Source organism: Tamandua tetradactyla, chromosome 3, assembly GCF_023851605.1.
Source record: "Tamandua tetradactyla isolate mTamTet1 chromosome 3, mTamTet1.pri, whole genome shotgun sequence".
Classification (NCBI taxonomy): Eukaryota; Metazoa; Chordata; class Mammalia; order Pilosa; family Myrmecophagidae; genus Tamandua; species Tamandua tetradactyla.
Genome location: NC_135329.1, coordinates 171,768,356 through 171,833,697, shown reverse-complemented (window position 1 = coordinate 171,833,697; position 65,342 = coordinate 171,768,356). Strand labels below are relative to the sequence as shown.

At 36.3% G+C, this 65,342-nt stretch overlaps 1 protein-coding gene and 1 long non-coding RNA gene across 6 annotated transcripts; one reads left to right on the top strand and one right to left on the bottom strand.

Moving 5' to 3' along the window:
• Window positions 1-20,435: 20,435 nt before the first annotated feature.
• Window positions 20,436-55,888, bottom strand: MOB4 (MOB family member 4, phocein). Of its 4 annotated transcripts, none has more exons than XM_077154576.1 (10): window positions 55,760-55,888; window positions 50,956-51,018; window positions 40,743-40,843; window positions 37,453-37,495; window positions 37,015-37,101; window positions 31,406-31,485; window positions 29,719-29,830; window positions 29,453-29,602; window positions 27,101-27,125; window positions 20,436-22,248 (listed from the first exon to the last, which is right to left on the bottom strand). In XM_077154576.1, exons 1-8 carry the CDS (start codon window positions 55,817-55,819, stop codon window positions 29,471-29,473), a joined length of 678 nt encoding a protein of 225 aa, XP_077010691.1. In that variant the 5' UTR covers window positions 55,820-55,888; the 3' UTR covers window positions 20,436-22,248; window positions 27,101-27,125; window positions 29,453-29,470. The 4 variants fall into 4 exon arrangements, with proteins under 4 accessions (XP_077010691.1, XP_077010690.1, XP_077010692.1 ...); XM_077154575.1 differs by lacking the exon at window positions 20,436-22,248 and adding an exon at window positions 22,292-26,086; XM_077154577.1 differs by lacking the exons at window positions 20,436-22,248; window positions 27,101-27,125 and adding an exon at window positions 27,587-27,733.
• Window positions 55,889-55,977: 89 nt separating this feature from the next.
• LOC143677926 (uncharacterized) lies at window positions 55,978-64,350 on the top strand. Of its 2 annotated transcripts, none has more exons than XR_013172977.1 (4): window positions 55,978-56,891; window positions 59,813-59,929; window positions 62,099-62,188; window positions 63,921-64,350. It is a non-coding gene; the product is annotated as an uncharacterized LOC143677926 (long non-coding RNA). The 2 variants fall into 2 exon arrangements; XR_013172978.1 differs by lacking the exon at window positions 55,978-56,891 and adding an exon at window positions 59,595-59,653.
• Window positions 64,351-65,342: the final 992 nt, after the last annotated feature.

Sequence of the window (65,342 nt, the reverse complement as noted above, 5' to 3'; positions counted from 1 at the left end):
ACCAAGATTGAGGGCTCAACCTATTGAATTGGTTGTCTGCAATGTTTGCAAGAATATCAGGAATTCCCCAGATGGTGAAGTTTAATATAGCCTCCTTTCTCGCCATCTTCCAAGGGGACTTTTCAGTCCCACTGATTTCTTTTTGACCAAAAGGGGAAGAGGAAAATGAGACAAAATAAAGTGTCAATGGCTGAGAGATTTCAGAGTTGAGAGGTTATCCTGGAGGTTATTCTTACACATCATATAGATATCACCCTTTTAGTTAAGGTATATTGGAGAGGCTGGAGGGAAGTGCCTGAAAATGTAGAGCTATGTTCCAGTAGCCATGTTTCTTGAAGATGATTGTCTAATGATGTAACTTTTGCAATGTGACTGTGATTGTGAAAATCTTGTGTCTGATTCTCCTTTTATCTACCTTATTGACAGATGAGTAAAACATATGGAATAAAAATAAATAATACGGGGAACAAATGTTAAAATAAACTTAGTAGATTGAAATGCTAGTGATCAATGAAAGGGAGTGGTAAGGGGTATGGTATGTATGAAATTTTTTCTGTTGTCTTTTTATTTTTTTCTGAATTGATGCAAATGTTCTAAGAAATTATCATGATGATGAATATGCAACTATGTGATGATATTGTGAATTACAGATTATTTATGTAGAATGGAATGATCATGTTAAGAATGTTTGTGTTTGTTGTTATATTTTTTAAAAATTAAAAAATTAATTTAAAAAGTATTTGGTATGATGTGGGGTGGAATCTGGTGTCAACAAAGATCTTTAAATTGTCTCCTTTAAAGGGGATGGAAAGCTCAGCTCAGAGGATCTCAGACTATATAAAGCAGTAGACAGCCACAAGGACCTGCGATTAGGAGGTACAGATGAGTCCTTATCAGTAGACATCAGGAGTCACAGGCAGGGGAAGAGAGTGACAATAGGGAACTCACAAGGATAAAAAATTCTTGTCCTATAGGTGGAGAGAACATTTGTATCCAGATAATTCTCTTCCTATCTGCAGCCCTACATCTGGCCTCCCTTTTATCATCACCACTGAGTTTCTAGGCCACCCATCTTGACCTTTTTTTTGTGTTCCAATCTGATTACGAGTAACTACTTTTATTTTGAGTTAGTATATAATGAGCTCTCAGGTACTGGCAAGCCCTTTGTCATGGTCAGCTTCATGTGTCAACTTGGCCAAGAGGTGGTAACTGTTTGTCTGATTGGGCAAGTGCAGGCCTGTCTATTGCAATGAGGACATTTTATAGAATTAGATCATGATCACGTCAGCTGCATCCACAGCTGATTCCATTTGTAATCAGCCAAGGGGAGTGTCTTCTGCAATGAGTGATGCTCAAGCTAATCACTGGAAGCCTTTTAAGGAAGATTCAGAAGAGACAGGCTCTTCCTGTTTCAGCTGGTGAGCCTCTCCTGTGGAGTTCATCCAGACCCTCCATCAGAATCATTGGCTTCACAGCCTGCCCTGCGGATTTTGGACTCTGCATTCCCACGGTCACGTGAGACACTTTTATAAATTTTATATTTGCCAGTGTTCCCTGTTGATTCTGTTTCTCTAGAGAACCCTAACTAATACACCCTTGAATCTTTACTTGCAAATCAGTGGCATCTGAGGAATGGCAGAGGAAATAGCACTTAGGATTTGGAACACCTTAACAGCCAAAGAGGACACTTGAGAAGACCCTCTTTCTGGATCTAGACATACACTTCACAGACTGTGCCCTCTTCAAATGCCTTATTATCCCACTAAATATGAGCTTTCCACCAAGTATTGATGGGTTCTTTCCACAGAGAATTCTCTATATCTGGTGCTGGCATTTAAGAAAATAATAAATTGGGATTTTATTCAAAAATAGGGAGCCCCATTCATTCTATTATCACCTCACCAGCTAACAAACTCATTTTGCCATGCATTATATCATGTTTTCCCCTCCTCAAGCAATCCTAAAAACTCCTTCTCCTACTAATTCCCCTTAGTCATCATCAGTGAGTTACATTTTAAGTTCTCTTATATTAAAAACACATTTAACTATGTTCAGAAATTCAAAATAAGTAACTATTTTATATATATATATACACAGCACTAAAAGGGAACCTTCACTGATTGCAAAATGGAGAGGTTGCTGTGAATATAGTTTAGGAAAAAACTTCTCATTGAGTAAATAAAAAGGATGTTTTATTAGAGATTATGGCTACGCTGATTTAAAATTGTTATGTACCGCAGAAAAGCCATGTTTTCTTTCCTAATCCTATGTTGTAGAGGCAGACCTATTGTTTAAGGTGGAAACTTTTGATTGGATTGTGTCCATGGAGATGTGACACACCCAATTGTGGGTGTGACCTTTTGATTAGATAGAGCTGTAACTCTGCCCATTCAAGGTGGGTCTTAAAGAGGAAATATTTTGGAGGAAACTCAGACACTGGGAAGACAGTTGCTTCAGAGGTGAAAGAGACATTTGAAAATGCTTGGCATGCTGACCGAGAAAGAAGACACCTAGACATGGATGTTTGTAGATGCAGAGCCCTGCAGACGTCACAGTGTGCCTTTCTATAAGATGCTCAGTAAGCCAGAACCAGAGTTGTGTCGCGGGGGAGCTCAGTAGAGGCCCACAGATGCACAGAGAGAGGAAACCACTGGCATCAGAAGCTGCAAGCAATGCAACTGGGAGCAAGGACCAGCAGAAGCCGGCCACATGCCTTCCCATATGACCCCATCACCCTTCCTTGAGTCAAGGTATCTTTCTCTGGATGCCTTAGTTCAGACATTGTGTGGCCTTAGAACTGTAAAATTCTAAATTAATTTTCACAAAATAGCATTGAAATGTAGAATTGAAAAACTACAAATTGTAAGATATTCCAAATTTACTTAGGGAAAAATTGAAAACCTATAACTTATCCCTTTACTTTTGAACTCACAAAGATGGTATTTTCTTTCTTCTCTAATAGTCTCAGTTCTAGTTTCTGGAAGCTGTGCTCTATTTACATAGCTGCTGTCTAAAATTTACCTTCTAATATGCTTCCAAGATCATAAATACAGTCCTCAAAATGCAGCATTTGGCTCTTTCTCCACTGGCGGCGCTCCCGCCGCCAGCCAGCCAGCCCGCCTCTTCCCCCTTTTGCTCCGGTGGCGCTCCCACCGCCATCTTGCCCTTCTCTTTCACCTTCTGCTCCGGTGGCGCTCCATCCGCCATCTTATCCTTCCCTTTCTCCTCCTGCTCCGGCGGCTCTCCAACCACCACCGTGCCCTCTTCCGCCTTCACCAGCGCCTCCGCAACCGTCCTCCACAGCCTTGCCAGCCTCACCTTTCCTCCTCCAGAACAGCTACTGGAGGGGTGGAGACAATACAGAGCAGCTCCCGGAGCCACGACGGAGATCAAAGGGACGGCGTACCCCATCCTGGAACGGCTGACTGTCTGGGAGAACCAGCTTCGGTGAGATCGCCGAGGGGCACGGACTTTCCCGGATGGGAAGGCAAGCGGCCGGAGTCCCTCCCTTCCTCCTTCCCAGGCCAGCTGGCAGAATTGGGCAGGCAGTCCCCTCGGGCCGTGGCAGGTGGCGACCCCACCACGCGAGGCCCCCCAGACCAACTGATAGAGTTGGGTCGGAAATCCCCAGACCGCGGAGAACGGTGACAGGGGGGGGGTCCCTTCCAAACATGTGACTCCCCGGTTCGGCTGGGAATGGTGCACTCTCCCGGGCTGCGGTGGCTGGCACCCTCCCACCAAGCTTGGCGCCCCGGGCCGACTAGGAAATTTGGTCGGGTGCTCTCCCGGGCTGCGGTGGCAGGCGACCCTCCCCGCATTCAGATCCCTGGGCCGGCTGGCCCTCTTCAAAGCCGCTTCGGCTGGCAAACCTCCCCCACGGCGAGAGTTTTCCAAAGTTAAAAGACCCACAGCACCTTTTACTGGTGGAACCCGCAGACAAACGTGTGCCACGAGCACCACCTACTGGGCAGGATAAGAAAAACAGAACCCAGAGATTTCACAGAAAAATTTTTCAACCTGTTGGGTCCAACAACCAGGGAAATCGGACTAAATGCCCAGATGCCAGCAGAAGATAACGGATCACGCTCAGAAAATTGAAAATATGGCCCAGTCAAAGGAACAAACCAATAGTTCAAATGAGATACAGAAGCTGAGACAACTAATGCTGAATATACGAACAGAAATGGAAAACCTCTTAAAAAACGAAATCGATAAATTGAGGGAGGACATGAAGAAGACATGGGCTGAACAAAAAGAAGAAATAGAAAAACTGAAAAAACAAATCACAGAGCTTATGGAAGTGAAGGATAAAGTAGAAAAGATGGAAAAAACAATGGATACCTACAATGATAGATTTAAAGAGACAGAAGATAGAATTAGTGATTTGGAGGATGGAACATCTGAATTCCAAAAAGAAACAGAAACGATAGGGAACAGAATGGAAAAATTTGAACAGGGTATCAGGGAACTCAAGGACAATATGAACCGCACACATATACGTGTTGTGGGTGTCCCAGAAGGAGAAGAGAAGGGAAAAGGAGGAGAAAAACTAATGGAAGAAAGTATCACTGAAAATTTCCCAACTCTTATGAAAGACCTAAAATTTCAGATCCAAGAAGTGCAGCGCACCCCAAAGAGATTAGACCCAAATAGGCGTTCTCCAAGACACTTACTAGTTAGAATGTCAGAGGTCAAAGAGAAAGAGAGGATCTTGAAAGCAGCAAGAGAAAAACAATCCATCACATACAAGGGAAACCCAATAAGACTATGTGTAGATTTCTCAGCGGAAACCATGGAAGCTAGAAGACAGTGGGATGATATATTTAAATTACTAAAAGAGAAAAACTGCCAACCAAGACTCCTATATCCAGCAAAATTGTCCTTCAAAAATGAGGGAGAAATTAAAACATTCTCAGACAAAAAGTCACTGAGAGAATTTGTGACCAAGAGACCAGCTCTGCAAGAAATACTAAAGGGAGCACTAGAGTCAGATACAAAAAGACAGAAGAGAGAGGTATGGAGAAGAGCGTAGAAAGGAGGAAAGTCAGATATGATATATATAATACAAAAGGCAAAATGGTAGAGGAAAATTTTATCCAAACAGTAATAACACTAAATGTTAATGGACTGAATTCCCCAATCAAAACACATAGATTGGCAGAATGGATTAAAAAACAGGATCCTTCTATATGCTGTCTACAGGAAACACATTTTAGACCCAAAGATAAACATAGGTTGAAAGTGAAAGGTTGGGAAAAGATATTTCATGCAAATAACAACCAGAAAAGAGCAGGAGTGGCTATACTAATATCTAACAAATTAGACTTCAAATGTAAAACAGTTAAAAGAGACAAAGAAGGACACTATATACTAATAAAAGGAACAATTCAACAAGAAGACATAACAATCATAAATATTTACACACGGAACCAGAATGCCCCAAAATACGTGAGGAATATACTGCAAACACTGAAAAGGGAAATAGACACATATACCATAATAGTTGGAGACTTCAATTCACCACTCTCATCAATGGACAGAACATCTACACAGAGGATCAATAAAGAAATAGAGAATCTGAATATTACTATAAATGAGCTAGACTTAACAGACATTTATAGGACATTACATCCCACAACAGCAGGATACACCTTTTTCTCAAGTGCTCATGGATCATTCTCAAAGATAGACCATATGCTGGGTCACAAAGCAAGTCTTAACAAATTTAAAAAGATTGAAATCATACACAAAACTTTCTCGGATCATCAAGGAATGAAGTTGGAAATCAATAATAGGCGGAGTGCGAGAAAATTCACAAATACGTGGAGACTCAACAACACACTCTTAAACAACGAGTGGGTCAAAGAAGAAATTGCAAGAGAAATTAGTAAATACCTCGAGGCGAATGAAAATGAAAACACAACATATCAAAACTTATGGGATGCAGCAAAGGCAGTGCTAAGAGGGAAATTTATTGCCCTAGATGCCTTTATCAAAAAAGAAGAAAAGGCAAAAATGCAGGAATTAACTGTCCACTTGGAAGAACTGGAGAAAGAACAGCAAACGAATCCCAAAGCAAGCAAAAGGAAAGAAATAACAAAGATTAGAGCAGAAATAAATGAAATTGAAAACAATAGAGAAAATCAATAAGACCAGAAGTTGGTTCTATGAGAAAATCAATAAGATTGATGGGCCCTTAGCAAGATTGACAAAAAGAAGAAGAGAGAGGATGCAAATAAATAAGATCAGAAATGGAAGAGGAGACATAACTACTGACCTCACAGAAATAAAGGAGGTAATAACAGGATACTATGAACAACCTTACGCTAATAAATACAACAATTTAGAGGAAATGGACAGGTTCCTGGAAAGACATGAACAACCAACTTTGACTCAAGAAGAAATAGATGACCTCAACAAACCAATCACAAGTAAAGAGATTGAATTAGTCATTCAAAAGCTTCCTAAAAAGAAAAGTCCAGGACCAAACGGCTTCACATGTGAATTCTATCAAACATTCCAGAAAGAATTAGTACCAACTCTCCTCAAACTCTTCAAAAAAATCAAAGTGGAGGAAAAACTACCTAATTCATTCTATGAAGCCAACATCACCCTCATACCAAAACCAGGCAAAGATATTATAAAAAAAGAAAACTACAGACCAATCTCTCTAATGAATATAGATACAAAAATCCTCAATAAAATTCTAGCAAATCGTATCCAACAACACATTAAAAGAATTATACATCATGACCAAGTAGGATTCATCCCAGGTATGCAAGGATGGTTCAACATAAGAAAATCAATTAATGTAATGCATCATATCAACAAATCAAAGCAGAAAAATCACATGATCATCTCAATTGATGCAGAGAAGGCATTTGACAAGATTCAACATCCTTTCCCGCTGAAAACACTTCAAAAGATAGGAATACAAGGGAACTTCCTTAAAATGATAGAGGGAATATATGAAAAACCCACAGCTAATATCATCCTCAATGGGGAAAAATTGAAAACTTTCCCCCTAAGATCAGGAACAAGACAAGGATGTCCATTATCACCACTATTATTCAACATCGTGTTGGAGGTTCTAGCTAGAGCAATTAGACAAGAAAAAGAAATACAAGGCATCAAAATTGGAAAGGAAGAAGTAAAACTATCACTGTTTGCAGACGATATGATACTATACGTCGAAAACCCGGAAAAATCCACAACAAAATTACTAGAGCTAATAAATGAGTACAGCAAAGTAGCAGGTTACAATATCAACATTCAAAAATCTGTAGCATTTCTATACACTAGTAATGAACAAGCTGAGGGGGAAATCAAGAAATGAATTCTATTTACAATTGCAACTAAAAGAATAAAATACCTAGGAATAAATTTAACTACAGAGACAAAAAACCTATATAAAGAAAACTACAAAAAACTGTTAAAAGAAATCACAGAAGACCTAAATAGATGGAAGGGCATACTGTATTCATGGATTGAAAGACTAAATATAGTTAAGATGTCAATCCTACCTAAATTGATTTACAGATTCAATGCAATACCAATCAAAATCACAACAACTTATTTTTCAGAAATAGAAAAACCAATAAGCAAATTTATCTGGAAGGGCACGGTGCCCCGAATTGCTAAAAACATCTTGAGGGAAAAAAAACGAAGCTGGAGGTCTCGCACTGCCTGACTTTAAGGCATATTATGAAGCCACAGTGGCCAAAACACATGGTATTGGCATAAAGATAGATATATCGACCAATGGAATCGAATAGAGTGCTCAGATATAGACCCTCTCATCTATGGACATTTGATCTTTGATAAGGCAGTCAAGGCATCTCACCTGGGACAGAACAGTCTCTTCAATAAATGGTGCCTAGAGAACTGGATATCCATATGCAAAAGAATGAAAGAAGACCCATATCTCACACCTTATACAAAAGTTAACTCAAAATGGATCAAAGATCTAAACATTAGGTCTAAGACCATAAAACAGTTAGAGGAAAATGTAGGGAGATATCTTATGGAGCTTACAATTGGAGGCGGTTTTATGGACCTTAAACCTAAAGCAAGAGCACTGAAGAAGGAAATAAATAAATGGGAGCTCCTCAAAATTAAACACTTTTGTGCATCAAAGAACTTCATCAAGAAAGTAGAAAGACAGCCTACACAATGGGAGATAATGTTTGGAAATGACATATCAGATAAAGGTCTAGTATCCAGAATATATAAAGAGATTGTTCAACTCAACAACAAAAAGACAGCCAACCCAATTACAAAATGGGAAAAAGACTTGAACAGACACCTACCAGAAGAGGAAATACGGATGGCCAAGAGGCACATGAAGAGATGCTCAATGTCCCTGGCCATTAGAGAATTGCAAATCAAAACCACAATGAGATATCATCTCACACCCACCAGAATGGCCATTATCAACAAAACAGAAAATGACAAGTGCTGGAGAGGATGCGGAGAAAGAGGCACACTTATCCACTGTTGGTGGGAATGTCAAAGGGTGCAACCACTGTGGAAGGCAGTTTGGCGGTTCCTCAAAAAGCTGAATATAGAATTGCCATACGACCTAGCAATACCATTGCTAGGTATCTACTCAAAGGACTTAAGGGCAAAGACACAAACGGACATTTGCACACCAATGTTTATAGCAGCGTTATTTACAATTGCAAAGAGATGGAAACAGCCAAAATGTCCATCAACAGAAGAATGGCTAAACAAACTGTGGTATATACATACGATGGAATATTATGCAGCTTTAAGACAAGATAAACTTATGAAGCATGTAATAACATGGATGGACCTAGAGAATATTATGCTGAGTGAGTCCAGCCAAAAACTAAAGGACAAATACTGTATGGTCCCACTGATGTGAACGGACATTCGAGAATAAACTTGAAATATGTCATTGGTAACAGAGTCCAGCAGGAGTTAGAAACAGGGTAAGATAATGGATAATTGGAGCGGAAGGGATACAGACTGTGCAACAGGACTAGATACAAAAACTCAAAAATGGACAGCACAATAATACCTAATTGTAAAGTAATCATGTTAAAACACTGAATGAAGCTGCATCTGAGCTATAGGGCTTTTTTTTACTATTAATACTATTTTTATTTCTTTTCTCTATATTAACATTTTATATCTTTTTCTGTTGTGTTGCTAGTTCCTCTAAACTGATGCAAATGTACTAAGAAACGATGATCATGCATCTATGTGATGATGTTAAGAATTACTGAGTGCATATGTAGAACGGTATGATTTCTAAATGTTGTGTTAATTTCTTTCTTTTTTTTTTCTTTCTTTCCGTTAATAAAAAAATAAATAAAAAATTAAAAATTAAAAAAATGAATGCTATAAAAGGCACATCAGAGCAAGGGGTTAAAAAAAAAAAAGTAGAAAGACAGCCTACACAATGGGAGATAATATTTGGAAATGACATATCAGATAAATTTACAGAATTTATCCAGAATTTACAAAGAGATTGTTCAACTCAACAACAAAAAGATAGCCAACCCAATTACAAAATGGGAAAAAGACTGAACAGACACCTACCAGAAGAGGAAATACGGATGGCCAAGAGGCACATGAAGAGATGCTCAATGTCCCTGGCCATTAGAGAATTGCAAATCAAAACCACAATGAGATATCATCTCACACCCACCAGAATGGCCATTATCAACAAAACAGAAAATGACAAGTGCTGGAGAGGATGCGGAGAAAGAGGCACACTTATCCACTGTTGGTGGGAATGTCAAAGGGTGCAACCACTGTGGAAGGCAGTTTGGCGGTTCCTCAAAAAGCTGAATATAGAATTGCCATACGACCTAGCAATACCATTGCTAGGTATCTACTCAAAGGACTTAAGGGCAAAGACACAAACGGACATTTGCACACCAATGTTTATAGCAGCGTTATTTACAATTGCAAAGAGATGGAAACAGCCAAAATGTCCATCAACAGAAGAATGGCTAAACAAACTGTGGTATATACATACGATGGAATATTATGCAGCTTTAAGACAAGATAAACTTATGAAGCATGTAATAACATGGATGGACCTAGAGAACATTATGCTGAGTGAGTCCAGCTAAAAACTAAAGGACAAATACTGTATGGTCCCACTGATGTGAACGGACATTCGAGCATAAACTTGGAATATGTCATTGGTAACAGAGTCCAGCAGGAGTTAGAAACAGGGTAAGATAATGGGTAATTGGAGCTGAAGGGATACAGACTGTGCAAGGACTAGATACAAAAACTCAAAAATGGACAGCACAATAATACCTAAGTGTAAAGTAATCATGTTAAAACACTGAATGAAGCTGCATCTGAGCTATAGGTTTTTTTTGTTTGTTTTTTTTTTTTACTATTATTAGTACTTTTATTTCTTTTCTCTATATTAACATTCTATATCTTTTTCTGTTGTGTTGCTAGTTCTTCTAAACCGATGCAAATGTACTAAGAAACGATGATCATGCATCTATGTGATGATGTTAAGAATTACTGATTGCATATGTAGAATGGTATGATTTCTAAATGTTGGGTTATTTTCTTTTTTTTCCGTTAATTAATAAAAAAAAAAATGCAGCATTTGCTTACCTAACTAGACAGCTGTAAATGTATTCTTATCAGGAGAAAGGCTTCTATTAAAAGAAACCATTCATGAAATATGTCATCTGTATTAATAGTTTACAGATTCTCAATTTATTCAATCAAGTGGATCTACATTATCATAGGCTGAATTTTTGCAGGGTAATGATTTGAAATTTTATATTAAATCCTTGATGCATAACACGAGAAGACAAGGGTCAAGTGAAAATGATTGCCATGTGAAATTGTGACTCAAAGCAGCATATGCAGGTCCAACTTGAGAAATCGATGAGGATATTGCTGGGTTGTATAGGAAGTCCTGGGAAAGAATGGGCACATTGTGAAGCCTCTGTCATACTTGTAAATTAGCTAGTGAAAGATAAAGGCAGATGCAACTTAAGGCAATTGATGACTGAACTATTTTAAATTTAGAATTGTAAGCAGGAGAAGGCGCTATTTATAATCAGTCCAAATCACAGCAGTGATTATGATACACACTGGAAGTATTTCAGAGTTTTGGAAGCCCCCAAACATCCCTGCTATTTTGTGTACCATGCACTAATGTACCAAATACTCTATTAGTTGAAAAAATTTCACCTAACTCCCAAACTCTAACCTACTTCCAGAAGGGACATGAACAATGGCTACAATGTTAAGCTTTGGCCACAAGAAACACTCAGCTTCAACTACACAATCCCATCATTTATTGTCGGGATCAAAGGATCTGGCTAAAATGCAAATTAAGTTAGGTGTTTTAGGAATTGAGATGACCTAATGGTCAATCTTTACAGCACTAGTTCTACCGAGAAGTCATAGGGGACAGGATGCTAGTTTCTCTGGCCTCATTGAATGAACTTTTCTTCACCTCCTCTAAGTTACCTTCTACACCTTTCAGGGATCTGAGACCCCAGCTCTGCCACTCTCTGACTGTGGGAATCCTGGACAAGCATTTCATTTCTGTGGCCCTGGTTTTATTGTTGTTTGTAACATTTTGAAATCTGTAGAAGAGGTCAGAAGAGGGAGGCTCAACTCATTGTTCTCTAAGGTTCTTTTTCTAGGTCTAAATATCATGTTTTTGTATCCATTCCTTGGGACTTGTAAATAAATGATACAAGCAGAACTGAGCCCTTTTAATTATATTAAACAAGGTTACCAACTTTTTCTTTAGATTTGTCCCCCACCCCTGAAATAAAGCAAAGATTCAAGGAAGGAATAAGGCTGGATTCAGGTATCTGAACTGCCTCCAAACAAATGGTCTCGTCAGTACAGAATGTGCTAAAAAAGAATAAAGCACAAATGCGATGGGAAAAAAAATCACTGTCTACTAAATACCTAGACTCCAGTCTCCATCTCACACTCCAGTGTGTGAGATGTTCTTTGAAATTCTGTTATGACAGCTTCATCACTTTTTAAATGGCCAAAACATTAGAGACCTATTAGAACAGTGGATTTCTCATTTAAAAAACAAACAAACAAACAAAGACCAGAAGACAGTGGAATGATATATTTAAAGTTTTTAGAGGAAAAAAAAAGTCAATGAGGAATTCCATGTCTGGCAAAATTATCTTTCAAAAATGAAGGAGAAATTAAGATATATACAGATAAACAAAAGCTGAAAGAATTCATTAACAAAAGACTTGCCCTATAAGAAATACTAAAGGGAGTCTGTGGTGGTTTGAAACTGTATGTACATCAAAAAAAATATGTTCTTAAATGTAATCCATGCCTGTGGGTGTGAACGTACTGTAAAAAGTATCTTTCGATGAGGCTACATTAGTTAGGGTATAACTCACCTCATTTAGGATGGGTCTTAATCCTACTGGTGCTGTCCTTTGTAAAAATGAAATTCAGACACAGAGAATAAAAACCACTGGAGGAAAGCAGCTGAACCCCAAAGAGAAGGGAAACCACAGGAGATGCTGTCATGTGCCTTGCCATGTGAAAGAGGTCAAGGATCACTGACAGCTGGTTATCAGAAGGAAAATATTGTTTTGACGATGCCTTGATTTGAACATTTTCCCAACCTCAAAACTGTAAGTGTATAAATTCCCATTGTTTAACCCAACCCATTTCATGGTTTTACTTTGAGCAGCCTAAGAAACTAAAACAGAGTGCTTAAGGCTGAAATAAAAGGATGCAAGACAGTTAACTGGAAGCTATAAGAGAAATAAAGAACACTGGCAGAGGAAACTACAAAGATAAATATAAAATCCTGTCCTAGTGGTACTTTTTTTAAAAATTTTTTTTTTAAATACCAAAAAACAGCAAACAAATGCAAACATTAAATTTTGATCATTCTGTTCTTCACATATAATCAGTAATTCACAATATCATCACATAGTTGCATATTCATCATCATGATCACTTCTTGGAATATTTGCATCAATTCAGAAAAACAAATAAAACAAAAACAGAAAAAAAATTTATACATACCATACCCCTTACCGGTCCCTTTCATTGATCACTAGCATTTCAATCTACTAAATTTAGTTTAACATTTGTTCCCCCTATTGTTTATTTTTATTCCATATGTCCTACTCATCTGTTGACAAGGTAGATAAAAGGAGCATCAGACACAAGGTTTTCACAATCACACAGTCACATTGTGAAAGCTATATCATTATACAATCATCTTCAAAAAACATGGCTACTGGAACACAGTTCTGCATTTTCAGGCAGTTCCCTCCAGCCTCCATTACATCTTGAATAACAAAGTGATATCTACTTAAGATTGGGCGGGCCGCGGTGGCTCAGCGGGCAAAGTGCTTGCCTGCCATGCCGGAGGACCTCGGTTCGATTCCCGGCCCCAGCCCATGTAAAAAACAAAAAAAAACAAACAAACAAAATACAATAAAAAACAAGAAAATGTTTCCCTTTCTTCCATCCTTCCTTCCTTCTCTCTGTCTTTCCTTCCCTTCCTAAAAAAAAAAAAAAAAAAAAAAAAAAAAAAAAGATAGAATAACCTCCAGGATAACCTCTCGACTTTGTGTGGAATCTCTCAGCCATTGACACTTTGTCTCATTTCACTCTTCCCCCTTTTGGTCGAGAAGGTTTTCTCAATCCCTTGATGCTGGGTCTCAGCTCATTGTAGGGTTTTTCTCAAACCCTTGATGCTGAGTCTCAGCTCATTCTAGGATTTCTGTGCCACATTGCCAGGAAGGTCCACACCCCTGGGAGGGGGAGGGTAGTGAGTTTGCTTGTTGTGTTGGCTGGAAAGAGAGGCCACATCTGAGCAACAAAAGAGGCTCTCTTGGGGGTGACTCTTAGGCCTAAATTTTAAGTAGGCTTGACCTATCCTTTGTGGGTTAAGTTTCATATGAACAAACCACAAGACTTCGGGCTCAGCCTATAGCTTTGGTTATCCACACTGCTTGTGAGAATATCAAGAATTCAACTTGGGGAAGTTGAATTTTCCCGTTCTCACATTCCCCGAAGGGAACTTTGCAAATACTTTTTTATTCACCGTTCAAATCTCTCTGGGATTTATCGGGGCATCACTCTGGACAAACCAACAAAGCTCATGTCCTACACAAGGTTCCATGTACTTATGGTGTTCAGTCAAGCTATCTACATAAGTTATATTAGGAAATGCACTGGTCAAAATATAAATTTTGAGATTTTAGCTGAGACCCTGCTTCTGAATGGCAGTTGCAACTCCACAGTCTGGTTCTGTTCTGGGGGAGACAGGCCTCTTATTCCTCAGGAAATAGAATATCTGGTGCCCTATCATCTGTTCGGGGTGAGGAGAGGACAGCCAGGTGTCCCATGAATACGTTTTTGAAACCCCCTTTAAGTGTCACATGATGACTTCCTAACTCACCTGAACTGGGCTCACCTCTCAAGAAACGGACTTCAGTGTCCAGGAAAGGGCCAAAGAAACCAAGCCATAAATAATTATGGATTCAGTTTTCATAAATGAAAATATGCTTTTACTAGGTAGGGCTCACTTAAAATCAGAAATTAGTGTATTTCAGGAATGCATTTAAAATATGGCAAAACTCAGTAGGAATAAACCATGGTGTTTATTCCCCCCAAGGATAAAATGAGCCAATAGCATTGTTAATTTTAAACAAAGAGAAGGTACAAACTGAAAAAGTAAGATCAAAGGATTAGAATTTTGTAAATGCCTGGGCGATTTGCAGACGGTGCTTCCTCCGTGAGAAAGGACAGAGGCCCAGCGCCAGAAGTTTAGAGTCCTGGGCAGCAGGTAGACTTCTGTTTCCTCTGTACAAGTATGGTTGTGGGACCACTGAGGACTGGTTTGAAATGTGAATTCTCAAGCCACTTTATCAGAAACTCTGGGGATGGGGCCTCCAATCTGTTTTAAGCCTCCAGGGAAACTGATGCTTGAGTTTGAGGACCCTGCTACAGCGCCATGGAATTTAGGCTATAATAACACATCCCTATGAAATAAAACAAAATCCGCGGCTGGATTGTAATCCTGTCATTAAACAAAATTTGATAAACACTATGAACCCGAAAACTTTTTAAAAACACTTCTGTTTAAAAAAAAAAAATCACCCAGCCATCCCTAAAAGTGATATTTTTACACCCCGAAGTCTTTTCAGTAATGTTTCTCACTTCTGCTCTTGAAACCATGTTAAAATTGTATAAAGAATACTGTTCAGTTGAGAAATGGAGAGACCACAAAAAAAAAAATATATATATATATATAAATTTTGTACCAAATAAACATTTTTTGCTTTAGTCTCACACGCAAGTTGAAATTTTAAAATATTAATTACTATCTATTCTCAGTATCCTGCAGTAATGACATTCCTTTGTTCTTCCTCATGCAAAAACATTTTTAAAATCTGTACATTTAGTCACTATCATCATACACTCTAGGCATTCCTAATTATACCATCTCAGTCTTTATTGTCTATCTCTCTTTCTGATTTCGTTTGTGCCCTCAGCCCTCCTCCCTCTATCATTCTCACATTCAGCTTCAGTGTTTTAGCAGTTGTATTACAGTTAGGTAGTGTTGTGCTGTCCATTTCTGAGTTTTTATATTCAGTCCTGTTGCACAATCTGTATCCCTTCAGCTCCAGTTACCCAATATCTTACCCTATTTCTATGTCCTGATGGTCTCTGTTACCAACGAAATATTCCAAGTTTATTCACTAATGTCAGTTCATATCAGTGAGACCATACAGTATTTACACTTTTGTTTTTGGCTAATCTCACTCATTATATGTCCTCAAGGTCCATCCATGTTGTTACATACTTCATAACTTTATTCTGTCTTACAGCTGCATAATATTCTATCATATATATATACCACAGTTTGTTTAGCCACTCATCTGTTGATGGACATTTTGGCTATTTCCATCTCTTTGCAATTGTAAATAATAATAATGCTGCTATAAACATTGGTGTGCAAATGTCCATTTGTGTCCTTGCCCTTGTGTCCTCTGAGTAGATACCTAGCAATGGTATTGCCAGGTCATATGGCAATTCTACATTCAGCTTTTTGAGGAACCGCCAAGCTGCCTTCCACAGTGGTTGTACTATTTGTCGTTCCCACCAACAGTGGATAAGTGTGCCTCTTTCTCCACATCCTCTCCAGCACTTCTTGTTTTCTGATTTATTGATAATGGTCATTCTGGTGGGTGTGAGATGATATCACATTGTGGTTTTGATTTGCATTTCTCTAATGGCCAGGGGAGTTGAGCATCTCTTCATGTACTTTTTGGCCATTTGTATTTCCTCTTCTGAGAAGTGTCTGTTCAAATCATTTTCCCATTTTGTAATTGGGTTGGCTGTCTTTTTGTTGAATAATATCTTTAAAAATTCTGGATACTAGACCTTTATCTAATATATTGTTTCCAAATATTTTCTCCCATTGTGTAGGCTGTCTTTTTACTTTCTTGAGAGAGATCTTTGATGCATAAAGTGTGTTTAATTTTGAGGAGTTCCCATTTATTTATTTATTTCTTCCATGCTCTTGCTTTGGGTATAAGGTCTAGGAACCCAACTCCTAGTATAAGATTTATAAGATATTTTCCTACATTTTCTTCTAACAGTTTTATGGTTTTAGATCTAATGTTTAGGTCTTTGTTCAATTTTGAGTAAATTTTTGTATAGTGTGTGAGATATGGGTCCTCTTCCATTTTTTTGCATATGGATATCCAGTTCTCTAGGCACCATTTATTGAAGACACTGTTCTGTCCCAGGTGAGTTGGCTTGACTGCGTTATCAAAGATCAATTGTCCATAGATGAGCGGGTCTATATCTAAACTCTCTATTCCATTCTATTGTTCAGTATATCTACCTTTATGCCAGTACGATGCTGTTTTGACCACCGTGGCTTCATAAAGGCATTAAAGTCAGGTAGCATGAGACCTCCAACTTCATTTTTTTTCCTCAGGATATTTTTAGCTATTCGGGGCATCCTCCCTTCCAGATAAATTTGGTTATTGGTTTTACTATTTCTGAAAAGTAAGTTTTTGGGATTTTAATTGGTATTGCATTGAATCTATAAATCAATTTAGGTAGAATTGACATCTTAACTATATTTAGTCTTCAAATCCATGAACACGGTATGACCTTCCATCTATTTAGGTTTTCCATGATTTTTTTAAAACAATTACTTCTGGTTTTCTTTGTATAGGTCTTTTGTCTCTTTACTTAAATTTATTCCTAAATATTTTATTCTGTTGGTTGCAATTGTAAATGGAATTCTTTTCTTGATTTCCCCCTCAGATTGTTCATTACTACTGTATAGAAACACTACAGATTTTTGAGTGTTGATCTTGTAACCTGCCACTTTGCTGTACTCATTTATTACCTCTAGTAGTTTTGCTGTGGATTTTTCGGGGTTTTCGACATATAGTATCATATCGCCTGCAAACGGTGAGAATTTTACTTCTTCCTTTCCAATTTTGATGCCTTGTATTTCTTTTTCTTGTCTAATTGCTCTGGTTAAAACTTCCAACACAATGTTGAATAACAGTGGTGATAGTGGACATCCTTGCCTTGTTCCTGAACCTAGGGGGAAAGTTTTCAGTTTTTCCCCATTGAGGATGATGTTAGCTGTGGGTTTTTCATATATTCCCTTTATCATTTTGAGTAAGTTCCCTTCTATTCCTATCCTTTGAAGTGTTTTCAACAGGAAAGGATGTTGAATTTTGTCAATGCCTTTTCTACATCAATTGAGATGATCATGTGGTTTTTCTGCTTTGATTTGTTGATATGGTGTATTACATTAATTGATTTTCTTAGGTTGAACCATCCTTACATACCTGGGATGAATCCTACACTTGGTCATGATGTTTAATTATTTTAATGTGTTGCTGGATTTGATTTGCTAGAATTTTGTTGAGGATTTTTGTATCCATATTCATTAGAGAGATTGGCCTGTAGTTTTCTTTTTTTGTAAATCTTTGTCTGGCTTTGGTCTGAGGGTGATGTTGCCTTCATAGAATGAGTTAGGTAGCTTTCCCTCCTCTTCAATTTTCTTGAAGAGTTTGAGCAGATTGTTACTAATTCTTTCTGGAATGTTTTGTAGAATTCACATGTGAAGCCACTTGGTCCTGGACTTTTCTTTTTGGGGAGCTTCTTAATGACTGATTCAATTTCTTTCCTTGTGATTGGACTGTTGAGGTCGTCTTCTCCACACCTCTCTCTCCTGTCTTTTTGTATCTGCCTCTAGTGGTCCCTTTAGTAATTTCTTCCAGAGCCGGTCTCTTGGTCACAAATTCTCTCAGTGATTTTTTGTCTGAAAATGTTTTAATTTCTTCCTCATTTTTGAAGAACAATTTTGCTGCATATAGAATTCTTGGTTGGCAGTTTTTCTCTTTCAGTAATTTAAATATATCATCCCACTGTCTTCTCACCTCCATGGTTTCTACTGAGAAATCTACACAGTCTTATTGAGCTTCCCTTGTACGTGATAGATTGCTTTTCTCTTGTTGCTTTCAAGATTCTCTCTTTCTCTTTGACTCTGATATTCTGATTAGTAAGTATCTCGGAGTACGTCTATTTGGATCTATTCTCTTTGGGGTATGCTGCACTTCTTGGATCCGTAATTTTAAGTCTTTCATAAGACTGGGAAATTTCCAGTGATAATTTCCTCCACTGCTTTTTCTCCTCCTTTTCCCTTCTCTTTTCCTCTGGGACACCCACAACACATATATTCACATGCTTCATATTATCATTCAATTCCCTGAGTCCTGCTCATATTTTTCCATTTTTTCCCTATATTTTCTTTTGCTTGTTGTATTTCAGATGTTCTGTCCTTCAGTTCACTAATCCTATCTTATGCCTCTCTAAATCTAACATTGTAGGTTTCCATTGTTTTTTTCTTCTCTTCTACTGTGCCTTTCTTTTCCATAAGTTCTGTGATTTGTTTTTTCACTTTTGATTTCTTCTTTTTGTTTATTCCTTGCCTTTTTTATATCATCCCTCAATTCATTGATTTGATTTTTGATGAGGTTTTCCATGTCTGTTCGTACACTCTGAATTAATTGTTTCAGCTCCTGTATGTCATTTGAATTGTTTATTTGTTCCTTTGACTGGGCCATATCTTCAATTTTCCTAGTGTGATTTGTTATTTTTGCTGGCGTCTAGGCATTTAATTACCTTCATTAGTTTATTCTGGAGATTGCTTTCACTTCTTTTATCTAGTTTTCTTGCTGAATGAATTTGTTGGCTGTCTGTTTTTTGACATTCAGTTCAGCTTTTTCTGGACCACTAGCTTAGGTTTTGTTCAACAGAGGAGAGTTTTTCAGTTCTTGTTTTCTTGTTTCTTACCCTGCCTGTATTGTGACTCCCACCCCCACCCCCACCCCCCCTTAGGAGTGTCTACTTAGGTATTATAGACCCCAGCTGGATTTTCCCAGACCAAACTGGTCTCCTGTCAGGAAGAAACAGTCTCCTGTGTCAGTTTTCCCTGAGAGTGAGACCCAGCAGGTTGAAAGACTTTCCTGTGATATCTCTGGACTCTGTTTTTCTTATCCTGCCCAGTATGTGGTGCTTGTCTGCCTGCATGTCCTACCAGCATAAGGTAATGTGGTACCTTTAACTTTGGTAGACTCTCCCTACTGGCATAGTGGAGACAGAGGAGAGGTTGTAGGCTGGTTTTAATGGCTTCAAATTACCAAGCCCTGGTGTCTGAATTCCTGGAGGGAGGGATTCCACCTGAGTTGGGCTTTACCCCTCCCCTTGGGAAAGCACAGACTCCAGACAAGTTCTCAAACGAGCTTGTTTCTGCCTATATGCCTGGAGCAGTTGCAGCCTGAGAAGCCCTGCCACTATATCCAAAGGCAGTCAAGTCTTTGTAGAAACACAGCCACAAAAACTTCTGTTTCTTTTGTTTTCTTTTTCCGTCAGCCCTGCCCCCTTGGCACCAGGGCAAAAATGAGCAACCTCCACTTTGACCAGGTTCACCTAAGCTGGGGGCCTATGTTTGGTAGTCAGAATTTATTAATTAATTCCACACTTGAAGCTTTGTGCACTTAGCCCGTGCTGCTGGTAAAGTCTCTTTCCTTTTCCCTCTGAGAAGCAGCCTGTGGGGGAGGTGCAGCAGCCAATGGGGCTTGGGGAACTCACGTTTCTGTGGGGGGCTCGCAGCTGGTCCAGCTGGTCCAGACTGGGATATGCTGTGTGTCCTGTCACTGATGTGGCCCCAGGAGTTGTTCTGTACTGCGGGGAGAGGTGGGACTCCGCCGAGTCCGGTCCCGCTAGGCTAGCGAGGGTCCACTCCTCCTGCCGAGGGGGTCCACGGAGTAGAACCGCCAGGCGCAGAGGGGGCTCGAGCTCGAGGGTCTGGGTCGGAGGCGCGCGCGCAGGGGACCACTGCGGGTCTGAAGGACTGGAGGCCAAGTCAATTAAGGCATGAAGCAAGGTAGCTTTATTGTTGGTAGAAGCTTATGCCAGGGCCGCCAGTAGCTAAAGACCTCGAGGCTCGGTGAGCCCCGGACTATATACAGTTTGAGGAGAGGTGGAGTTAGGGCGTGGACTCCAGGGGAGGGTAGCCAATCACACAGGGAGGACGAATGGGGTGACTGTGACGTCTGTAGGCACCAGGGAGATGTTGTTTTTGAGTGTGCTTGTAGCAGCGGATGTTGGGCGGGTGGAGGGATAAGGAGGAGGCCAACAGGGGTAGAGAGACAAGACTGCGTCACTAGTCGCCGGGTGAGGCTTGTAATTCAGAGGTCTAGAAGAACCGGATGTGCCAAAATGGCGAGGGAGGGAATGAAAAAGACTAAGCCATCAGGCCAAGAATAAAATTATGCCACACTGTACTGTTCCTGGTTATTTAGTAGCTGTTCTGGAGGACGAACTAAATCCCACTCCTTGCTAAGCTGCCATCTTGGCCTAATCCCACAAGTGGTATTTTTTATTTATAACTTCTCCCCTTGCCCCATATGACTTAAGCAAATGTACAAAATAACATTTAAAATTTATTTTAAAGAACATACGATGCATAAAGATGTAATTTGAGACACTAACAATGTAAAGGGGGAGAGATGGACGTATAAGAAAGTTTGTATACTATTGGAGTTAGGTTGGTACTAGTTGAGCTAGGCTCGTATTAGTTTAAGGGTTAATTGTACTTACAAAGATAACCATTAAGAAAATAACTAAAAAATATAAAGAAAAGGAAAGAAGAAGGGTATCAAAATAGTACACAACAGAAAAGCAACTAAATTTTTCTTTCAAAGGCTGTACTGAAGTAACTGAGGAACAAAAAGCATCCAAGACATAAAGAAAAAAAAAAGTGGCTGAATGGCAGAAGTCAATCCTTTTTCAGTTATTACCTTAAATGACAATGGATTATATTCCCATATTAAAAGATAGAGATTGGCAGATTGGATAAAAAGTATGATCCTTCTATATGCTATCTACAAGAGACTCACTTTAGATAAAAAGACACAAAGAGAATGCAAGTAAAAGGGTAAAAACAGATATTCCAAGGAAACAAAAATCAAAACAGAGCTGGAGTGGCTGTATTATTGTACCACAAAATAGAGTTCAAGTCAATAAATATTATAAGAGACAAAGAAGGATAACATATTGAAAAAAGATTCAATGCAGCAAAAAATGGCAAAATGATTATAAATCTATATGCATCTCACAACAGAGTTCCCAAAATAACAGGAAACAAAAACTGACAGAATTAAAGGGAGAAATAGTTGTATGATAGTTGGTGACTTCAATACAGCTCTTTCAGTAATTGATAGAATATCTAAACAAAAGATCAATAAGGAAATAGAGAACTTGAAAAATACTATTAACAAATTAGACCTAATGGACATAAATAGAACACGCCACTCAACAAAAGCAGAGTATGCACTCTTCTCAAGTACATATGGAACATTTTGTAGGAAAGACAATGTCTTGAGCCACAAATCAAATCTTAATTAATTAAAGAATAATGAAATTATGCTAAGTTATTGACTCAGACCACAAAGGAATAAAGTTAGCAGTTAATAACAGAAGGAAAACTGGAAAATTTACACATATATGAAATTAATACACTGCTAAACAGTGTATTAGGCCAAAGGGCCAAAGAAGAATTCACAAGGGAAATTATGAAATATCTTGAGATGAATGAAAACAAAAACAGAACATACCAAATCTTAATGGATGCAGCAAAGGGAATGCTCCAAGGGAAACTTACAGCTCTAAACACCTACACTAAAAAAGAAAAAATATCACAAATCAATAACCAACTTCACACCTAAAGAAACTAGAACAGGAAGAGCAAACTACACCCAAAGTTAGTGGAAGAAATAGTACAGATGGCAGGAAAGATGGATGAAATACAGAATAGAAAAACAATAAAAGAATCAACAAAATCAAAAGTTGTTTTTTAAAAAGATCAATAAAATCAGCAAACTTTTAACCAGACTATGCTGTATGGAGCTATTATGTACCCCAGAAAAGCCCATATTCTTTTTTTCTTTTTTTTTTTTAAACATTCTTTATTGTGAAGTATAACATATATACACATAAATAAAAGCAATAATTTTCAAAGCACATTTCAACAAGTAGTTACAGAGAGATTTCAAAGTTTCATATGGGTTAGCATTCTGTAATTTCAGATGTTCCCTTCTAGCTGCTCCAAAACACTGGAAACTAAAAGAAGTCTCAATATAATGATTCAGCAGTCATACTCATTTGTTAAGTTCTATCATTCTGTTAAAGCTCCTTCTCCTTTATACCTTCTCCCAATCTTTAAGGATTTGGGGGCTATGCCTGTTCTAACTTTTTCATGTTGAAAAGGGGTGTTGACAGTATAGGGTAGGGGGATGGAATTAATTGATGCTTTTGGAGAGGCTAGCCCCTCAGGGTTTCAGGACTTATCTGAAGGCCATGTTATTTTAATCCATCTCTGTGGGGGTAGACCTATTGTGAATGGGACCTTTTGGTTCGAGTTGAGATCCAACTCATTCAAGGTGGGTCTTAATCCTGTACTGGAGCCCTTTATGAGAACCCGGAGAAAGACATGTCCAGAGATATTTTGAAGGGAGCTTAGAGAGAACAAACAGAAGCCGGGAAAGAAGGATCAGCATTCACTGGCCATGCACCTTCCCATGTGACATAGGACCCCAAATATCATCAGAGAAGGGATCATCTTGTTGATGCCTGAATTGGGACATAATCATGGCCACAGAACGGTGAATTTGTAAACTAGTAAATCTCTATTATAACAGCCAAACCATTTCTGGCATATTGCATTCTAGCAGCTTTAGCAAACCAAAATACAGACTGGCAAAGAAAAAGAGAGAAAGTACACAAATAACTAAAATCAGGAATGAGAGTGGACACTTACTACAGGCCTTATAGAAATAAAAAGGACTATAAGAGGTTACTATGAACAATTATATGCCAAAAATTAGAAAGCCTGGATGAAATGGAAAATTATTTGAAACATACAAATTACCTAAATTAAGAATAAATAGAAAATAGCAACAGACCTCTAACAAATAGAGACTGGATCAGTAATTTAAAACCTCCCAACAAAGAAAAGTCCAGACTAGATGGTTTCATTACTATATTCTACCATTAAAAGATTAAACACCAAGATTTTCCAAAAAATAGATTGCATCCTAAATCATTCTATTAGGCCAGCAACAACCTGATACCAATGCCAGATAAAGAAGGTATGAGAAAAGAAAATTACAGACCAATATCCCTCGTGAATATAAATACAAAAACCTTTAAAATACTAGCAAACTGAAACCAATAATATATAAAAGTATTATATACCATGACTGAGCGACATTTATTCCATTTACTATGTTGAATGCAAGGATGATTCAACGTAAAAAAATAAGTAAATGTAAAACACCACATTAACAGAATGAAAGAAAAAAACCCACAAAATCATTTCATGATGCAGAGAAGGCATTTAACAAAAATCCAACATTCTTTATATGATACGATAAAAACACTCAGAAAACTAGGAATAGAGGAAACTTTCTCAAAATGATAAAAAGTATTTATGAAAAATCCACAGCAAATGTCACATCAATGGTGAAAGACTGAAAACTTTCTCCCAAAGATCAGGACCAAGACAAAGATGCCCAATGATACCAATGTTATTCAATATTGTACTGGAAGTTCTAGCCAGAGCAATCAGGAAAGAGAAAAAAATGAAAGACATCCATATTGGAAGGGAAACAGTCAAACTATCCATATTCAGAAATGATGTGATTCTATATACAGAAAACCCCTAAAACTCTACAGGAAAGCTACTAGAACTAATAAACAAATTCAACAGGATAAAAATAAATACACAGAAGTCAGTTAGGTTTCTATACACCAGTAATGAACAACCTGAAAAGGAAATCCAGAAAACAATTCCATTTACAATAGCCTCTAAAAGAATAAAATACCTAGGAATAAATTTAACCAAGGAGGTGAGAAACTTGTACACTGGGAACTAGAAAACATTGCTGAAAGAAATTGAGGACCTAAATAAATGGAAAGACATCCCATGCTCATGGATTGGAAAACTTAATATTGTTAAGATGTCTATGCTGCCTAAAGTGATATACAAGTTCAATACAATCCCTAGCAAAATTCCAACAGCAATTTTTTTTTTGCAGAAATAGGAAAGCTCATCCTCAAATTCATATGGAATTGCAAGGGCCCCCGAAAACCAAAACAACCTTGAAAAAGAAGAAAATTACAGGCCTCATACTTCCTGACTTAAAAACTTACTACAAAGCTACAGTAACATAAATAGTGTGGGACTTGCATAAATATAAACATATAAAGCAATGGAATAGAATTGAGAATCCAAAGATAAATCCACACATTTAAAGCCAGGTGATTTCGACAAAGATGCCAAGTACATTCAATGGGGAAATAACTTTTGTCTCTTCCACAAATGGTGCTGGGGCAACTGGAAACCCACATGCAAAAGAATTAAAGTGGACCCCTACATTTCAACCAAATTCAAAAAATTAATTCAAAATGGAAAAAAGACCGAAATGTAAGAGCTAATGCTATAAAACTCCTAAAACAAAACATAGGAAGATACCATCAGGATCTTGTAGGAGGTAATGTAGTTTTAGACTTTACATGAAAAGCGTAACCAATAACAAAAAAAAGTAGATAAAATGGACTTCATCAAAATTAAAAACTTTTCTGTATCAAGACATTATCAAGAAAATGAAAAGACAACCTACAGAATGGAAAAAACATTTGGAATCATGTTTCTGATAAGCATTTAATATCCCAAATATATAAAGAACTCTTACAACTCAACAACAAAAAACAAATGACCCAATTTTTTAAATGAGCAAAGGATCTGAATAGACATTTCTCTAAAGAAAATATGCTAATAGCCAACAAATATATGAAAAGATGCTCAACATCAGCCACCAGAGAAATGCAAATTAAAATTACAATGAAAACAACACTTCATACCCATTAGGTTGCTATTATTAAAACAAATGAAAAGAGCAAAGCTTGGTGAGGTTCTGGAGAAATAGGAACCCTTGTACTTTGTTGGTAGTATGTTAAATGGTACAGTACTGTAGGAAAGTTTAATGGTTCCTCAGAAAGTTAAACATAGAACTATCATGACCTGGTAATTCTACTTTTAGGTATGTACCCCAAAGAACTGATAGCAGGGATTTAGACAGATATTTGTACACCGATGTTGAATGCAGCATTATTCACAACAGCCAAAAGGAGGAAACACTTTTAAGGGTCCATCAACAGATGAATGGATAAACAAAATGTGGTTTTAGTCATATAATGGAATATTATTCAAATATAAAAAGAAGTAATATGTACATGCTACAATGGGAGTGAACTGGAAACACAGTACTTTAAAATCAGCAAGTACTTGCAGGAATATAGGGAATACTTTTACAAAAAAAATACACCATGAGCATATTCCTTTGACACACAAAAAAAGGCAGAAATGACCGTAAAATCTGTACTTAAACTACAATTTTTAAGTGAAGATTTCTAGTTCTTATACAAGATAGAGGTGGTTCTCATGAGGTCCTCCCACCTGAAAAAAAGTGGTAAATAAATTATTTGTGGAATCATAAACTGCTTTTACCAAGATTTGTAGAAATCCAGATCAGGATGGAATCCTGATTTCATTAAAAACTGAACCAATAACTCACTAGTCCTGAATGACACTGCATTTAACCCTAGAATATCAGAAATATGACACACTATTTTCACATATATAAATTCAGTATGCCAATTGTACTTGGGAAATTGAAGCTCTAAAAATTCAGTATTGTCTCTGCTTAATTACATTAGGTTCTCACACTTGATAAGAAGTTTTGTATACTACAAAAAAAATGTAAATAAGTTAAAAACAAGACAAATGTAAATGGCAGAAAAATCAAATGAGATAATGTAGATTCCCAGTCTCACATAAAGTACCCAGACATCCCCTAGAGTGAGGCTCCTCATTTGTTCAGTAAGTAAACTGTCTAGTGGATTCACTTGGCAATTTTCTGATTTTATAATGTAATCTACATTAATAATGCATATAATTTTTTTAAGAAACAGGTTTTGATGTTTTGACCTCAAATAAACTGCTAAACATGTTGTATCAAAACATCTGTACTGTCTGCTTAATTGCCAAATAGCTGCATGCAAGAAATGAAGGTCAGCTACTTTCACTAGAACATCTGTACAGCATGAACTACACTAAGAGATTTTTAGTACATTTAAGAAGTATTCACAATATAAGTACATAAAATTTAGAATTTAACTGCTCAAATAAAATTATAGAAGCCTTCAGCAAAAAAGTCAGAAAAAACAATGAGCTCTTACAATTAATTTGCAATCAGTCAGTAAATGTATTTATAACTATAATACAGATCTTATTAACAATGTAATGCGGTTTTTAAACTTTATTCTGATATTAAAAGTGTAAAATCATTTAGAATTTAACTGAGAAACTGTTCTAGAAATGCAAACTTAACAAAGTCAGAGAAAAGAAAATCTACATACAAAAAAGAACTATAGGGCAGGCCACTGTGGCTCAGTAGCAGAGTTCTCTCACCTGCCATGCTGGAGACTCCCGGTGCCTGCCCATGTAATTAAAAAAAAAAGAACTATGTTACTTCTGGGAACATCAATTAGCAAACCTACTTTCCTCCATACAATTTGGAAAAAAAGAGTTAACTACAAGGCCAAAATAAACAAAAAGTAGAGTCACCTACCCTATTACACAGAACTGTGAGTTCTACATTTCTTCACTTTTTAAAACACTTACTTTATAAATTAATGGTTTGCCAGGCTCCTTAATTTTTTTAATAACCATTTAGGGACATACATATACATTTTCAAAATTGTGTAAACAGTGTTAGGAAAAATGGAAAATATTTTGTTTCTGTCTTATCTAGTATAATGAGTCTAACTCATAATGCAATAAATATGAATGAAATGTCAATATAAATACAAAAGCAAGACTACAAATGGATGTTTTTTTTTGGGGAATATATATACTTATGATCAACTCTAAACACAGAGTACAGAGAAGATGAAATGAGTAGGAAAAAAATCATTTTATTTCCCCATAAACACCAAACCAATGTTTCAAAATACTTAGCTAAATCACCAGTCCCAGTTGCTGCCTTAGTTCAAATGTTCACCAAGAAAATAGTCAAGCAACAGAAATTCATTGAGATGCCTTCTAGAGAAAACAGCTAAATTACTATAAAATTTATTAGTTTAGTAGTCAAATCTCTCAACACTTAGCAAATCCATTTAAAAAGTACTTTTCCCATTGGTTTATAGTAACATTAATATAAATGAATATTTTCAAAGTCGACATTCCTTTCACTGTGAACACAGAACTTTCTAAAAGATAGTTGTGGGCTGGGGCACAATAATGAATGGCTGCTGGGATAGCACTGTTCAAAGCCAAATAGGCTGACAGGTTCAGAAAGGCATAAATTATACATATAATCTCAGTATGCTACTATTTCTCACATTTTTGCTGTACATCCTTGTCTTATATTGTATAAATTATTTCCTCATATTCAAGTAAGAGGAATTTATTTTCATCATTTCAAAATAAGCCTTTTTTCAAAGAAAAATGAAATTAAAAATGAAAAAGAAGTTTCCTGTGTTTGTTAAATGTATTCAAGTGATGGATTTAAATATTTTCTTCACTACATGTACAATTTTACCCTCTCTTAGTGCCTCACTACAGTTTAGCAGTAAGACCTCCAAGTGCCTTTTTAAAAACTGCATCCAACAGATTATTAGACTATTAAATCTGCAGTTGAATCCTTCTGAAGACAGTGAATTATAACAGAGTCCAAAAAATGTATGACCATTAACACCCTTGGAACCTGCAAATAATCTCACATGTGCACATAATTCAAACATAAACTTTATGGGGAGAGGTTGCAAAACAAATACTACAATATTCTTTCAACTCTACCTAAATGCTGCCTTAGGGGTTAGATGAAAAGATTAATGTTACTAATAAGGAAGAGTCAAACTATTTTAAAGACTGTTTTCCAAGTAATTAACAATTTGCAAAACAAAGGTAAGAGCCTATGCTAATACATTTTTCCTGTAGTGTAATGTAATTGCTAATATGAGGTATAATTTGTAAGCAATGAGTACAAATATAAATAGGTATAAGCCACCACTAAATCACAGTTTGGTGAAAAGCTTTTCAGCTAATGCAGTTCAAGGAGGGGGCTAAGGGAAGTCAGAAGGGACAGACGGGTTTCCAGTGGGAACATCATTTACGTGCCTTATGGTTATCATCATTTCACATGTAACATCCACTGTTGCAGGAAGGTAAATCCTTTCAGGTATTCTGGCCAAGAATATACTTTATGTAGCATAGTAAAATCATTTAAGTATTACTAATACTTCATTTGCATTTATATTTGGGTATACATATAATTATATATGCATATCAGAAACTATTAACAGAATTTTAAATTACTTTTATCCCATTTTTGAAAAGTTAAGACTGAACTATCTACTACAGAATTTTCTACACTATCTAAGCTCAGGGATAAAAACCAAAATAATACTTTAGTAAATGGCTTGTGCGAAACTTCAAGCTCACTCATCTTTTTATAGATGGGTTTATTTAATGAGGATTGTGATCCAATGATTGTTTAGCAGCAATTTTACCAAACTGTAAATTCTTTTATTAACAGGCATTATAAACAAATAATACTAATCTTATTTAAAAATCATGAGTGCCACACTGGTGATATACAGTTCATGAATAACTTAAAAAGTATTTCCCATTTTAAAAGGCTACACACAGCATACAAAAAACTATACTAAACAAAAAAGCTATAATATGGATACATGATTGATGTGTCTAAAATGATATATATATACAGTACATAATTAATGTTAATTATGTGTTCAGTACATTTTTCTCTGATTCCCTTCATGCTTCACTTTCTCCAGAAACTGAATTCTGTACTTCCTCTTCTAAAATTGGTACAATCAGGTTATCCTTGGACATCAAATTGTATTTCATCACAAATTTAGTAAATCGATGACACAAAAACGTTTCATTCTGTAGAGAAGAAAAATGTTATTTTATTAATCAAAACCAAACCAAACAAAAAATATCAACATATTTTACTGTCAGTTGACAAGAATGCATCAGGATAATTAATGAAATATACTTACTTCATATTCATCAAATATCTGCCGGTGATGAAAATAAGCATGTGAAAATATTCTGTAAATCCTACGGCAAACTGATCCTAGTTTTGCTACAGATGATTCCTTTATGCTAACTCTAGAAATAAAAAAGAAATCATAGAATCTTAGAAATGATAGTCTAGTCTTATTTTAAAAATTTGGCATTGACAGAGTTGAGAGGTTATCCTTGAGGTTATTCTTATGCATTATATGATATCCCTTTTTAGTTTATGGTGTATTGGAGTGGCTTGAGGGAAGTACCTGAAACTGTCGAATTGTACTCCAGTAGCCCTGATTCTTGAAGATGACTATATAACTATATAGCTTTTACAATGTGACCATGTGACTGAAAACTTTGTGGCTGATGCTTCCTTTATCCAAGGTATGGACAGATGAGTTAACATAAAGACAAAGAATAAATAATGGGGGGTGCGGGTTAAGGGGTAAAAAAATTGGGTAGATTGCAAAACTAGTGGTCAAGGAGAGGGGTAAGGAGTATGGGATTTATGGGTTTTTTCCTTTTTGTTTCTTTTTCTGGAGTGATGGAAATGCTCTAAAAATAATTATGATGATAAATACACCGCTATGTGATAATACTGTGAGCCCCTGATTGTATACTTTGGATGGACTGCATGGTGTGTGAAGTTATCTCAATAAAAATATTAAAAAATGTAGGCTGAAACCTAAGGAAATTCACTAGCCCAAGGTCACAGTGCTAATAAGCAGCAAGGGCAGAACTGGGACTCCAGTTTTTTAACTCTTGAGCCAGTATTCCTTCTACCTAACTACAGTTAAATGAACTAAAGTTACAGTTTATTTAACTTTGTTAAAGTTTAAGGCAGTGTTACTGAATTAAAATAAATTCCTGACAACTCAAAACTGATTAAAAGAAACACTTAAGATATTAATATTTTGTCCACTAGTTGAAAGGAATTGTTTTACTTTAAAGAACTGAATTCATTTTTTTTCTTTTTTTTAGGAAATTAAAATTGTGTATTTCTAGTATTCTTTTCTTTTTTTAAATACATATAGGCAAAATCAGTTTTTCTTCTGACATATTTCATATGAGTTCTTTGGAGTTAATTATATTGGGAGGGGGGGAATCACCAAATCCATTAAACTGGTAACAAATATCTTAATAAAATAAAAGGCCAATCACAAGGGTCCTCAACTATTCTTCCAAAACATCAACAATAATAATAGTACAGTATACACAGGCTTCTTCTCAGATATTAAAAGCCTGTAGGCAAGGATAAGGAACCCTTCAAAAATAGGCATCCAACTTAGGAAAGTCTGCTTTTAAGGCATGCTGTATAAGAGGCAGTTGATTATATAGAATCATGTAATATAATCACAGAATCACATAATAATATGTGAATAAATAAACATCTTAACCCTAAGGCATGAGAGGGAAAAACTTGCAGAATGAGGCACAGCAGTAGGGACTAGAGTTGATTAAACTGGTCTCAAGCCTAGTAAGCCAAGTCCTGCTGTCTTTCCTTTAACCACAACACTAATTTTAAATTCTGAATAATTTTGAACAAGCCAAATATACAGCAGCAAAAAAAATTTTAAGGAATACATTAACCAGCAACCTAATTTTAGTTTTAAAATGTTAATCTTTTAAATTAAATCCAAAAAGTTTAATACCATGTTTAAAAGTTTTCTTTACCTGCTGGGAAAATATTTATTGCTATTCAGAAGACATGCAGCACCATCAAGTGTGTGCCTAGTGTAGTCTATAGCAGGGCACTAAGAAAGAAAGGATATAAAACTGCATTACTAATGAGCTCTACCACTTAGATTACGTATATGTTATATAGGTATATAAGACCTGGACATAAAAAAGTCACTTACAAATTCAGAATGACTATAAAATGCAATATTACATTAATAAATAAGGCTTTATTATCCTCACAAATTCTGGCAGCTAGCAAACTAGAACATCAAGCTTCCACAAGATACATGGACCAGTCTTCCATTTTCCAACTTCCAACATTATACCTAGAAGCAAATATTTAGAGATGGAAAGAACTGGTGATTAAGCCAACTCTCTGGCTTTATAAATGAGGAAACTGAGACTAACATGATCAGTGATTGAGACAAGATCAAAGCCATGAAGAAGGACTCAGAAACTATCATCTAAACATGCTGATTCCTGGTCCAGTGAGTGACTTATACTTTAACCAAGCTAACGAGAGCTTCCTTCCCTTTGCAAATACCCTGAGGGATCAATTGACTTCTTATGCCCCAGAGAACATTCTTTATTATGTCCTTGGCAACAAATCTATAGTCTACCATCTCAAGAATTTCCTCTCTGAAACCTCTTTAAATTTTAACATGAAATTTTGAATTTTTTTATATCTTAATAAACCTGTCTTATCCTATTCCACTTCTCAGATACAATGAAACCTACTGTCTCATGGCAAATCAGTAAAGGAAAAATAAAATCATGAATATTTCTCCAAATCTCATCCCAGTTTTCCCGAAAGGCAGATAAACAGCAGCATTAAGTAAAAGGATTAGTAGTCTACCAATGGGAAAAAACAAACACAAGAAACACTAATATGCTAGCTCTACCCATTAACTAGATGTTTTTCTAGTGTTAAGACTGAAGTTATGTTTAGAAATACAAATTAATAACCATTAAATATGGCTTAGTATAATATCATAGCAAATAAATGAAGATTTTCTAAACAAACTAAAAAAGTATTTTTCTAGGTATAAATCCAAAGGAATTTATGGTTAATGGATCCTTGCCTACCATAGTACCATGAACAGTGTTAACTGAAAAAGACCATATTCAGTTGTCTTCTGAATTTAGATACATGATTATAGGTGACTTAGTCAAAACTAACATTTGGTTTGGTCCTGTTTCTAAAACTAGTGATTTACTTGAGTATACCATGGAATAGTTTCATAACCTTTTTACCCAGAGCTATCCATTAGAAATATAATGCAAGTAACACAATTTTAAGTTTCCCAATAGCCACATTAACAAAATAAATTAAAAGATTAATAAAAGAGGTAAAATTAATTTTAATATATCTTATTGAACTCAATATACCCAAAGCAGTATCATTTCAATATGTAATTGATATTAAAAAAAACTAAAAATGAGATATTTTTTCTATTTTAATTAAGATATAAAACACAAAATGTACCCTTTTATACAATTTAGTCATTTTTAGTATACTCACAAAGTTATGCACTTTCACCAAGATTTCATTCCAGGACATTTTCATGACTCCAAAAAGAAACCCATTAGCAGTCATCTTCCATTCCCAACACCTTCCAGCCCTAAGCAACCACTAGTCTATGTTCTGTCTCTAAGGATTTGTTATTTTGGACATTTCGTTAAAATTTAATCATGTAATACGTGGGCTTTTGTGTCTGGTTTCCTTCCTTTCACATAATGTTTTGAAGGTTCATCCATGTTGTAGCATAAATCAGTATTTCATTGTTTTATGTTTTTTTTGGCATGGGCAGGCTCTGGGAATTGAACCCAGGTCTCTGGCATAGCAGATGAAAATTCTGCCACCCTATTTCATTCCTTTTTATAGCTGAATAATAGTCCATTGTATGGCTATCTCGAATTTTGTTTTTCCATTCATCCGCTGATAGACATTTGTTGTTTCTAGTTTTTGGCTATTATGAATAATATTGTTATGAATATTAGCATACAAATTTTTGCATGGACATGTTTTCAGTCCTCTTGGGTACATCTAGGCATGAAACTGGTGAGTCATATGGCAACTCTATTTTTATCATTTTGAGGGAATACCTCAAACTGTTTCCACAGTGACTGCAGCATTTTACAAGCCCAACAGCAATGTATGAGAGCTCCAATTTCTCCACATCCTTGCTAACATCTGGTATTGTTCTTTAACATTTTAGCCATTCTAGTGGGTATAAATTGTATCTCATGGTTTTAATTTGCATTTCTGTAATGACTAATGATAAATACTTTTTCACTAATGAAAAATGAAATGGCTTATTGGCTATTACTGGTTTGAAGCTATTACGTACCCCAGAAAAGCCATGTCCTTTAATCCTCATTCAATATTGCTGGGTGGAATATTTTTTATTGTTTCCATGGAGATGTAACCCACCCAATTATGGGTGGTAACCTTTGATTAGATGGTTTTCATGGAGATCTGTCTCCACCAATACAAGTGGGGTTGCTTCCTGCAGCCTTTTAAGAGGGAACCACTCTAGAAAAAGCTTTAGAACCAACAGAGTCCACAGGGCCAGAGACTTTTGGAGATGAAGAAGGAAACCGTACCCGGGGCAGTTTCTTGTTTTGAAGCAAGAAGCTGCAAAGCTAGCAGATGTCACCATCTGCCCTCCCACCCCAAAATGCACCTCTTGTTGGTGCCTTAATTTGGACATTTTTAGGGCCTTAGAACTGTAAACTTGCAACTTAATAAATTCTCCTTGTTAAAAAACAATTCCGTTTCAGGTATATCGTATTCAAGCAGTTTTTGCAAACTAGAACAACCACTTGTATATCTTTGAAGAAAGGATCTATTCAGATCCTTAATCTAATTTTAATTGGTTATCTTTTTATTGTTAAGCTGCAATAGTTCTTTATATATTCCAGATACCAGACCCTTATCAGACAAATTATTTGCAAATATTTTCTTCCATTCTGTAGTCTGTCCTGGCACTTTACTGATAATTTTCTTTGAAACACAAAAGTTTTTTGAATTTTGTGAAGTCTAATTTATATCTTCGTTTTTTGCTTGTGGTTTTGGTGCCATATCTAAGAAATGGGTGCCTAACCCAAGGTCATGAAGATTTACACCTATCTTTTCTTCTAGAGGTTTTATAACTGTAGTTCGTACATAATAGGTCTTTGATTCATTTTGAATTAATTTTTGTGTACGGTATGAAGTTGAGAGTGCAATTTAATTCTTTTGCATGTGGATATCCAGTTGTCCCTCAAAGAGATAAGTTTACATTCTGTTTCTGTACTAAGTCTTCAAAATTAAGTATGTATTTTACACTTATAGTACATATCAATTTGGACTACCCACATTTTTCTAATGTTCCAAAGCTAAATGTGATTCAGGGTTACCATATCAGACAGTCAGACAGTGTAAATTTAAACCTTTAATTGGTTCCTAGATTGCTGTTTTTTTTAAGAGTTGGGGGAGGGAGTCTGCCTTATTTTAGCTGTTTCCCAACCCTTCCCCAACAATTCATTTTCAGGTAACTATTTGTGCTCTGCCTCAGGTGTAATCACAAAAGGGTTGCCAAAAATACAGTAAGTTACAAAGTATGTAATGTAGTCAGAAACTTTTATAAATTATATATTTTCAAATATATAGTCATAATGCTACCGAGAGTAATCACTATCAGCATGTGACTAAAAAGTATTGCAGATAATAACAAATTATAACCTTAGTCACTTATAATCACTATTTGAACAATTAGCCCTATTTGCTGCAATGTCTCTCTTTAGTTTTCAAGGGTACTGAATGAATTATCCCAGATGCTGAATACCCTGTCTTCCACTTCACAATCTACTTCAAAAGCCCAACACTTTTAATCAATAAGAGCAATCTTCTTAGTTACTGGTCTGTCAGATCCTATGCTTTCCTGACTATGTACGATTATTCCAAGAGAGTTCAAAAAGCATGCTTATAAACCTTTCTCTTGCTTGTAAAATAGTAGCACTATTCCATATAATAACCACTTGGAAATCCTATGGTCCTCTCTTAACGGATGGCCAATTCAAGGGAGCAGGACCTCAGCAAGCAATTATGAAATTTTAAGACTTTTTGTTCAAAGGTCCTAAATGCTGATGATTACCCCATTATACAATTTAATATCAATCAAGAAAAAAGTGATGTGACAATGGCAATATGTATAAGTCTCATATCACAAAAACAGCACATGAGTCAGAATACTGCATCTTTACAATTTGCCAAAATGAAATTAGCCTTCTTGATTCAGCTTCCTAATGAAATTGTTGCATCAGTCACTATATTATGTAGCCAGGTTCAGGGACATAAATGAATCCATTTAGTGGATTTTCCCAGATGTAAACTGATTCACAATCTTAATACTTCAATTTATTAACAAAAAACTTAATGAAACGCATCTTTCAAATCAGTGCTATCTGCTTACACAGGTATCAAATAGTCCTTATTTTAGAGATTTTACCCTTTTTTCAAACAAGAAATACCAGATATTCATTTTCCAATTAGTGAGTAACTTGTCTTCAAACCTTAGAGGTCTGTCCACATAATGACTGTTTTAAGGCCTATAATTCTAAGAACTGGCCCAGTATCTTCAATGAGTCAATGTCAGTAAAAAGAAACTACTCCAGATTGAAAAGGAACTACTCCAGATTAAAAAAGAATGCAGATTAAGGAAAATGCAATGCCATCATGGTCTACACAAACCAGTTATAAAGAACGTTTTTGAAACAACTAAGGAAAAGTGAATATATACTGGGTATCAGATGATATGAAGAAATTATTAAAATAAGAAATTATTTATAATAAAATAAAAATTATTTAAAATTGGTAAAAATAAAATTTTTAAATTATTTAAAAAGGGTTTTTATGTGATGATACTGTGAGTCACTGATTATATACCAAGAATGTAATGTTCATATGTTAAAAATCTTCATGTTCATATGTTGTTATGTTCTGTCAATAAAAAAAAATTAAAAAGTAAAACAAAAGAACAAAAAAGAAATAAGTCCGATAAACAACTGCTATTGACTATACTTTCACCTTAACAAAAACTAAATGAAAAGAAAACATGAATAAGTTATTCAATATAGAGCCAATTATGAAGAAGAAACTCATTATGGTGGGTTTCAACACATAGGTAAGAATATAACAAAATGTAGAGAAAACTGTTGACCTATGAAATTAAAAAGCTCAAAATTAACACTTTTACCAATACACTAAGCATTACCAATAGTTCTTCCTATCAAAAGAACAAATCATGACTGAACAAAAATCTAAAAAGGTATGTCTCACCCATTACATAGTGAGTATCAGCACAATGTAAAAGCTGTTATTCTTTGAAAGTCAGTGAATCACTAAGTGAGCACTACCCATGCAATAGCCCAACTATGAAAAATGATGCTAATAATATGAAATCCTAAAATGCATTTTGACAAAAATCTTATAGAAAGGTACTCTAATCCAAACGTCACAAATGGTGAACTAAATAAGCTCTAAAAACTTGTCTATCATTGTCATGAAGAGACTTACGTAATGATGATTCTATTCATTCTATTGTTTCATAAATTCTCACCTCTTTTGGAGTTTTATGAGCTGCACAGAGAAAAATCCATTGTTCAGTTGCTGTCATTTGAGTACACGTATCTGGATGGCATTCACTCTGTTAAAAATAATTACACACCTTAATTATGTAAAATAATGAAGAAAAAGTTCGTCTTTTGGATAACTAAAATCAATTTAAAATTCTAAAAGAAAATAATTGGAAATTTTGGAAAAGCTTTTGTAAGGATACTAAATTACAAAAATAGAAAAATACCAGAACTTTCCAATATGTTTTTATTTAACTTTTTAAAATATAATATAATATATATACAAAGCAAAGAAAGAAAAAAGCAATAGTTTTCAAAGCACTCTTCAACAAGTAGTTACAGGACTGATCGCAGAGCTTGTCATGGGCTACCATACCATCATCTCAGATTTCCATTATGTTGTAATTTAAACAAAATATTACCTGAAGTTTGACAGCAAGTCCATTTAGCTCAAGGCAGAACTGCCTAAAAATGCAAATACATAAATGAAAAATTGTTTTTAGAATATTAACTTTAAAAAGAAAGTCCCATTACTATTAACCCTCCTTCCTCACAGTATTATTAACATCACCCGAATTAAAAAAAGCACATTTCTTCCAAAGACTTACAGATTAAAAACAAAACCAAAAATCAAAACCCTAATAATGTTCAATACCAGTTGTTCAGTAAGTTGATCACTCTTATACAATGGAAATTGGGACAATTTTTCAAGGAAGTAATTTGGAAACATTTATCAAAACACTTAGAAAACATAAACTCTTTGACTAAATTAATCTCCTTTAATTAATCTATTTTAATGGAATTATTAGAACTGCATGCAGATATCTGCACAGAGATGTTCACTGGAACTTTATACACGCAAGAGAAAAATTTTGGAAACATTCTAAATGATTAACAATTGCAAAGTAGTTAAATGCTAGGGCATTTATATCTATATTTCACAATATGATTTCAGTTTTTACACTCATATGTATTTTTAAGTTTTGTTCTGACTACAAAAGACATGCTCCCAATAAAAACGTCACACACCACCAAATATATAATGTAGAAAATGTAAGTCTTCTATAATTCCACCACCCCTTCCTCACAGAAAACCTGTTTACACACAAATTTGCTTTTCTATGCACAGATTAAAAATATACTGTGCATCAACAATGGGCTCATATAATGCACAATTTTGCAATTTGCTTTCGTCACTTAATAATTCTTGTGCGTTGTTCCCTCCTATACCTTCCTTCTTAAGCCAAACCTGAGAATTTTAAAGCCTAGAACATATATAGTAAGTGCTCAATAAATACTTCTGAATAAATGAAGAATGGAGGAAATTACATGATATTGGGACCCTAGTTTTAGACAGATATTTGATATGAGAGGGCAATTAATACCCCACTTGTTTTATAGTTATCAAAATACTGAATGTGCTCCCTCTAAAATTTCTATCAGAAAAAATTAGGCTCATAATATGAACTTAGATAATCACTACTATATCTCCCTATCAAACAGATGAAAACACTTCGATTCTGTAAAATATAAATTTAAAAAACCTAGATAATTAAAAGAGGAAATCCCAAAAGAAAAAAAAATGAACATATATGAAAAAATCTGATCAATTTGGAATTCATTTACTTATTTAAGGTATATTAAAATAGAAGAAAGCAAATAAAAAGACAAGGGTCAACTTTTCAGTTGTCTATGACTGTATTTCCTTTACACATACCTAATAATAATCCTGTTCTTGGAATACAAAAATAACACCATGTCTGAATCACCACATCACTCCCTACTGCCCATTATCAGTAGGATGAATGTTATATATTTTTGCAATGTCTTTCCAGTAAGTAGTAATAACGACTGGTGACAGCAACTTTCTTACCTAGTCCACCCCTTTTATGGCCAACAGCAAACTTAAACTAACTGATTCAGCAGTATTATGGGTGCAATCTATGGCAACAAATTAGTGCAAACCTAAAATACTTCAAGTTAATACCTAAAATACTTCAAGTTAATTGAATACAGGACTAAAACATATAGTTGTGCAGGTAAAGATACAAGCTAGAGCTGAAATCCAACTACCTTTCCATCACCAAGCCATGCATCCTGCATTGGATTGCATCTACTCAGAAAAAGGAGTGGGCACCTTTTTCTAATCACAGATTCAGTGTGGGCTAGTGACAGCTATAAGTGAAGCCATGAAACAAATCTCATTAATATCATAATTTAATCAGCTGCCTTAACCAATAATGGCAAGTATATGGCCTCAAATCAGTAACATGAAGTATATGCAAAAAAACCCCAAAACCTTTGAAACTCTTCTTAGTCAAATATAAAGATGGACCCAATATGATAAAGAGATAAAGAATATATATGCAATGTTCAGTACAAAACAAAACAAAGAGTGGGTAGCCTTCAGGAAAAAATAACGAAAGTATAAACAATAGCCCCAGGACAAATGCAATATGCAATCAAAGATTTTATAAATTTTGTATAATGTATACTTTATAAGTTAGACAAGGAGGAAAATGTTTTCTTACAAATGAAACAAAAATCTCAAAGTAAAATCATCTCTTGTTAGGATTTATGCTTATAGTGAAAAAAAGATGCTACCTTTCATAATTAATCCCAAAAGATAAGTATTTATTTCCAAGGCTGATTAAAATGAGGCAACGGATATACTATACTAAAATGCTCTGTATTCTAAGTTATAAAAACAGGAAAATATGTACATACTCATACTTTCAGTTATCCTGTGTTGAGAAAGTTTAAAAAAAAATCCTATAGTCAAGTAAGTTGTCCAAAAAAAGTATGGCAAAAGACACAAAGAAGTCTTAGCATCCTGAAACTGCTGTACTGTTATGACATGATGTTATGTCTTGGCAATATCAAGACAACAAGCATGTAGCATTAAGAAAAAAAAGTGCCCTATCTAAAAGTTGAGGCACTCATAGTAGGAAATGAAGTTTATTCTATTCTTATTATCTAAAAATCAACTCAAAAATACACCCAGATGAACATCTTATACATATACTACCCATACACACACACACACATATGTACACTTTATATTGCATTCTCTATATTTAATGTCAACTCACTCCCAACCCCGATTTCTACTGGAATGTCAGTAACTTGAAAGAATGACCTCGTAAATTCAAGATACAACTGCTTCTAAAGTTAACCTATGTTTTTTTCACTAGTCATCAATTTCCTCAAAGGATGTTATGAAAAACTCCAAAATTCCACAATTAAAGATTATAATTAACCTCTTAATTCACAATTAAAGATTAAGTAAAGTGAAGACTGGATGTTCACAATAGTTCACAGGTATCAGATACCAGGCCTAGACTAGGACAAGGAGGTGATCCTTTATAGAGAAATACACAGTTATTTACAAATGGGGAAATGGAAATAATACATTTGTGACTGTGAATATGATTAAGGAAAACCAGGGTAGGGGGGAGGCCTGAATTCATTAACACAGAAAGGTGCAGAGCCAGGTCCTTAATCAGTAGTCCTAGTTACCAACCAGCTTTGAAACCACCTTTGAAAGAACAAGTGATGTTACAGCATAACTTCATCTGGAAACAATCATAGATAAAAACTGAGATGTAGTTACAGAGTACGTTTCATTAATGATTCACAATCATCACTAATATTAAAGATTTTTTTACTAGGAGAAGTATTATGACTACTCTGATATATCATATGGACCTACCTTAAATGTTCATACTTCCATACACCTTCATCTTGACCTTCAGGTGGTTCAAGAATTTTGTCAATATTGGAGCAATCTGCCCTTATGTTCTGTTGGATATACTATGAACAAAGTTCTTATGGTTAATTAAAATATAATATTAAATGGTAAATCATGTTAAATAAATATAATTTTTGAATACATAACTGCTCTGGTGATTCAACTTTTGGATTATACATTAAATAGGAATCACAATTCGTAACTGAGAGAAATAAATAACCCTTACCTGTTCTTTTCCAATTCAATTTCTTTGGGACAAACATACATGTAGACATATACTTATCAGTATTAAAATTGGAATTAAAATTGCAAAACAAATAGGAACATAAAATTTAGATAACGTATATAGCAACTATGGTACATATTATATGTTTCCATTTATATGAAATGCTCAGAATAGGCAAACCTATATAGAAACAGAGAAAGTAGATTAATAATTGCTTAGGGCTGGGTAGGGGATACAGAGGAGAATGGAAATGATTATTAATGTGTATAGGATTTCCTTTGGGGGTGAAAATATTCTAAAATTAAATAGTGGTGATGGGTGCACAATTCTGTGAATATACTAAAAAATTATTTAAAGGACTGAATTATATGATATATGATCTACGTCTAATAAAACTTTTTTAAAAAATGACTGGACTGGGTGGTGCAATAGTGGCTCCTTGGCAGAATTCTCACCTGCCATGCCAGAGTCCAAGGTTCAATTCCCAGTGCCTGCCCATGCCAAAAAAAAAAAAACAACAACAGACCGGAGAAAAACTAAGTTTAAAAAAAGGTTAGGGGGTCATTTTCAATTAAAAATATATCATTTACCTAGCCTCTCCAGAACATCAGCTAGCTACATCTACCTACTGCATATTATTGACAGCCCCTTCCAACATGAAAAAGTTAGGATGGTCATAGCCCAAATACGTCCAAAGAGTTGGAAAGAAGGATCAAAGGTGATGGTGGAGTTATGCGGAGAAGGCAGGGTTTAACAAACAAATATGATTTAATTGGTATTTCTTTTAGTCTCCAGCATCTTAGAGCAGCTAGAAGTAAAAACCTAAAATTGTGGATTGTATCCTGTATCAAACTCTGAAATCTGTTCTACTAATTGTTGTGCTGTGCTTTGAAATTTATTGCTTTTTTGTATATGTGCTGGTTTGAAAGGAAGTATGCCCCCTAAGAAAAGCCATGTTTTAATATAAGTCTCATTTCATAAAGGTAGAATAATCTCTATTCAATACTTGAGTATTGAGTATGTTTGAAACTGTAATCAGATCATCTCCCTGGATGATGTGATTTAGTCAAGAGTGGTTGTTAAACTGGATTAAGGGACGACAATGTCTCCACCCATTTGGGTCAGTCTTGATTGGTTTATTGGAGTCCTATAAAACAGGAAATATTTTGGAGAATGAGAGATTCAGAGAGAACAGAGAACACTGCAGCACCACAAAGCAGAGAGTCCATCAGCCAGACCTTTGGAGATGAAGAAGGAAAACACCTCCTGGGGAGCTTCATGAAACAGGAAGCCAGGAGAAGAAGCTAGCAGATGATGCCATGTTCGCCATGTGCCTTCTCACTTGAGAGATAAACCCTGAACTTCATTGGCCTTCTTGAACCAAGGTATCTTTCCCTGGATGACTTTGATTGGACATTTCTGTAGACTTGTTTTAATTGGGACATTTTCTCGGCCTTAGAACTGTAAGCCAGCAACTCATTAAATTCCCCATTTTAAAAGCCATTCCATTTCTGGTATATTGCATTCCGGCAGCTAGCAAACCAGAACAGTATATATGTTATTTTTCACAAAAAAGAAAAAAAAAGTCAATTGCGATGATAAAAAAAATACTCCTGCTAGCCCCCTATATTCTGGAGCAGCTAGAAGTAAAAATCAGAGAGGATGGTATGGTAGCCCATGACAAACTCTGGCATCTGTCCTGTATCTACTAGTTAAAAGAGTGTTTTAAAAATTATTGCTTTTTTCTTGTTTTGTTTTGTATATATTTGCATATATGTTATATTATAAAATAATAATTATTTTTTAAAAATTAGGCCTAAGTGTCACCCCCAAAGAACCTCTTTTGTTGCTCAGATGGGGCGTCTCTCTCTCTCTCTCTCATCAACTTGGCAGGTGAACTCACTGCCCTCCCAGCTATGTACGACATGACTCCCAGGGATGTAAATCTCTCTGACGACACGGAACAGGACCAGGGATGAGCCACAACCTGGCATCAAGGGATTAAGAAAGCCTTCTGTGTTATGCTGAGTGAGACTAGCCAAAAACTAAAGGGCAAATACTGTATGGTCTCACTGATATGAACTGACATTAGTGAATAAACTTGGAATATTTCGTGGGTAACAGAGACCATCAGGAGATAGAAATAGGGTAAGATATTGGGTAATTGAAGCTGAAGGGATACAGACTGTGCAACAGGACTGGATACAAAAACTCAGAAATGGACAGCACAATACTACCTAACTGTAATACAATTATGTTAAAACACTGACTGAAGCTGCATGTGAGAATGATAGAGGGAGGAGGGCTGGGGACATAAATGAAATCAGAGAAAGATAGATGTTAAAGATTGAGATGGTATAATCTAGGAATGCCTAGAGTGTATAATAATAGTGAAATGTACAAGGTACAACTTTAAAAATGTTTTTGCATGAGGAAGAACAAAGGAATGTCATTATTGCAGGGTACTGAAAATAGATGGTAATTAATATTTTAAAATGTCACCTTCTGTGTGAGACTAAAGCAAAAAATGTTTATTAGTTACAAAATTTATATTTTGACTAGTGCATTTCCTAATATAACTTATGTAGATAGTTTGATTGAACGCCATAAGTACTTAGAATCTCAGGTAGGACATAAGATTTTGCTGGTTTGTCCAGAGTGACGCCCTGATGAATCCCAGAGTAATTCGATCAGTGAGTGGAAAAGTATCTGCAAAGCCCCCTTCGGGGAGTGGTGAGAATGGGAAGAAATTCAACCTCCCCAAGTTGAATTCTTGATATTCTCACAAGCAGTGTGGACAACCAAAGCTATAGGCTGAACCCCCAATCTTGGAGTTTGTTCATATGAAACTTAACCCCGCAAAGGATAGGTCAAGTCTACTTAAAATTTAGGCCTAAGAGTCACCCCCAAGAGAGCCTCTTTTGTTGCTCAGATGTGGCCTCTCTCTCCAGCCAACACAGCAAGCACACTCACCACACTCCCCCTCTCTACGTGGGACATGACTCCCAGGGGTGTGGACCTTCCTGGCAATGTGGGACAGAGATCTTGGAATGAGCTGAGACTCAGCATCAAGGGATTGAGAAAAACTCTAGAATGAGCTGAGACTTAGCATCAAGGGATTGAGAAAGCCTTCTCGACCAAAAGGGGGAAGAGGGAAATGAGACAACGCGTCAATGGCTGAGAGATTCCAAACAGAGTCGAGAGGTTATCCTGGAGGTTATTCTTATGCATCAAGTAGATATCATCTTGTTATTCAAGATGTAATGGAGAAGCTGGAGGGAACTGCCTGAAAATGTAGAGCTGTATTCCGGTAGTCATGTTTCTTGAGGATGATTAAATAATGATACAGCTGTCACAATGTGACTGTGTGATTGTGAAAACCTTGTGTCTGATGCTCCTTTTATCTACCTTGTAAACACAGGAGTAGAACATATGGAATAAAAATAAATAATAGGGGGAACAAATGCTAAAATAAATTTAGTTTGAAATGCTAGTGATCAATGAAAGCGAGGGGTAAGGGGTATGGTAGGTATAATCTTTTTGTTTTTTCTTTCCTGTGTTCATTTTATTTCTTTTTCTATTGTCTTTTTCTGTTTCTGAATTAATGCAAATGTTCTAAGAAATGATGAATATGCAACTAAGTGATGATATTATGAATTAATGATTATGTATGTTGTTTCATTTTGTTTACCTTTTAATTAATAAATAAATTTAAAAAAAAAAAAAAGCCTTCTTGACCAAAAGAGGGAAGAGAGGAATGTGACAAAATAAAGTTTCTGTGACTGTGAGATTTCAGAGTAGAGAAGTTATCCTGGAGGTTATTCTTATGCATTACATAGATATCCCTTTTTAGTTTATGGTGTATTGGAGTGGCTGGAGGGAAGTACCTGAAACTGCAGAGCTGTGTTCTAATAGCCTTGATTCCTGAAGATGACTGTATGATGATAGCTTTTACAATGTGACTATGTAATTGTGAAAACCTTGTGTCTGATGTGTGAATAAAACTGTTTAAAATGAACAGAGACAAGTACTAAGGAGAATGCAGAGTAAGATGTACTTACTCTATTCACTATCTGTAGGGAAACAGAGAGGTGAAGCCTTTTGAAGGCCATGTGGTGATTCCACAAAAGGCTAGGGGTGGAGTTCTATATGACCCTGCAACCCAGTTACTCATTATATACCTGAAGGAACAGAGTGTGCAGGACAGGAATGGACGTTTGTACACTGGTGTTTATTGCAGCAGTGTTCCCGATTCACAAGGATGGAAATGGCCTAAGGGTACAATGACTGAGGAATGGAAGGCTGAACTGTGGTGTATACATACAAAAGACTACTGAGCAGCTGCAAGAAGGAATGAAATCATGAAGCATGCTAACAGGTAGGTGCATGAATCTTAAAGACTGTATGTTGAATGAAATTTCAGAAGCAAAAAGACAAATATTATCATGGCTCACTCAAATGGACTAAGTATAATATAAAAATTTGATGAACTGAAGTCAAAAGCATGGGTTATCAGGTTGGGGCCTATTGTAAAGGGTCCTAGATTGCAAGCTCTTACAGCAGTCACATATATTCAAGAGTTTTAACTACTATTTCTAAATTCTGAGATACTGAACTGTTTGTATATAACCTGGTCATTCCCAGAAACTTCGGGTACTTATGTGACACCTGAGACTCAGAGTTAGAACTCTGAAGCTATGAAAATGTCACAATACCCCATACAGGAACTTTTTAAAAAGTTGAAAAATGGATCAGACTTCAACTAGAGATATGAATGAAGCTGACATGGATAGGACTTAGGTAAATTAGAATACAGGGTAAAGAATGATATCATCCATATTTTAAACTTTAACTTCTGTATGAGACCAAAGAAAAAGATTTTTATGTGGTGCAAAATTTATATTTTGAGTAGTGCATTACCTGATTTAACTTGTATAGTCAGTTTAGTTGAACACCATAAGTACACGGAATCTTGAACAGGGCGTGAGATCTTGTTGGTTTTCCCAGGTTACTGTAATGCCCTGTCACATCCCAGAATAATTTGGGCAGTGAATAAATAAGTATTTACAAGGTCCCCTTGGGGAAATGGGGAGAAAGGAGAAAATATTCAACTTTCCTATTTGTAGAATTCCTGATATTCTCACAAGTTGTGGGAACAACCAAATCAATAGGGTAGGCCCTTGATCTTAGGGCTTGCTCCTATGAAACGTATTCCTACAAAAATAGGCTAAGCCTACTTATAATTAGGCCTAAGAGTCACCCCCAGAGAATATCTTTGGTTGCTCAGATGTGGCCTCCCTCTCTAAGCCAACTCAGCAGATGAACTCATTGCCCTCCCCCTCAAAGTGGGACATGACCAGGGGTGTAAATCTCCCTGGAAATATGAGACAGAACTCCTGTGATTCACCAGGACCTGGCATTAAGGGATTTGGAAAGCCTTCTTGACCAAAAGTGGGGAGAGAAAAATGAGACAAATCTTTTGTTTCAGAGATTTCAAACAGAGTTGAGAGGTTATCCTGGAGGTTATTCTTATATATTACATAAATATCCCTTTTTAGTTTATGGTATACTGGAGTGACTAGAGGGAAGTACCTGAAACTGTTGAGCTGTATCCCAGTAGCCTTGATTCTTGAAGACTAAGGATCTAGCTTTTACAATGTAACTATGTGAGTGTGAACGCCCTGTATCTGATGCTCCTTTTATCCAGGATATGAACACATGAGTAAAAAAATATGGAGGGCGGTACAATGGTGGCTCAGCAGGCAGAATTCTCGCCTGCCATGCTGGAGACCCGGGTTCGATCCCCAGAGCCTGCCCAAGCCAAAAAAACAAAACTATATGGATAAAGAATAAATAAATAATAAGGGGGATAAAGGGTAAAATAAATTGGGTAGATGGAAATACTAGTGGTCAATGAAAGGGAGGAGTGAGGGGTATGGTACTATGAGTTTTTTCTTTTCTCTTTATTTCTTTTTCTGGAGTGATGCAAATATTCTAAAAAATGATCATGGTGATGAATACACAACTATGTATGTGTGTGAAAATTTGTCAATAAAATATTTCTTTAAAAAAGTGCTATGAAAAAAATTTTAAAAGTGAGGGAGAGACTAAAATTTTCAGAGAGACAAATGCTGAGAGAATATGTCAACAAGAGACCTGTCATACAAGAAATACTAAAGGGAGTTCTCAAAAACGATCGTGGTAATGAATGCACAACTGTGTGATGATACTGTGAGCCACTGATTGTATACCATGTATGAACTGTATGTGTGCAAAGATATGTCAATAAAAATATTTTTAAAAAAAAGTAAGGGAGAGATTAAAATTTTCACAAACAAATGCTAAGAAAATTTGTTAACAAGATACCAATCCTACAAGAACTACTAAAGGGAGTTCTGTTGGCTAAAAGAAAAGTCAGGAGAAGGAGGTCTGTAGGAGGGCACAGAATTGAAGAGTACCAGTAAGGGTAACTCAAAGGATAAAAAGAGAAAGAGGGAAAAGAATATACAGATCTGGCGAATAAAATACAAAGGATAAGATGGTAGATTCAAGAAACGCCTTTACAGTAATAACTTTGAATGTTAACGGACGAAACTCACCAATTAAAAAATATAGATTGAAAAATCAAATGCAAAGTTATAGACCTCTTCACAAGGACAATCTTTTTGTGGTTTGTTGTTCTGTTAGATTGTGGATTCTTTTATCAACTGCTACATTCACCTTCAATTAAAGAAGCAAACGATAGTACGACATGCCTGATTCCATGCATAAAACTTCGAATTGCAAGCATTCTTAAGTTTCCATCCAAATTTTTAAAAAAGATCATTTCAAATCAATATATTTTTTCTCTCAGTTTCAACATTTTTATATCTTAAACTTAATTACTCCAGTATCTGATAACAGAATCATCTACCTCAAAGTCATTAGTATTCCTTGACAAAAAGGATTCTATTTTTTAGTTGATTATTAAGATTATTAACATTAGCCATTTCTTTGAAATTTGACATCAACCTTGCTATTCTAAACTTAAGAAAATTAGTCATAATTTAGTCCTTAACTATGTCAATGTTAGAATGTTGATACTCTGCTAGGCATGGCTTTTCTATTATGCTTGATACATACAGTGCTGGCTGTGGTATTAAAGAGAAAATATGTTGAGGTCATAATTTCTCCAGAGTAAAAGTTAATGAATAAAAAGGAAAAGTTAAAAAGTGAAAAAAAAATACAGATTGACAGAATGGATTAAGAAACATGATCCAGTTATATATGCTGTAAAGAGACTCATCTTAGACACAAAAATACAAACAGATTGCAAGTGAAAGGATGGAAAAAGATGTTCCATACAAGCTATCACCAAAGGAAAACAGTAGTTATACTAATAGGCAAAATAGACTTCAAATGTAAAGACATCGTAAGAGACAAAGGACACTACGTATTAATAAAAGGGACAATTCACCAAGAAATAACAATCATAAATGCTTATATTCCCAGTCAAGGAGCTCCAAAGTACATGAGGCAAAACTGGAGAAACTGAAGGGAGCAATAGTCATTTCAATAATAATAATGTGAGACTTCAATATATCACTCTCCTCTACAGACAGAACAACCAGGTAGAGGATCAACAAGGAAACAGATAAAACAATTTGATAAATGAATTAGACCTAAAACATATAGATTGTTATATCCCAAAACGCCAGGATAGACATTCTTCTCTAGTGCTCATGGAATTTTCTCCAGGATAGATCATATGCTGGGGGCACAAAACAGGTCTTTTTAAATTTAAAAAGACTGCAATTATTCAAAGCACTTTCTCTGACCACAACAGAATGAAGCTGGAAATCAATAATCACCAAAGAGAGAGAACTTTCACAATTATATGGAGATTAAATAATGCACTCTCAAACAATCAGTGGGTCAAAGAGGAAATTGCTAGAGAAATCAGTAACTATTTGGAAACAAATGAAAATACAACATATCAGAATTTATGGGATGCAGCAAAGGCAGTGCTGAGAGAGAAATTAATTGCCCTAAATGTATACATTAAAAAAGAAGAAAGAGGGTGGGCCATGGTGGCTCAGCAGGCAGAGTTGTCACCTGCCATGCCGGAGACCCCGGTTTGATTCCTGGTACCTATCCATGCAAATAATAATAATAATAATAAAGAAGAAAGAGCAAATGTCATGTATTAACAACTCACCTGGAGGAACTAGAGAAAGAACAGCAAACTAACCCCAAAGCAAATAGAAGAAGAGGAATAACAAAGATTAAAGCTGAATTAAATGAATTAGAGAAGAAAAGAACAATAGAAAGAATCAATAAAACCAAAAGTTCGTTCTTTAAGAAACTCAATAAACTCAGCAGACCACAGCTAGGCTGACAAACGAAAAAAGAGAGGACACAAATAAATATAATCAGAGATGAGAGGCAGGGCAGGGGGTTCATTATCATAGACCCTGAAGAAATAAAATGAACAGAACACTTGAATAGACACATCTCCAAAGAAGATATACAAATAAATAAATGCTCAATATAATTAACCCATTAGGAGAACCCAAATCAAAACCACAAGGTAAACCCACTTCACATCCACTAGAATGGCTACAATTAAAAAATAAAACAAAATAAAATAACAAGCGTTGGAAAGGTTGTAGAGAAATAGAAATACTTGTTCATTGTTGGGGGGAACGTAAACTGGTGCAGTCTTTGTGCAAAATGGTTTGGCTTTTCCTCAGAAAATTAAATACAGATTTATCATATGACTTGGCAATCTCATTCAAAAGAACTGAAATCAATGATTCAAACTGGTATTTGCACACCAATGTTCATGAAAGTATTATTCACAATTACCAAAAGACATAAGTAACCCAAATGTTCATAAACAGATGAATAGAAAAACAAAATATGGTATATACACCAAATGCAGCATTATTCAGCTATTAAAGAAATGAAGTGACAATATGAATGAATCTTGCAGACAGTATGCTGAGTGAAATATGCCAAATACAAAAGGACAACTATTGCATGATCTCACTGATAAGAAATAACTAGAATAAGCAAATTTACAGTCATAAACTAGAATACAGCTAACCAAGGGCCATCATGGTTATTGGGAATGGGGAGTTTATGCTTCTGATATAATCTGTATGTGAGTGATGGCAAAGTTTTGGAAATTGATGGTGCTGATGGTTGTATAACATTGTGAACATGATTAACACCACTAAATTATACATCTGAATGTGGTTTAAAAGGGAAACTTCAGGTCATACATATGTCACTAGAACAAAATTTTTTTAAAAACAACACATAACTGTAGAACACAAATAGGAACCCTAATGCAAACTAAGGATCATAGTTAATTGGGAAATCTGTACTTTCTGCATGATTTCTCTATAAACCCACAACTTCTCTAATAAAAATAAATGAATTCAAGAATCTGCTAACGGGCTTTTCAAATCAAACATGCCTATGTAAACCTATCTCCTTAAGAACCACTAACTTAATTAACTATTTGATAGTGGCACAACCCAAAGAGAAATATCCTAGCCCTCAAATAAACTGGAGAGGGATAAAGTTAAGAACTTAACGGCAACTAATAAGCAAATGTAAAGCTTAGATACATACGTGTTTTCAAGTGTTTAGTCACTGAATGAGTATGTTATTTCTTTCTGCTCAGTCACCGTTATTCTAGTTTATCATTCAATTCATTTAGAATTATATCCATTGTAAAATCAAATTTAGTATCCTAATTTGGTATATATTAATAAATATTAAAACTTGATTGTAGCTTAATATGCCATCTTAAAACAAAATGAGGTCTGAGAAAAGTTTTAAATAGGCATTTGATTAATACAATGGAAAGTGTTTGTGCTAGAAGATACAGAAATACCTAACTATGCTGAAGGGGGATAATGCTAAATTTGGAATTACAAAAGATACTACTGTTATTACCTGCTGAACAGCTAGTGTACTGTCCATTTCATCAAAAGATTCATCAGGCCAATTATAGAAATCCTATTAAAAAAAAAAAGTCACAGTTAAAGTACAAGGTTACATAGATGATGCAATACCTTTATGGTAACTTCAATTCTTCACAAAGATCCAAAGCTTACACTAGAAAGAGAGGGAGGTTTAAAAAGAAAAAAAAGAGCCTTTACAATGTAATTATCAATGAAATAAGTTGAAGGACTCTTATTCATTATCTTTAAATGAATACCAAAATTTTACTTAACTGAAGTGCAAATTATATTTTCTTTCAACTGCAACTCCCTCTACATATGGTTATATAAACCTCATATTTTACATTAATTGGGTAGATGGTTCTATTATTTTTTTGTTTAAGGTGGTTAAATACAACTTAAAATATTACATTGAAAACAAAAATCTAGAGACACCAAAAAACCGAGTCAGTTTAACCTAAAAAAAAAAAAAAAGGCTAACTTACTGTCCTGTAAACATTATTTTAGACAGACATTATAAATTATTATTATACACATTCCAAGGGATGCTTTAAATTTTTAAATCAAAATATTAACTTCATGAAAAGAGTGGTCATCCAAATAGTACAGTCTTCTTTTAAAGGGAATATTTTTGTAGCATGCCTTGCACTGATTCTGAATCCCTCCCAAAAATACTCCTGTTCACAGACCTTTTCCCTAAGTGATTAAGAATCTTCCCATTTCACTGGTATTTCATCAAAGTCTATCTATGTATCCTTCAGGAGGTAGCATGTCTGATACATTGAAGGTGTTCAATAAATATTTCTGGGTAAAAACTTCAAAAAAGTAAACCAATGATCTTTATAATTACCTGTATCAACATAGTCCCCAAAGTCCCCAAAGACCTTAGAGAATACATAGTGCATGATAATGCATATATAAAAGTTTAATAAAGTGCAAAGCATTCTTACAGACATATATATATATAAAATGGTATATATAATAAAGGTATATGGGCAAGGGTGAAAGGGTAGAGAGAAAACAAGAGAATGATCCAGAAAGATTCAACTACATTAGTAATGTTTTAGTTCTGAGAGTGGGTAACATATATCTTTTTAAGTGTCTTGAATGCTTCATAATTTTTTTTATAGTTGCTCTATCTGAATGAAATGAAACTGATATTACTGATCAAGGTAGCATGTCAAAAAATAAACACAACCTTTATTTCTCCAGGATGCCTTTACCTAGACATCACCAAATTATTATCAAAGATAGTCTTCAAATTTATTGCCCATTTTTTCCCTTTAATATATTAAGAATGTTTGTAGAAAAATAAATAATAGGGGGATAAGGGATAGGAAAAAAATTGGATAGACTGAAATACTAGTGGTCAATAAGAAGGAGGGGTAAGGGGTAAGGGATGTTTGCATTTTTTCTTTTTATTTCTTTTTCTGGAATGATACAAATGTTCTAAAAATGATGATGGTAATGAATACACAACTATGTGATGATACTGTGAGCCATTGTATAATCTGGATGGACTGTATGTGTATGAAGATATCTCAATAAAAATATTTTTCAAAAAAGAATGTCGAATTTGTATTTTCGGTAGCAACTATCTAATTTAACTTGTATGGTGAGCTTACTTGAACATCATAAATGCAGGGAACCTTGAACAGGGAATGAGATCATATTGGTTTGTACAGATTGGTGTGATGTCCCGATACATCCCAGAGTAATCTGAGCAGAAGATTAAAAAGTACATGCAGGGCGGGCCACAGTGGCTCAGCAGGCAAGGATGCTTGCCTGCCATGCCAGAGGACCCGGGTTCGATTCCCGGTGCCTGCCCATGTAAAAAAAAAAAAGTACATGCAAAGTCCCTTGAAGGAGCAGGCAAAAAAGGTAGAAATATTGAGCTTTCCCACCTGTGGAAAACCTGATATTCTCACAAGTATTAGCGACTGCCAATTTGATGTGGCAGACCCTCACTCTTGGGGCTTACTCTTATGGAATTTATTCCTGCAAAGGAGAAGCTAAGCCTACTTATGATTATTCCTAAGAGTCACCCCCAGAGTACCTCTTTTGTTGCTCAGATACAGCCTCTCTCTCAAAGCCAACTCTGCAGGTAAACTCATCGCCCTCCCCCGTATATGAGACATGACTCCAGGGGTGTAAATCTCCCTGACAAGGTGGGACATGACTCCCAGGGATGAGCCTGGCCCTGGAATTGTGAGCCTGAGAAAGACTTCTTGCAAAAGGGTAAGCGAAATGAAACAAACTTTCAGTAGCTGAGAGATTTCAAACAGTTGAGAGGTCATTCTGGAGGTTATTCTTATGCACTATACAGACATCCCTTTTCAGTTCTTTGGTGTACTGGAGTACCTAGAGGGAAATATCTGAAACTTGAACTGAAATCCAACAGCCACAATTCTTGCAGATGACTGAATAAGTATTAGAGCTTTTTTTTTTTTTTTTTTTTTTTTTAGAGAGAGGGAGGAAGGGAAGGAAAGACAGAGAGAAGGATGGAAGAGAGGGAAACATCTTTTAAACATTTTCTTGTTTTATTATATTTTGTTTGTTTGTTTGTTTCTTACATGGGCTGGGGCCGGGAATCGAACCGAGGTCCTCCGGCATAGCAGGCAAGCACTCTTGCCCGCTGAGCCACCGCGGCCCGCCCAGTATTAGAGCTTTTAAGGTATGATTGTGTGATTGTAAAAACCTGTGACTGACATTTATTTATCCAGAGTATGGACAGATGAGTAAGAAAAAAAAAGATGAAAAACAAATAAATAATAGGTGAGTTATGGGATGTTTTGGGTATTCTTTTTTTACTTTTATTCTTATTTTTATTTTTTTGGAATAATGAAAAGTTTAAAAATCAATTATGATGATGAATTCATGGCTATATTATGATGCTGTGAACCACTGAATGTACAGTTTAGATAATTATATGGTATGTGAATATATATCTCAATAAAATTGCATTAAAAAAGAATTTTGTATAATATTTTGTTTTAAAATATACAGATAAGATACAAAACAATCAACTGGGACTAAATGTTTTACTTCATCATAACGGAGATATTTCAGACACAGAGGAGGAACCAAAAATCAGGCTTAATGAACTTTCTCTTTTAATTCAGTGAACAAACATTTATTGAACACAATTATGTGCCTAACCAATCAAAACAATCGAATCAATCAAAAAAATAAATAGGAAAATACCCCACCTACTCTACTAGAATTCTAACTATATTTTAGAATAGACTGAAGACATTTCAGTCAAGGAAATTCATGTAATAGACAAGAGCTAGGAGGAGCTGCTGCTTAAGCAGTCTTTTTTTTTTTTTTAATTCTAGCCTTTTCTGTTATATTTTACAACCTTGATGTATGACAATGTGGGAAAAAAAGCAATGGAGCTTTCTTATATGTGATTTGCTAATAATATAGCAAACATGAGTTACAAAATTAACTTAAATATACTACTCTCCAGCCTTTCAAATCTAACAATTTGTGAGTAAATGAGATGATTACACTCTGAATATGAGTATAAAAAGTCCACTTATGAATACACAGACATAATAGTTGATAATTTAAGAAAGGAGTCAGAAACAATGTTTCCCTAAATTAAGAAATAAAGAGAAAAGAGCATATAGAAGAAAACAAAACTTTGGAAAAGGTAAAAGAAATCACACACAATACATAAATTTCCAGTAATCTGACCACAAAACTGTCAGAACTGATGGCTTAATGGGATTTTATCATAAGAGTTTCTAAATAAATTCTCTAAGTACAGTACTAGAAGGAGCTTATTAAAGAGGAAAGGCCACTAGGGAACTAGGAATCAGGAGACTATGTAATCTTGAGCATAATTCCGTGTAAAAAATTAAAATCTATTCTCAAACATACGGTCATAGCTCCATATCTTTTATTCAAAAATTTTGTTTTAAAAAATTACAATTTAAACACATCTCTGATTTACAGCATCTACTCAACCACGAGCCATTTCGGTTGGCTGATCAATCAGATTAAGTGTAAATGCCAATTTAATTTTTTTTTCCAAGATCGTGAGCCATACTGTTCTCTGCAAAGCCTAAGAATTAATACCTAAATCAGTTCCAATTCGCCTCAAACAGCGCCCTACTAAAAGTTGGTAAAATTATAATCAGTACATTCCTGGATTATGCTTCACACATTACACAAATGTCCGCAAAGACTAACATCTAACAAGTCACAACCTGTTAATGAAACTTGCTGGACCAGAGAGCTGCAGCTGGTAAGCAGCGAGAGGTCGCCAAAGGTAAACAGCACTAGGAGGATAAAGTAAATTATCACCACCAGGATGCGGCTAGACAAGCTGGATAGCAGAAGTCAGGAGGTACGTCATAGGTCAGGTAGGAACTGGAAGCAAGGGCTGTGCTTACAACCCCTCTCGTCCTCGCGACCTGAACCCGCAGGAAGCTCCGGGGTCTCCACCTGGCCGGGCCGCGCCCCTCCCGCACTTGCTAGCTGGGGATCGAGGCAAAACAGGCAGGCGCCGCTCATAGGTTCCCAGCCCCGGGCCTCATGGGCCCGGCCCATGGCCCCCAGTGGCCCCTTACGCCCACCCCAAGTCACGGCCTAGTCAGGCCTCGGCCCGCCACCGCGGCCTCGGCCAGACTGAAAGGCTGCGGGTCCGGAAGAAGAGGCCGGGCACCCGGGCCTTTGTCCCTCTGCCCGCCGGCCCGGTCCAGCCCAACCTCTCAAGGGCAGCCAATTCCCAGGCGCCGCGCTGCTCAGCACTGTGCTCGCGGTTAGTATAGGTGTGAAGACGGTACCTGTGCTTTGGTGCCCGGCCTGTTTCGCCTCAGCACTGCAGTGCCCTCCGCCATGACCATAGTGCCAAAGTCTGGGCGGCTGGAGTCGGTACCCGGATGTGGGGGACGGCTGCCGGCGTAGGGGTGGGGATGGGGAGGGGGCGGGGCTCGGCTCCGGGGAGGGGCGGCTGTCGACGAAACAGCTGCCGCCCGCGCAGGGTAGTGTGGGATGGGGGGAGGAGTCTAGAAAAGGGCCGGCTCAGAGGAGGCAGGGGCCGGAGAAGGGGCCGGAGAAAGGTCCCGCTCTGGAGCTGTGCGGTGGCGTGGCCTGGGAGCCACCACAGAGGTTACAGGCACCTCCCGGAGAGTCCGTGGGCTGGCTTGTACGTTACTATGCAAGGCTTCCGTAACGCCGGGGGCTTCTCATTGGCCTCTCGTTACACTTAAAGGACAGAGTTTGCCCAATAGTGGCTGTTTCAGTGAGCCCATATCCGAGCAAATACCTAAAGAAGCATGATTCTGCCCCAAAATCTGCTCAGGGAAGAGAACTGGAAAACGGAACAGACAGTATGGGAAAATTCCACAGACATGCATGAAACCGAACCAATCTCACATTAGACCGAGGGTTATAACAAACGTCAAACGATTTTTCCACCAACCTCTGATTTCAAAGCCAAGGACTTTTTTTCAATGACACATTTATTTGCGTAAGCAAACGACCTAGATGCCACTTATCTCAGAGATAGTGGACATCTGGTTTTGTGTCTTAGGCAGACTGAATTTTTGCAAGTCAGAAGCAGCAGGAGGATATGAATGGTCCTTGATAGATAGTGGGAATTTTACATCTTACACAACTACAAATTTCTTTTGTTGCAAGTTTTATGCATCCTCTTCAGTTAAGAAATCACAGCATTTTGGAAAACCTTTTCTCCTGCTTCGAAATCCTTATACTTTAATATGGGATAAGAAAGGCCTGAACATGCTGCTTGGGAAGACAGTCCAAGGATAAAAAATATGTTTCGGTGGGATGATTTTCAAGAGAAAAGAATACCAGATGTCCATGTTTCAGCCAACCAACCAGTTAAGAGTTCTACTGAGAATGCTGAGAGGAGGGCCATGTTACAGCCTCCAAAGATGGAAGTGGAGAGTTGAGGTGTGAGTTAAGTTGAGTGGATCTGAAGTTGAATCACTATCAGTGACTTGGGACTTGACTTCCACTGGTTTGACAATAGGAAGTTGTATATTGTAGCTCTTCAAGAGCAAGGACTTAGCTCTGTATATCCCAGGCACTAGATCCTAGGTATTACAGAGTTTATTCATTCAACAAATATTTATTAACCCCACTACCTGGTAGGCACTGTAGTGCAATTCTGAAAGGGCTCAGTTCTTTTTTCTTTTTTTTTGTTCCCCCTATTATTTTTTACCCATATTTTTTACTCATCTGTCCATACCCTATTTAAAAGGAGCATCAGATACAAGGTTTTCACCATCACACAGACATTGTAAAAGCTATATCATTATACACACATCTTCCAGAAACAAGGCTATTGGAACACAACTTTGCAGTTCAGGTACTTCCCTCTCTCCACTCCAACACACCATAAATTAAAAAGGGGATATCTACATAATGCATAAGAATAACCTTCAGGATAACCTCTTAACTCTGTTTGAAATCTTTTAGCCACTGACTATTTTGTCTCTTTCCCCTTTTGGTCACGAAGATTTTTCTCAATCCCTTGATGCTGGATCCTGTCTCACCCTGGGATTTCTGTCCCACATTGCCAGGGCAGATTATACCCCTGGGAGTCATGTCCCACCTAGAGGGAGAGGGCAATGAGTTCACTTGCCATGTCAGCTTAGAGAGAGAGGCCATATCTGAGCAACAAAAGAGGTTCTTTGTGGGTGACTCTTAGGCCTAATTTTAAGTAGGCTTAGCCTATCTTTTGCAGGAATAAGTTTCATAGGGGTGACCCCCAAGATCCAGGGCTCAGCCTATTGATTTGGTTGTCCCACTGCTTGCTAGAATAGCAGAAATTCTCCAAATGGTGAAGTTGAATATTGCCCCCTTTCTCCCCATTCTAGCAAATACTTTTTTATTCACTGCCAAAATCTGTCTGGGATTTATCGGAGCATCTGACTAACCTGGACAAACCAACAAACTTCATGACCTATTCAAGATTCCATGTACTTATGGTGTTAACTAAACTGACTGTACAAGTTAAATTAGGAAATACACTACCTAAAGTATAAATTTTGCACCAAATTAACATCTCTCCTCTTTGTCTCATACAGAAGTTGAAGTTTAAAACATGAGTGATATCATCCTTTAAGTCTTCTGATATATCTTAGTCCTATCCAGATCAGCGTTGTTCAATGTCTGATCACTTTTTAAACAGTTCTTGTATGGGATAGTGCTGACTTTCATAGCTTCAGAGCTCTAACTCTAAGTCTCAGGTGTCACATAAATACCAAAGTTTCTGGGAAAGACCATGTTTTATACAAACAGCTCAGTATGTCAGAATTTAGAATGAACAGTTACACCTCCTGAATATATGTGACTGCTGTAAGAGCTTACAATCTAGGACCCTTTACAATAGGCCCCGATCTGATAACCCATGCGCTTGACTTTAGTTAATCAAATTTTCATATTATAATTAGTCCATACAATTGAGACATGATAATATTTGTCTTTTTGTTCCTAACATTTCATTCAACGTGCAGCTCTTAAGGTTCATTTATCTAGTTGCACTTCTCACAACTTCATTTCTTCTTGTAGCCACTCAGTAGTCCATTGTATGTATACACCATAGTTCCTCCTTCCTAGGCCACCTCCATTCATTGTGGATCATACTGCTGCCAGAAACATCAGTGTGCAAATGTCTATTCCTGTCCCCACGCTCAGTTCCTCCAGGTATACACTGAGCAACCAGGTTTCAGGATCATATGGCAAAACTAGCCTCCTGTGCAACCACCACTCTGCCCTCCAAGGGACTAGAACTCTCATTTCCCCACCGACAGTGGATAGGTACATCTCTCTTTCTCTCTGCATACTCTTAGCACTTGTTTCTCTGCTCATTTTTAAACAGTTTTATTCACACATCATACAATCCAGCCTAATTGTACAGACATGCCTTTGCTACCCTACTGTATCTGAAGACATTTCCTCTTCTTCCACACAGAATCCATACCCCTTTCCCAATCTCCCACATGTTGACATTCAGTTTTGGCATAATGCCTTTGTTACATTCAGTGCAAGCATATTCCAGTGTTACTGATGACACTAGACCCTAGCTTGCATTGATTGTACTTTTTCCCATATACTATTTTCAGCACCCTGCAATATTGACATTCATTTGTTCTCCCTCATGCAAAAACATTTTTTAATTTGTATATTTAATCACCATCATTGTACACTTTAGGCTTTCCTACATTATGCCATGTCTGTCTTTATTCTCTATCTTTCCTTCTGGTTTCATACGTGCCTCCAGCCCTGAAAGGGCTCAGTTCTTAATCATAAATTGTTTGGAGTCTAACATGGAGACAAATGTGCAGATCACCAATTCTGTACAGTAATATTCTTGCAATAATAGAGTTCTGCATGTTCAGAGTACAGTGAGAGCCCAGGACAAGGGCATCCAAAGTTTGGCTTCATAAGAGAGGCATGGGGTGGGTCTGTGAGAGAACAAGGTCCTGGTTGGGTCTTTGGGTCAGTGTACAAACCCACCTCATTTACTCCAAGGGTCAATCTTAAATTCTCCAGGTTGTATGATACTTTTCTTGAGTTGTAAATAGCACTTACCAATAACTACCTTCAACTATAGTTGAAGTGGCTCATTTTAGCATTCTCTTAATTTCAGATTTGTTATACTGTTTCAGCCCATCTGAAAAGAACAAGAAAAAAAAGTGGACAAGCAGGTATTAAATTCAGGAACAAAATACACATTTATTCTCTTTGAACAGTTCAGTAAAGTTGCACTCTAATGTCAACCCTGGCCTTGTTTACAGGAATAACCTTGTTCTTTAGGGATGAAATGTTTCTAGCATATAACCTTCACATTTTCTTTCCTCTGTCAGCCCGCAGAGGATGACCTTCAAACAAAAACCATTTTAAAATAAGGATTAAGAGTGACGGGAAAAGAAGAAAAGAATCATCCATAAACATGTAATGCTTGGCTTACTTAAACGTTACAGGTAAAGAAGAAGTCTTTTAAAAGGAAATAAGGACAATCCCTGGCGACATGGGAGATGACTCCCAGGGACGAATTCAGACTTGGCACTGTGGGATCAACAATTCCTTCCTGACCAAAAGGGGGAAAAGAAGTATAATTAATTAATAAAGTATCAGTGGCAAAGAGAATTCAAATGGATTCCAGAGGCTACTCTAGAGGTTGCTCTTATGCAAGCTTCAGATAGAACCTTGCTACCTATCATAACCTGCCAACCCCCAACCAGGACTATTCCAGCCAATCCTAAAGAACACCTAGGGCAATATATAAGATTCCACAAGGGTTCCAGGCACTAGAGTAACTTTCCAGAAACCTATGACCTCCAGATGGGTCCCTGGTCCAAATAAGTCCTGAAACCTAGCCCAGCCTCTCCAGAACATCATTTCCCTACCCCATATTACTGACAGACCCTTCTAATATCAAAAAATTAGAATTGCCATAGCCCAAACACCCCTAAAGAGAGGTATGGAAAGATCAAAGGTGATGGCAGAATTATACATAGAAGATAGGCCTTAATAAGTGAATATGAATGCTGAATCATAAAATTGATATCTCTTTTAATCTCCAGTATTTTAGAGCAGTTAGAAGTAAAAACCTAAAATTGTGAAATTGTATCCATGTCAAAGTCTGAAATATATTCTACAACTAATTGTGGTGCTGTGCTTGGAAATTTATAGCTTTTTTGTATATATATTATTTTCACAAAAAAAAGAAAGAAAAGGAGTTGATTGTGATGATAAAAAAAGTATTTAATCCCTGTAGCCTCTTATATTCTGGAGCAGCTAGAAGGAAAAATATGAGAGAATCGTATGGTAGCCCATGACAAACTCTGGGATCTGTCCTGTAACCACTGTTGAAGAGTGCTTTGAAAACTATTGCTTTTTTATTTCTTTGCTTTGTATATATGTTATACTATACAAAAAAAAAAGTTATGGATGGAAAAAAAGGAAATAAGGACAAATGGAAATAGCTCTGGACTGGATTCAGAACATTTAGATTCTCTTTCTACTCTGAACAAACTATCAATTAAGTTTCTCCACTTGTAAGGAAGATGGTGCATAGCAGTTCTTTCCCTCTACCTCAGAGTTTGAAAGCAAATGGAAAATTAGATTAGGTATTCACGGAAGGCTCTGGAAGTCTTAGAAGAAAATATTTGATAAATCCAAAGTATTGTTAACAATCAAAAAAAGTGGATTCTTTGCCCAATACACTCAAATGACCAATTCCCGAGACACCAGGGTTTCAAAGAGAGTTTATTGATGGGCACGAAGCAGAGCAGACTGCCTATAGCCTAAAATATCTGTCTCTCTGAACTGCAGTGACTCTGATAGTTTTATAGTATCAAAAGATGGGCAGGTTTTAGGATAATGAGCACAGAGGCTCTAAATAATGCAATTAGAGTTGATCTTGTTATTGGGCATGTGCAGATTAACTAACTGCTGAGTCTCAGAATATATGTAAGAAATTGCAGTCTTTATATTATGATAGTCTTGATTTTTAATATTATAACACAGTATAGGTCAGTTATAGGTAGAATGTTTAAATTACTGTGCATGTCAGATGGGCCCACCTTGGTTAGATCTAGCTTCCATTATTAATAAAACTTTGGAATTGGGGTGAATTAGTTCTGGGCTGACTTAAGATCCTTCGTAAATAAACATTAGGGGCTATCTTTAATGATTACAAGACTCCAAAGTTGAAATACTGGATAAAATGGGTCCTAGTGGGGGTCAGTCACAAAGTTTTTACAATCACAAGCGCACAAGATAAAAGCTATACAAATCATCAGCATCAAGGCAGCTGAATTACAGTTCAGAAATTTCAGGTATTTCCCTCTGTCTACCCTAAAATACCAGAGAGTAAAAAAGGAATATCTAATTATAATCATTCCCAAATCCTAACTTCTGGGTTACAATATCATAGGTAATTTCAAAAATATCTTTTGTATGTGCTGAAAAACATGAAATTTTATAAAACGTATAATCTCCTTTACTGAAACAGCCAAAAAAAATGAATAGGAAAGTAGTATTACCATACTACAAAGTAGAATGCTTCAACTGTGAGGCAGCCCAGTTGGTCTACTTGCTATCTATCCCCTTCATACTGTTTGCAAACTGGCTCCATTCTTTTTCAGGTATCCATCTTCCCCCATATGACCAGAGAAAGGAAAACCCACCCCCATCTGAGGGATAAATCCCAGTTGGCCTAAGCCAATAGTTAAAGGGTAAGTGTGTGGCTCCATTTCAATTTAAAGAGACATGAAAGGAAATCTTAGCGAAGTGTTTTGAGGAAAGGTTTTCTTGTTCTTAAGTAGAAAGAAGATATGGTTCCTTCTTTCTGACAGTGGATATTGCCAACTGTAAGACTGCAGCAGCCATTTGAGACGATGAGGGAAGTCAGGCTAAGTGCAAATCTAACATATTTGTTAGACATATCAAGTGCAAATCTACATATTCTTTGATTGTTGGATGAAGTAGTTGAGATGTGCCTTAAAGTATGGACAGTGTTTATATGCAAAGATGTAAGAGATTATATTCCAAGTCAAGCAAAGTTGTACCAGCAAGGAACATACATGGAGATGAATGTTCTTGGTAGAACAAATTATTACATACATATGTATATAACATATATATGGTTGTACACATCTTTAACATATTATTTAAAATTTTTCTCTTTATGAAGGTTGTTCTTAGACCAATTCTTTGGTTAAATAAAAAGTTCATACTTAGCCACCTTTGATGAGTTGAATGAGATACTAAACTCCCATGACATTTTTTTCTCTTAATGAAAATTGAGAGAATTTTCTTAGCAACATTCTAACATTTGGCAACATTCTAGAATATTTGTTCAAATTGGCGGTTGAGGTAGCCAGTCTTTAGCATGGCTCCCAATTATTATTGCCTCTGGTATTTATATCCTTTTGTGATTCTCTCTCACACTGAATAGAGCTGGCCTGTATAAATAAAGGATATTGTGGAAATGTTGGTGTGTGACTTCTGAGGCTAGGTCATAAGAAAAGACACTGAAACTTCTGCTTTGCTGTCTTGGATCACTTGCCCTAGTGAAAAAGTTGTCATGGGTAAGGACACTCAAGCAACCTATGAGTGGTTTGCATGATGAGGAACAGAGGCCTCTGCCAAAAGCAAACATCAAGTTGCCAGCATGTGAGTGAACTGTCTTGGAAACTGATTCTCCAGCTGTTCAAGTGTTAGGATGATTGCAGCCTCTCAAGAGACCCCCAACCTATGGCCAACTTATAGTTAAGCTACTCCCAAATTTCTAACCTACAAATACTGTGAGATGTTTATTATTCTTTTCAGCCATTGAGTTTGGGTAATTTTTAATACAGCAATAATTAATACAGTAAGTTCGTAAACTTTCAGGGAGGGAGGAAGTGATTAGAAAGAACAAGTCCCAGTGAAGTATATCCTCTTTTCAATGGGTACCTAATCTCTTTCATGAAGTTAGCAGCATTTTCTATCTTTATTTTCTTGATAACACTCATTCTATGCCTGCCTTTCCTTTCTTGTTCATCTCTGTATCCCCACGGCCTAGGACAGTGCCTGGCACATGTTCAATTATGAATGACTTAAAAATATTCTAATAGACTAGCTTTTAAAACTGGCACTCAACACAGATACATAAATACCCACTTACGTTTTTTCCAGACAAGTTTTGAGGCCAAATAAATAAGACTGAAAAGGTATTTTGCAAGTCTTGAGGATAAATTTTAATATATCCTTAAAAAACAAAAAAATGTTACCACCGGGGAAACCCCTGATAATGTCTCAGACATTAGGGGCTCCCAAGTCAATAGGCCAAGCCCTTGATCTTGAGGCTTCCTCTTGTGAAGCTTATTTATATAGTGGAAAAGCTAAGTCTACATATAGTTATACCTAAGAGTTACTTCCCAGGGACTTCTCTTGTTGCTCAGATGCAGTTTCTGTCTTTTTAAGCCCAACTCTGCAAGTAAAATCATTATCCACCTCCTACATGAGACACGACATCCAGAGGTGAAAGTCTGTTTGGCAATGTGGAATATGACTCCCAGGAATGAGCCCGGTCCTGGCACCGTGGGATTGTAATGTCTTCCTGACCAGAAGTGGTAAAAGAATTATAACAAAATAAGGAATCGGTGGCTAAGAGAGTTCAAATAGAGTTGAGAGACTATTCTGAAGGCTACTCTTATGCAAGCTTCAGCTAGATATTGCTATTTACCATAGTTTGCCAAACCCCAACCAAAACCATTCCTACCAACCATAAAGAACTCCTAGGGCTCTATCTGAGATTCTACAAATTTTTATGCACTATGATTATTTTCCAGAAACCTACAACCTCCAGATGGGTTTCTAGGCCACATAAGTACTGAAACCCAGAGGGGCCAGTCTCTCCATATCAACTAGTTCCATCCCCCTAGTCCATATTATCTACAGCTCTTTCCATGAAAAGTGAGAATGGGCATAGCCTAAATAGCCTTAAAGATTTGGAGAAAGATTAAAGGGGAAGGTAAAGTTATAAGAGAGAAGGTGGGATTTAACAAATGAGTATGACTGCTGAATCACTGTATTGCTATTTCATCTCTAGTGTCTTGGAGCAGCTAGAATGAAAAATTTAAAATTGTAGAACCGTAACCCATACCAAACTCTGAAATCTGTTCTATAGTTAATTGTTGTGGTGGGCTCTGAAGTTTATTGCTTTTTTATATATACATTATTTTTCACAATAAAAAAATGAAGAAAAAAAAAACAACCAAAAACAAAAATACAGGCTTAATTTGTTAGAGGGAATGGCAGTTGGATCCATTCCTTATATCCTACAACAGAAAAATTTCCAGATGGATCCAAGACTAAAATGTTAAAAAAAATTTTTTAATATAGAAGACATCATGGAAGAACATTTTAAGTATTGAAGTACAGAAAACTTTTCAAAGTTTGACATAATACTCAGAAGCCATAAGAGAAAACATCTGTAAGTTCAACTACAATAAAATAAAATCTTCCTGCAAAAGCAAAATCAAAACAAAAATAACATATTGGGGAAAAGAAATTTATCACAAAGAATCAATTTCCCTAATAAAGAAAGACTTCATACAAATTATGAAAGACCAATCACTCAATAGAAAAACTAGGCAGAAGATATCAGCTCAGACTAAAGGAAATAGAAATGGCTCTTAATCACATGAAATTTTCACACTCATTTATAATAACAAATAAAAAATAAAGCTATCAAACTGGCAAAAGTAAAAAGTTTCATATTTTTTATTTTTATTGTAAAAATTTAGCATACAAACATAGAAACATTCTTGATATACAAACATTCCATACATGGTGTACAATCAGTGGCTCATAATATCATCATAATATCATAATATCATCATA

Coding starts and splice junctions, on each gene's coding strand:
- MOB4 (XM_077154576.1), bottom strand. CDS start 55,819: ATGGTCATGGCGGAGGGCACTGCAGTGCTGAGGCGAAACAGGCCGGGC. Junction 37,102..37,452: donor GACTTGCTGTCAAACTTCAG/GTAATATTTTGT, acceptor TATTTTTAACAG/AGTGAATGCCATCCAGATAC. Junction 29,831..31,405: donor AATAAATATTTTCCCAGCAG/GTAAAGAAAACT, acceptor TTTTATTTCTAG/AGTTAGCATAAAGGAATCAT.